Raw genomic sequence first — 64,923 nt, 5'->3', positions numbered from 1 at the left:
CTTGGCGTGCTGGCCCTGTTGGCTGACCGCTTGGAGCTGCGGCTTCCCTTTCTGCTAGGAGTTCTGCCCCGGCTGCGGGTGCCTTGTGCTGGGGGCGTCTTACCCCACTGGCCTTGCTGGCCTTGCTGACCCTGGTGTCGGTGCTGGCCCGGGTGTCGGTGCTGGCTTTGCTGGCGTGCGTGCCTGGCTGTGGACTCGTGACTTGTGGCTGGGCTGGTTAGAAGGGGCTGTCTTGGTCTTCGCCCATTTGGGAGATTTGGAACTGCTTGGGCTTGTGACCGAGTTGGGGGCTGTGGATGGTTTGGTGGATGCCGAGGGGCTGTTGGGCGCTGCCGATTTGGGGGTCTTCAAGGAGGCGGGAGGCTTGGAGACGCTGCGGGCATCGGGGGTCCAGTGGGTGCCGGAGACGTGCTGGGCTTTGGGGCTCTCGTAGGTGGAGAAGGCATGGTGGCCGTGAAAGGGCTCGTGGGCCTGGAAGTCACGGTGGACACAAAAGGCCTGGTAGCCACAGGTTACTACCTGATTGCCTTGCTCAAGCCAACTTTGTGAAGTCATAGTGGGCAGTGAAGACCCTGGAGGGGTGGTGTGAAGTCAGAGGTGGGAGGAGAAAGAGGGGTGGGGCTGGGGCAGGCCCCAGCCCCCAGCCCAAAGCTGGAAGTGTGCTTCACAGCTCTCCAGCATATGCCTCCTCAGGCTGCCTTATGTTCAGGATAAGGAGAGGATGCAGAGAGGGATGAGACCCAGGTCCTGCCTTCCAGGAGTTTCCAGTCTCCACACCCAGATGGTCACTGCCCAGGCCAGGCGGTCAGGGTGTGTTGGGAGCAAAGGGAGCCCAGACGAGAGAGGCACTGACCACCTGGGCAGTCCGGGAGGCCCTCACGGAGGAGGTGACGTGAAGCTGGGGCCTTTAAAGAGGAGCAGGAGTTTGCTAGTCAAGAAGGAAAGGGTCGTCCCAGGTGGGAGGGGAGCAGAGGCAAAGGCCTAGAGGAGAGAGAGCAGGGCGGCCCTCGTTCATCCCACCCACGCGTCCTGTTGAGGACCCCAGATGAGTCAGCCCTGCCCCGAGGGCTTCCTAGCCTGATGGGGGAGACATTCTGGGGCCCAGATGGCTGCAGCCTTTAGGACAGTGACGGGGAGGTGGAGCCAGGGTGGAGGGAAGAGGGCAGAGACCCCCCACCTGAAGTCGTCAGGGTGGTGACTTCAAGGAGGACAGAGCCTGTGCTGGGTCCTGAAGGATGAGCAGGAGATCACCAGGCAGACAGAGTGGGAACAGCGTTCCAGGCCGAGGGACCAGCCCATGCCAAGGCTGACAGAGAGACAGCAGGACAGAGAGAGGCAGGAACAATTAAGAGACGGAGGGAGCCGCAGGGAGGGACAAACATTTATAACCTGGGCCTCCAAGCTGGGTGATGCTGGGGACCCAGCAGTGAGTCAGCCCAGGCCTGTCCGCTGATCAGTGGGGAAGAACTTTGGATGGGCACCTCCCTGAGGGTTCAGAACTGGGATAGCCAGAGGGCAGAAGTGACTGGCTGCCTGGGATCAGGAGATCTGGGGTGCCTTCATCAGAGAGGAAGGTCCTAAAGGCTAACAGGAGACATTCCCAGCACATGGGAAAGCCACAGAAAAGGCTGTCAAATTGAATGCCAGGCACAAGGAAAGTGTTCTAGATGCTAGGGGCACAGCCATGAATGAGACAAAGCCCCTGCTCTCGGGGACAGGCAGTAAACACATAGCAGGAGTTGCATGCAGTAAATTGAGGAGACCAATAAAGCCGAGTGAGGGGTGTAGGGAGTGCTCGGGAGGGACTGCCAGTCAGACTCACTGACCAGGTGTTCACTGAGATGACACCTGAGCAGAGATGTGACAGAAGGGAGGGATCAAGCCTTAGTTCATCTGCAGAAAGGGAGGCGAAGGCCCTGAGCTGGGGTCTGGCCTGGGTGTTGAGGGATGTGAGGAATGTGGCTGGCCCAGTTGTAACGGGGCCCCCGTACGCTGCTGGGGGAAACTAAGGTGGAGGGCCATGGATGCAGGGCTGAGCTGTCGCAGTCTTAGGAGATGTCCTCGGCAGGCTCAGGCCAACACTCCTAAAGCAGCCGGTATTTCCCACACTGCCACCGCTACCACAGTAGGGGCTCCCTCTGGGGCTGGGGTCCACACCCCCCATAACAGCTGTTGGTGTCGCCCTCCCCTGTATATCCACTTTACACTTCTTTATTTAAACGTAAATTTGTCCTAGGCATGTCCTTCATACCCATGAAATCACAGTAATACACCTATTTTTACAAATATTTTAACTCACTTTACTAGATGTCTTTTGTATACATAGATACATATATATATGTATGTGTATATCAAAGGCTTATATATATATATTTATTTATAAAGGGCTTCCTGGTGGCTCAACAATAAAGAATCTGCCTGCAGTGCAGGAGATGTGGGTTTGATCCCTGGGTAGGGAAGATCCCCTGGAAAAGGGATAGGCTGCCTACTCCAGTATTCTTGGGCTTCCCAGAGGCTCAGCGGTAAGGAATCTGCCTACAATGCAGATGTGATTCTATCCCTGGGTCAGGAAGATCCCCTGGAGAGGGCATGGCAATCTTCTCCAGTATTCTTGCCTAGAGAGCCCCATGGACAGAGGAGCCTGGCAGGCTACAATTCTTGGGGTCGCAAAGAGACAGACACAACTTAAGTGACTGAGCATGCACTCATGCGTATATATTAATATAAAACCATGTATTTCAAAGTATGTATATGTATGTGTTTTAATTTGCTGAAATATCTGCTCGAGTGTTTGCCTCCCTAACGTGAGCCATGCTAGGCCATCACCCACATTTAGCTCTCCCTTTTAGCTGTGTGACTGGAGGCCGGTGAGTCACCGCACCTCCATGCCTCGGTTTCCCCATTTGTCACTTAGGGATAATAATAGTAACTCCCTCAGGGTTGTTGTAAAGATTAGTTGAGTTAGTATTTATAAAAAATAAGGTTCTTGGGAATACCCTGGTAGTATAGTGGTTAAGACTCAGTGCTTCCATTGCAGGGGGCATAGGTTCGATCCCTGGTCGAGGAACTAAGATCTGCCATGCTGCATGGCATGGCCAAAAAAAACCCCAAAGTTCTTAAAATAGCAGTGGACACTATCACTGTTGTTTTTATTATTCCTACTTCTCCTACTTTGTTCTTTTTAACCCCCTAAGATGCAGTTCTTAAAAGATGTGCATTTGCTTGATGCACAGATTCCTAGCACCTCTGGTGTGCCGGACTGTTTTGTGCGATGAGGGTTCATTGGTGCGGAGAGCAGGGTTGGGCCCAATACTGCGGCGATTCTGCATGGGTCTCCTCGAGGGGACAGCCAGGAGCAGCCCGCTGTCCTGTGACGCACTGTCTCCTTCCCCACTGCCCCCGCAGGCCCTGAGCATTCCTCTGACTCGGAATACACTCTCTCAGAGCCAGACTCCGAGGAGGAAGACGAGGAGGAAGAGGAGGAGGAGGAGACCACTGATGATCCCGAATATGACCCCGGCTACAAGGTGAAGCAGCGCCTGGGTGGGGGCCGTGGGGGCCCGTCCCGGCGGGCCCCCCGTGCGGCTCAGACTCCCGGCCCCCCAGCCCAGCCCTGCCAGCTCTGTGGCCGCTCACCCCTCGGGGAGGCCCCGCCGGGCACCCCACCTTGCCGGCTCTGCTGCCCTTCGGTAGCCCCCCAAGAAGCACCAGCCCCTGAAAGCCGGGCCCTCGGGGAGGAAGAGGGGGGGGCGCCTCGGGCTGGGGAGGGCCGACCCACCGGGAGGGATGAGGAGGAGGAAGAGGAGGAGGAGGAGGGCACCTACCACTGCACAGAGTGTGAAGATTCCTTTGACAGCCTCGGCGAGCTGCACGGGCACTTCATGCTGCATGCCCGCGGGGAGGTGTAGGCGGAGCCCCACCCGGGGCGCCTGGTAGAGGGGTGGGGTGGGGCGGGTGGGGTGGGAGGAGGGAGGAGGGACACTGGGGTGGTCAAGAGGATGGGGTACCTCCAATCTGTGTCGTCTTAGCAGTAGACATGTGAAGGCCAGAATAAAAGCCAAATTCTGTGTGTCAGTCCAGTGTGCCTTTGGGGGGTGTGTGTGTGTGTATGCATGTATGTAAGCTCAAGTGTGTGAGGCATGCGCCTGGACATTTACTTCACCATCCCTAGGCTCCTTCTTGGGGAAACCTTAGGATCACTGTTACCACGATAATTAATGTTTACTAAGTGCATAGTTCAGTGTGGTTTCCACGTATTTTATCACAGACCCTATGATGTGCAGGCTCAGACACATGAGGATTTTGTTTCTCACATGATAGTCCAAGGGGGGGGGGTGTTTCAGGTTGGCAGGTAATCTCCATATGGCGATTTAGGGAGACCCGTGCCATCCTTTTGTCATTCACATGGTCATGGCTGGATGTCCCTGGCTGGGGCTCTGTGGGTGGAAGAGGAGAGGTACACATGCTTGCTTAGAAGCCCCAGCCTAGAAGGGGCACATACCGCTGCCACTTACTGTCTATGACTGAGAGACTGATCACATGACCACAGCTCGCTGCAAGGGAGTGTGGGAAAGGCAGTCTTGCCAAGTGCCCAGAAAGCAGAAAACGTTTGTGGAAGACAGCGAGCGTGCTCTGCCACTTCATCCAAGACCTTCACAAAGAGGACTTTAATTATAATCATAGCTCTGCTTCCTGAGCGCTTCCTGAGTGCCAAACGCCAGTCCAAGAGCTTTATGTATTCAGTGTATTGACTCAGAAAAGTTGTGCATCTAGGAACACACAAAAATAGAACCTTAATTATAATTACAGCTGCCGTTTTCCCAGCACTTAACAGAGTGCTGCATTTTATCTGCATGAGATCATCAGGCCCTTAGAATAACTCTGCAAGGTAGGGACTGTGAGCCATTAATTCATTTAACAAATATCTTTCCAATCCTTGGCTGTGTGCTAAGCATGGGGAACACACCAGTGAGTGAGATAAAATCCTTATGTTCGTGGAGCTTACCTGGGAGTGAGAAGGGCCCCTGGTGGGGACATGCAGTCAACAAGAAATTGACGAGGAAGGCATAGCACGCTTGATGGTGCTAAGCGCTGTGGAGGAAACCAGAGTAGAGACGAGAGCAGTTCTGGAAGAGGGTGCAGTTTTAAACAGTGGTGTCACCTCCCTGGGGTGAACAGAGATCAGATAAGGGGAGGGAGGGAGCCATCTAGGTGAGGGGCTGGGGCATCAAGGAGGCCAGAGTGACTGGCGGGATGAGGTCAGAGTTGGGAGTAGAGGGTCAGCTCGTGACAGCTGTGTGGAAACACCAGCTCTCGCTCTGAGACGGGAAATACGAATTCCCAGAAGCTTGGCACCGAAGCTTCTTTGAAAATAGAAGCTTAATTATAATAATAGCTACCATTTACTGTGTGCCAAGCTCTGTTCTAAGGCGCTTTACATGTGTTAACTCACAGAAGCTTGGCAACTAAGAACCCTCCAGAATAGAACCTGAATTACCATAATGGCTCATGGCGGACCAGACCCTGGGCTAAGCGCTTTATAGGGACGATCACATCGGATCCTTTATGTGGTAGGGACCGTTATTTATTCCCATTCATTCAGCACTGATTTACTGAGCATGTAGGTGATACAGGTGCTCTTTGGGGAGCGGAGAACAGAGTGGTAAACACAGTAAAAATTTCTGCCCTTGTGGTGGTTATAAAAGTGAAAACAGATACTTGAATATTTAAGCAAAATGTATAGAATGGGCATTTGCCTGATGGTTGAGTAGCTAAGACTCTGCACTCCCAACACAGGGGCCCAGGTTGAATCCCTGATCAGGGAACTAGATCCCACATGCTGCAACTGAAAGGACCCAAAAGCCACAGCTACGACTGCGTATGGCCACAGTAAGCAACAGCGAAAAAGTGTATAGAGTGTTAGGAGGCTGTAAGCGCTGTGGAGGAAAAGAGGAGTGGGAGGCTCTGGTGTGTGAAGCAGTTTCAAATGAGGTAGTCAGGGAAGGCTCCACTAAGAAGGTGACATCAGAGGGGACCTAGAGGAGGAGGAGCAGGCCATGTGGCTGTGGGAACCGCAGGTGCAAAGGCCCCGAGGTGGGATCCTGCTTGGGATGTTCATGGCAGTGCACCTGGGGCCAAGAGGCTGTTGCTGAGGAAGGCAGTGGGGAGACTGGTGGGAGCGTAGGGGCAGAGGGCCACGTCACATAGGGCATAATACTGACTTTGACTTTCTCTCCAAGTCTGTCTTCATAATCCTTAGAGCTATAGGTGCTGTGATCATGACATTTTACAGCTGAGGCACAGAGAGATTGAGTAATCTGCAAGAGGTCACACAGTTAGAAAGAAGCAGAGGCTAGATTTGAATCCAGACAACTGGGTGCAGGGCACACATTCTTAGCCACTAAGCCACACACCAGAAATGGCTGTCCACAGCCATCATCTGACTTGCAGGAGTGCATTTGGTCTCCAGAGTTATAGAGGTTTTTAAAATCATGTTGGTCAACAACATTGAAAAACTGGGCAGATCTGGAATAGAAATGGAAGTTTCCGGCATCCCTGTGAGATTGATGGCTGAACTCACAATCCCACGGGGTGATAGTTTGCTAGAGCTGAGTGGGGGTCACCTATTAACGAGGCATTCCATCCTGCATGCCTGTCCCCACCATCTGGCATCTGGACCCCTCATACCCTGCTTGCATCACCAATTTGTGGTCCCTGCTTGGCCCCGAAAGATAATTTTATGTTTTGATGTCTGTTACAGGATCATGACCAAAGCATCTTTCAAAACCCAATACTGTTCATTCTGGAAGCTCAGAATCTGATATTTATCCACTCTTTGAGACTTTCATAACCACTCTAGCTTAACATCAATGAGTCTCAGAATCATCAAAGCATTGGGTTGGCCAAAGAGTTCATATAGGTTTTTCCGTAAGATGTTACGAGGTCTTCCCTAGGGGCTCAGTGGTAAAGAATTTGCTTGCTGTGCAGGAGACAAGAGTTCAAACCCTGGGTCAGGAAGATCCTCTGGAGAAGGAAATGGCAACCCACTCCAGTATTCTTGCCTGGAGAATCTCATGGACCGAGGAGCCTGGTGGGCTACTGTCTATGGGGTCTGCAAAGAGTTGGACACAACTTAGTGACTAAACCACCACCACAGAAGCACCTCACAATCTCAGTAGCTGAGCCAAGATGTTATGGAAAAATCCTAATGACCTTTTTGACCAACTCAGTAGAAACTTGCAGCTCATTAAAACAACATAGATGGATTTTATTTCCTGGGGGCAGCATGCCTAAGCCCTATTCTGCCTTAAGACAGGGCTTTCTAAACACAGAAGTAGAGAATTACCCCTTCATCAGCAAAAGTTCCTGAGGATCATGAGAGACTGGGAATCAGGAGACCTGGTTTGCTGCCAGTGGAGTCCTTCAGTTCTTCAGAGCCTAGAGGAAATAGAGGCCAAGTGAGGAATCCCGGAGGATTCTGTACTGGGAGTTGGTCACACAAGTACTAGAAAGCTAAGAGCACAAATTTATTCTCAAAGTATGGTAACTGAGAAATTAGTGTCTGCAAGAAGCTCCCACCTCTAGGACTGCGATGCAGAAAGAGAAGTACAATGGCCAGAACCCAGTGGGAGCCACGTGTGTGGCTGGTACAGGGGTTGATGACCCCACAGCTCCTGCTTAAACCCAAAGTGGGGCACAGTGCTCTGGCCGAGTGTGTGAGGAGATACTGGAGCTTGAACTGCTGCTGGAGGGTCTCCAGCAGGACCCCTTCTTCCCTCTTTGACCTTCTTTCTGCCCTTAGGTCTTATGGGATGAAGTTAAGGAAGCCAGCTCTCCAGAGAGTCTGGGAAGTACAGCTGCCAAAAGCCCAGGCTGACAGAACAGTGTGGAAGGATGGGCTGAGGCTGAGAGCAAAGTAAGCCAGTGGGCAGTCAGGGAGTTCTTTTTTGAGCTGCAATGGTAAGCACTATCCTAGGTGCTGAGGATGAAGCCGAGAGGAAGACCCAACACTCACCCTCAGGAGCTCGGATTCCAGAGGAAGGACACAGGTGATGATATAAACACAGGGATGACAGTTCCAAGTGGTGAAGTGTGCTGGGAAGAAACTGAATCAGGGTACGGGTTGGAGGTGCTGTTGCAGCCAAGGAGGACCTCTGAGGTGGCAGGCATTGCGACCTGAGTAACAAGGAGGCAGCCTGGCCAAGTTCTGGGTAAGACGGAGCAGAGAGTGCAGAGGCTCCGAGGCAGACGTCAGCCTGGCCAGTGTGGCTGGAGTGTAGGGAAGACGACAGCTCCATCCCTGGAGCTGAGACTGCTTTGGGAGCTGGGGCCTTGGCACTGTTAGGTTCTGTGGTCCTGGTTAAGGTCTTTCAATGTTACTTACAGGATGCCATTGGAGGGTAGGTCTTTTTTTTTTTTCCCCCAAACTACTACTCTTAGACCTGGACATGCAGGCACTTTGCCCAGGTCTGCGCCTCAGAAAGTCTTCCTTTTTTTTTTAAATTTTTAAAATATTTATTTATTCAGCTGTGCTGGGTCTTAGCTGCAGCCATGTGGGATCTAGTTCCACTGTCAGGGATCAAACTCAGGCTCCCTGCATTGGGAAGCAGTCTTAGCCACTGGACCACCAGGGAAGTCCCCCGTTGGAGAGTTCTGAATGAGTGATGTAAGCTGATTTCCATATACACAATGGATGGTTTGTAGTAAAGAGACTAGGAGGTGGGGGTTGGGGGGAGTAGTAATAATAGGAGAACCTGCCTCCTTTTGTCTTCTTGCTCTGCCACCATGGGGTCCCCTCTCCTGGTCCAAGATGGCTAGAGACCACGTCCACATTCCAGGTGGGAAGGTGGAGGGAGAGGTAGGTTCCTTTCTGAAGCCTGAACACTCTACCCAGGAATTTAGTCAGAACTGCATCATATAGCCACATCTAGCTGCAAGGAAATGTGGGAGATGCTGTCTTTGTAGCCAGCATGTGCCTAGCTAAAAACTGGGAGATGGTTCAGTCTCTGTGGGCTTTCAAAATATCCCTCAGTTCAAACAGAGTCCATAACTATTGTGTGTAAAGCATTGACCATTGTCTCTGGGGCAGAGCAGGTAATGTGAGGGAACTCAGCCCAGAATGGGACCTTTTAAGAGCTGAAAATAGGATCTTAATGGAATTATCTCCCAGTGCTGGCCAAATACAACAGGAAACAGAAGGTATCTCTGTTTGACTCCAAACCAGTTCCTCTACAGGGCCAGCTCTACCCTGAGTACCCCACCCCCCTGTGCCCTTCTGTTCTCTGGGAATTCCTGCTCAAAAGCCAGAGGTCTGTGCTTAGACAGTTTAATGTGGACCTTTTGTTTTTTAATCTTTCGGCTGCATTGTGAGGCATATGGGATCTTGGTTCCCCAATCAGGGATTGAAAACCCATGTCCCCTGCATTGAAAGCACGGAGTCTTAACCACTGGGCCACCAGGGAAGTCCCACGGACCTTTTGTTTTTAGATACTATTTCTGTTAGTTTATTCATGCCATCTCACCTGCACATATAGAAAAATAATCCAAGACCAGAATGGTACATAAAATTATTTAAATAAGCAGTAAGTCATCTGGGGAGGAGAGGGGCAGAGCTGTCCAATGCCATGGCCCTCCTTGAGTGGGAAAGACTGGCAGGGGGGTGGGAAGAGACAGTAGCTCAGATTGCAACCCCCACATGACTCAGTACAGTCTCTGACTTTGCTGTCCCATCCCCAAAGGCCCAAGTCAATCCAAGTGTGGGACCTGTGTTGTGGTGGCGTTACAGGTGGGCAACGCCTCACTTTCCCTGCCCCCAGTCAGGCCCAAATCCAGTCACTCGGCACCTACAGCCCCACAGCATCCATCTGGGATGAATTAAAGGTGGTTATACAATCTGCAGCTAGTTGCAATTTCAGACTATTTAATTGGGGATGAGGGAGATACAAATAACAGTTTTCCCTCTTGTTAATTTCTTTTTAAACAATAGATCTCATTATTGTCTGATTTGACTTTCCCTGAAGTCTTTTATGTCCTCCAAAGACTGAAGCTCCAAATGAGCATCTTCTGGGTCCTGTTTATCAGGAGTCCTTTGCCTTTCCAGGAAGGAAAGTCCAAGGCTCCCATCCCATATCAGACGTCCGTCCCACCAGCCAAAGAGCTCCCATGGCCCTGGGGTGGGCATAAGCCACTCTCAGAGCTCCCCCCGCGCATGCTGGATGTAGTGTTGGTGCAGCCCTGCTTCCTGGGCAAAGTCCTGACCACACTCGGTGCAGGCAAAAGGGCCAGGAAGGGTGCAGGCCTCGTGTGTCTGGCGATGCCGCCTCAGAGAAGCAGCCTGCCCAAAGGTCTTGCCACAGTCGGGACAGGGAAAGGTGGGTGGTGTGGTGGTGGGTGCTGCCGGCTGGGAGAGCCTGGCCACTGGACCGTGGCTGCGCTGGTGGGTGATCAGGGCCTTGGAGGAGGGGAAGGATCGGGCGCAGGTGAAGCAGATGAAGAGGACCCCCTGCAGTTTCTGGGCCACGAAGTCCGCTGGGTGCTCCCGCTTCATGTGGCGCTCCTGGAACTTGGAATCGGCGAAGGTGATGAGGCAGCGTGTGCACTGCAGGGCCCCCAGGTGGCCTGAGGATGTGGGGGAGAGGTTGGGGGAGGCCAGCAGGTGTGGCGAGGGCCTCTCCCAGCCCCAGAATCATGCCAACAACCAGCATGCAGGGCTTGACTTGCTCTGTGCCAGGTGTTATGCCAGGCCTGGACAGCAGACTTACTGGACCTATTTTGTGAATGAACAAACTGGGGCTGAAAAAGGTTAGGCAACTTGCTGACTGTCATGAGGCTAGGAAGTGAAATGGTGGATTCAGGACTGGAACCCAGGCAGTCTGCCCTTCTGACAGAACTGTATGATTAGGGCACAGCCTCTGGAGCCAGAATGCCTGGAACTGACTCCCCTGGCAAGTAAAAACTGTTTTCATCTGGAAAATGGGGGTAATCACTATATTAGTATCCACCTCATAGGGTTGTTGGAAGGAATAAATGAATGAACTTATAAACAGTCTTTAGAATGGTGCTACACAATGGTTTGCAATAATTATTGTTGAGAAAGAAGAAACCCCACAGCCAGGGGCTGGCCTGGCACTCACAGCTATGCCTTGGCGTTCTCCTGGTGAGCATAAACAATTCCAAAGTACACTGTCAAACAAGGCCGTGCTGTGACTGGGGCGAATCAAGACCACGCCATGGTGCCATTCTGAACACAGACAAAACGTGAAATGGCCACAAGAGATGGCCAGACAGCCCCCTGTCCTGGCTTACATGAGTGCCTGCTGCTGCTTGGCCATTCAGAGCTGGAGCGTTCCCTTGTGCCTCCCTCCTCCTAGGTCAGATTTATTAAGTGAGCCCGCCATCTAAGAGCCCTGCTTCCTGGCAACCTCTATCCAGGGCAAAACCCCTTTCTTGAACCCTTCCCCAATGCACCTACCACAAGCCCAGATCCTATAATAAGCCCCACAGTGTGTGTACTTCCTCAGCACAACGAACAATATGCCTGATTTGTTCAACTCCATGTGTGTTCCTGGAGGGCTCCAGCTAGACAGCCCTGACAGTGTGGTTTTCACTGTTAAATACTTAACCTGTCTTTGCATCAGTTCCCTCACCTCCTACGAAAGTGATAATTATCAATTTCATAGAGTCTGTTAAGAGGATGGACTGAGACAACTGTTAAAATCTTAGAATGCACCTAACTCATAATAAGCATTCAGTAGAAGCTATTGCTGTTCTATGTCAAATTGGCCATCTTTATTAATATTAAGCTTTCCCCTTTTCTGCCGCTAACCCTCATACCAGCCAGCCCTGTGAGGTGGGGAGTGAACACCCCTTTTGACAGACAGGGGCACTGAGGTCCAAGGCACACTGAAAGTCTGGGGCAGGGTTGGGACTGGGGCTCACTGCTCTTCCTAGTCATTTCTCCCACTCTCCCACTCCAAGCCTCTCTGGATGCCACTCTTGGCCTCTGAGGTGTATCCCTTTCATATTTATGCGGACAGAGCAGGGTGCTCTGCTCCTTGTTACCTCTGAGGGTAACAAGCACTGGGGTCCTGAGAGGGCAGCTCAGGGACCATTAACAACTCCTTCCTAATGGGCAAGTCCCCACAACGCTTTGAACACTGAGATGCTATAGAAATCCTTTTAGCATCACAGCACCTGCAACCCACCCTCCTCTGGTCAGCAGTACTCACAGATGTCACCTCCCGGACTTCGGGAACTTCTCTCCTTGGACGAATCCTGCTGCTCCATGGTCTGTTTGGAGTGCCGGTCCTCCATGGTGACTGGGACCCCTCTGGTCGAGAGAGGAGCACGCATGGCAGAATAGTAAATCAAGTGAAGTCGCTTATCTATAGCCAAATTTAGAGGGCCCGCTAATCCTGTGACCTTTGACAGGCTTACTTTGCCAGTCTTTGACTTCCATGCGATAACATCTCTTTGAAATATAACCCGACAGCTCTCGCTAGAGAAGAAATCAATCTGCTAAAAGATTCAATTCCCCAGCTTTGTGACTTCTCTTAGCGCCTTCTCACTTGTGTGAGACCTCTGACCTATGCCTACTACATCAAACTAACTCCCTGAACATAGAGCTAGGGACTCCTGATCTTTGGACACCAGCTTCATCCCCTTCTCTCCCACCTGTCTTGAGGCAGGTAGCGGTACCCACGCTTTAGCCCGCCTCCTCCCGGGAGACTTCTCTGACATCCCGAAACTCATTCCATCCTGAGACCCTGCTTCCCACGCGTGCTTTCAGCCGTTGTGACCCGCTGCCCCCAAGCACTGCCCTCGGCTCCCTCCCGAGGCCAGGAGCCCAGGTCTCTGCTTTTCTCCAAGACAGCAGAGGGGCTGCCTTTCGTTGCGCCTGTCAGTTGCTCGTCACAGCGCCGTCACCCGAAGGGAAACGGGGTAGGGCCCACCGAGTCTCAAAGTCCCAATGTTTTCCACGGCCTTTCGCCTGATGAGCCTTTCGAAGCCCGGATCTTGGATTGCCATCCGACTACAACGATGCAGTCCCACCAATTCGGTCCTCAAAATAACGCGAGGGGTCCTTCCCCGCACTAGGGTGCGTAATGATGACGTTGCAAGCAACTCTCCGCTTACAGAGCTGTGCTTACTGCGCAAGCGTGTTAGGCGCTCCTGGCGCGCACGCGCTTTGGCTTCCTCATTGTTCTACGCCCTGCGACAGCTGAGAGCGAGCGAGCGCCCATCGGTCGTTCTGCGCAGGCGCCGCACAGGGCCGTCTCCCCGAGGTCACGCTCTCAATACACACCCCCTCCTAAAGGGAATGACGTCAGGTTAGAACCTCTGGAAAGCGTCTGGACGTCCCCGAATCCCGGCGCTGTAGCTTCTTGGGCCTCAGTCCCCGGACCCCAGAGCGGGGGCTTCTCAGCGGCAGATCAGCTGCTACCGACTGCGCCGTCCCTTGTGCCGGCTGTTTGCTCGGTTGGTGATTTGGAAGGGAGGAGTGAGGGGTTAAAAACATCTGTATCTCAGAGGGGGTTGGGAGCTGGAGGCCAATTTTTGAGTTTTTGAAGCGGAAAAGGAAAGCCATCCAGAAGGAGGGCGGACGGCACTCCCGGGTCCCTGGGGAATAGAGGCTGGGCGCCAGATTTCTGGCTGCCTGGGAGTGGTACCCGAGAACCAGAGAAAGGGACAGAATAATCGGCTGAAATGTGAGACCGGAGTAGGAAAGCTAAGAAAGAATAAGATTGGGTGCTCCGTGACCCAGGTCTTCCTCTCTCCTTGCTTCCCAGCTATGCCTCCGCCGCGAGGTGACGTGACCGTCTTATTCCTGGGACCCCCGGGCTCCGGAAAATCTGCGCTGATCGCAGCGTTGTGCGATAAAGATGTGGAGACGGTCGAGATCCCCGACGGCCGGCCGGATTCCGGGCTCCCCAGCCTGCGAGCTGCAGGCCCAGGCCTTTTCCTGGGCGAGCTGAGCTGCCCACCCGCAGAGCCGGGACCCTGGGCGGCGGAGGCCAACGTGCTGGTACTGGTGCTGCCAAGCCCCGAGGGCAATGAGCAGCCCTTGGCCCCGGCGCTGGGGGAGGCAGCACGGGCCGCCCTGGCCCGAGGGACTCCGCTGCTGGCTGTGCGGAACCTCCAACCTGAGGAGTCACAGAATGAAGCCCAGGCCCGGGATCAGACTGCGGCCCTGCTGGACAGCGCCGGGTTGGGCGTCGCGGCTCTCTTCGTGCCGCGGACCGACTGCTTCAGCACCGACGGCTGCGAGGAGCTGGAGCGCCTGCGAGCGGCGCTGCGGAGCCAGGCCGAGGCGCTGCAGAGGTAAGCGCGGAGGTTCTGGGTGGTGGAAGAGGCCTGGAGCTTTATTTACTCTATACCTCCACCCTAAGGTGCTCTTTGAAGTAGCCCGCAGCGAGTTTGGGACCAACCTTAAAGAGATACTTGCTGAAAGCCCTGCTTCAGATCCTGCCCTTCAGTGCAGGTTGTGAGGTCCGCGAGGCTCCACCTCAAGCTAGCGCTCTGTGCTTTTTTTGTCATCTAGGCCCCATCCAAGGGTTAGCTGGAAGTCCCAACCTGTCATCTAGCCTGCTCCTGCTAGCACTCTGAAGTCAAAAGTCCCGCTCTCCCGCCAGAATTATAGGAGGGGCCCAGACCTAAAGCCCAAACGCTGCCCCCAAGCCAAGGTGTGAAGGAGGGCTTGCTGTCTGCATCCAAACTGGTGATCCCCATAAAATTTGTACCCGAAGACTCCACTCTCCAGTCTTCACTTTCCCCCTCACCATCTGCTTGGTTCTCAAGGGATCTCAGTCTCCAGAGAACCACACCCTCAGTGAGCTTTGTCCTTTAGGGGGCCCTCCCTCATTTCATTTCTCTAATCCCCTCCCTCTTCTTTCTGTGCCCACCTGCTGGCTATCTCCCGTCTTTTCTCCCCCCACCCTAAGCGGCCTGGCCTCCTTTAGTAGAGGTTGAAAGAGGCTCAGGGAGGGGCAGCTGCTCCTAGCCCACCACCCATCTTTTTTCCTTAGCCCCACGCCCTTGCTAAGAACTATTAGATGAGGCTTCTCCCCTCATTGGACTTTACACCCCTGCCAATGCCTCTGCTCAAAAAAGAGCTCCCTTGGTGACCTTGCCCTTCTAGAGCATTTTCATTTAATCCCTCAATTCCTTCCAGATTCTTTTGCCCCAAGGCTCACTCTCTGTGAGTTTTGCCCCACCCAGCATGGCATTTTCTTAATCCTGCAGGTCCCTTGGAAAGCCCAGCTCCCAAAGAGTGTAACCTGGGGCGGGGGCGGTGTGGAGATTTAGCCGGTTCCCCATTTTCAGCTCTGTTGGAAGCCAGATTTCAATTCAGCCGTCGTCCCTCCCTTGCTTTAGGCCCCTACCTTTCCTTCCTGGGCTTCCCTGGTGTCTCGGAAGGTAAAGCGTCTGCTTGCAATGAGGGAGACCTGGGTTCGATCCCTGGGTCAGAAGATCCCCTGGAGAAGGAAATGGCAGCCCACTCCAGTACTCTTGCCTGGAAAATTCCATGGACCGAGGAGCCTGGTAGGCTATAGTCCACCGGATCACAAAGAGTCGGACACGACTCAGCAACTTCAACTTTTCCTGCCTAGTCTAGGTGCTGTTGATGTGGCCCCTCCTTTTCTTGCTTCAAACTCCACCTTATCATTTTAGCCTGGTCCGACCCCCTAGACTAGCTAGCTCTCCAGACTCTAGACCCTCTTCTGCCCTTGACCCTATCCCTCCCTGTCCCCGCAGGCTCCTTCCACCAGCTCAGGATGGCTTCGAGGTGTTGGGCGCTGCAGAGTTGGAGGCTGTGCGGGAGGCCTTTGAGACAGGGGGCCTGGAGGCGGCCCTGTCGTGGGTTCGGGCAGGCCTGGAGCGACTGGGCAGCGCGCGCCTGGACCTGGCCGTGGCCGGTAGGGCTGACGTGGGCCTTGTGTTGGACGTGCTTCTCGGGTTAGATCCTGAAGATCCGGGTGCAGTGCCTGCTGCGGTGCCTGCAGGGCCCACGCCCTACCCGGCCCCAGAGCGCCCCAACGTGGTGCTCTGGAGCGTGCCTCTGGGCTCCGCGGACACCACCGTCGCCCCGTACCCGGCCACCCACTACGACGCTCTCATCCTCGTCACCCCTGGGGCCCCCGCTGAGAAGGACTGGGCCCAGGTCCGGCCTTTGGTGCTACCGGATACACCGCTGGTCTGCGTGCGAACAGACGGCGAGGGCGAGGACCCGGAGCCTCTGGCAGAAGAGGAAAAGGCAGAGAAGTCTGGCGGCGAGAGCTTAGAGAACGCAGGTGGAGAGGGGTTTGAGAATGCCTGCAGTGATGGAAAGGAGAAACGCGGCCCCGGATTGCAAAAGGGAGGCAGTGGGGAAGGTTCAGAGGAAGCAGGCACGGAGAGTTTGCAGCCGGTGGGCGTCGGCGCGAAGAAATCCGGCGGCGGGGACTCGGAGCGCGCGGCCGCCCTGAGCCCCGAGGACGAGACGTGGGAGGTGCTGGAGGAGGCGCCGCCGCCCGTGTTCCCGCTGCGGCCGGGCGGGCTCCCGGGGCTGTGCGAGTGGCTGCGGCGCGCGCTCCCCGCGGCCCAGGCGGGGGCGCTGCTGCTAGCGCTGCCGCCTGCGTCTCCCCGCGCGGCCCGGACCAAGGCTGCGGCGCTGCGGGCCGGGGCGTGGCGGCCGGCCCTGCTGGCTAGCCTGGTTGCGGCGGCGGCCCCAGTCCCAGGGCTGGGCTGGGCGTGCGACGTGGCGCTTCTGCGAGGTCAGCTAGCGGAGTGGCGGCGGGCGCTGGGGCTCGAACCCGCGGCGCTGGCCCGACGCGAGCGCGCGCTGGGCCTGGCGCCCGGGGAGCTGGCCCAGCGGACGCGCTTCCCAGGCCCGGTGACGCGAGCCGAAGTGGAGGCGAGGCTGGGCTCGTGGGCGGGCGAGGGCACCGCCGGGGGCGCGGCGCTGGGCGCGCTCTCCTTCCTGTGGCCGGCGGGCGGCGCGGCGGCCACCGGGGGCTTGGGCTACCGCGCGGCGCACGGCGTCCTGCTGCAGGCGCTGGACGAGATGCGCGCGGACGCCGAGGCAGTGCTGGCGCCGCAGGTGGCCGCGCAGTGAGAGCTGGGGTGAGGGCCAGGGCTTCCGGGTATGCCCAGGGTCCCACCTGCCTGGCTCTGCCAGGCGGAGGACTCAAGACCCGGTGAGAGGGAGAGGGCGCGGGGTCCAGACTCTAGCATGGGATGTCTGGGCCTGAGAGATCACGGGGCGATGGGTTGGCCAGTCAGAATCCTGAGTGCTTGAAGGGAATGAGGGCTCTGACTAGGGGTTGGAGTGGGTGACCTAGTCACCAGGATTCCTGGGTCCTGAAGGGAAATAGAGTTCTGGGTTCGGGACTCCTGATTTCTCTGGGGACCATCAGACTACAGAACTCCTCAAGGGAGTTGATGGTTTGGACTCCTGGAAGGGGGCTATCTTGGTCTCTCAAGAGTAGAAACTAGATCTAATAGGTGTTTAGTCCCACTGTGGAGGAGGTGGACGCCCTGATTGCTGATGAAGGCGGTCTCCTTCACACTGGGGATTCTGACATGGAGGAGGGGGGTCTGTGTCCCCCAGGGAGCTGGAATCCTTGGGCTTCTGAGCTACAAAGGGTATAAGATGTAGGTTTCCGGGGGTGGGGGAAGGACGGTTCTCTGGACTCTCAGAACGCCTGGCCCCCCAGAGGGCTGTGGTCTTTGCTTTCTAATTCATGGGTGGTGGAAGGTCTCCATGTAGAGGAGGGAATCGGGTGCTGTGTGAGAGAGCTGGAGACCCTGTGGTCCCTCTTGGGAAGTAGAGGGGTGTAATATTTGCCCCTCCAGAAGCCTGGGGGTGCAGATTTCTATCCCAGCTGTTGTGGGGGAGGATGGCACCACAAAACGTGAGAGGAAGCAAGAGTGTTCTGGGCATGGTCGGGCTGGGGAATAGCCAGAGACCAGGAATGAGGTTTTCTGACCGTGGAAGGGAACTCCCCATAGTCCCTAGTGGATTTGAATCCTGGTGGCTGCCCTCCTCTGAGTTTGACTGGAAGGGGGTATGACCCCATTTTCTAGGTGCTGGGCAATTATGGGGCTCTGTGGGGACTCTGTCCCTTTCTGCCTTAGGGGTTTCTATCTTTCTTGGGTCTTGGTTTCTCCTGTCATTAAACCTGAACCGTTTCTGGGCTTGCTATTTTGTACTACTGGACTAATCCAAACGCTTCTGTGTTGGCTCCCTCAGGTGTCCCCAAGAGAGACACAGAGAAGGCCACAGTGAGCCAGGGGCCCACAGGACAGCCGGACAGGTGTTCCAGACCATGGGAATGTGCCGCAGGGAGGCAAAGGCAGAAACCACAGTGCCTGGGATGTTCTAGGCTGCCAGCTACCAGTAGAAGAGAAGTGACAGGTCACAGAACTCTTTAATGCCAAAAAGAGAGAATGGCAGGGGGAGGGAGGGTGCGCAGCTGAGAGGCCATCCAGCAGAATCTCTGTTACGTTAGATGGGGAAAGCAATACACAGAGGGGGCAGGCTCTAGGCCCAACAGCACACAGCAAGTTTCCTCCCTGCCTGTTTTCACTTCCTGCCCCCTCTCGTCCTCATCTTCCTTCTGATGCTTGAGTGGGCCACCTGGGGCCATGCCTCAGGACCTTTATAGTTTCCGTTATTTCTGCCCAGAATGCTCTGCTCCCAGATCTACTTGCCAATCAGATCTCAGCACAAATGTCCCCTCAAGAGGGACCTTTCCTGACCATTGTAACCAAAGTAGCTCACGTCCCACCCTTATTATTCATCTCCACTGAGGTTTTTTTTTTTTTTTTTCTTTTCCTTCCAGCAGTTATGATTTTAGAAAATTATTTATTTACCTGTGTATTGGCTGTTATCCCCATGCGGCACTCTTAGCCCCTCGAATAATGCTTGGCATACAGAAGGTGCTTAGTAAATATTTAATTCATTAATCAGTGGCAGAACTAGGGCTGGAATTTAGGTCATCGGCCTCTTGCTCCGAGACAGGGAAAAGGTGGGAGATGGAGGAGAAACAAGCATCTCCTAGGAGAGGAGGCACCCGTCGGAGGTCAGGGGAAGCCAGCACGGCTTTGCCACGTCACTCTGGGTGACTTGAGCCAGTGCCTTGTGTTCCTACCTGTGAAACGAAAGGGCCTGAGAACAAGCATTAACACTTTTGAGACCCTATTTCCTTTGACAGCTGAAGACAAGGGTAACCAATCTGAGGGGCAGGTAGCTAAGGGGTGGTATCCCCAGGTCTAACTAGAATGCCCACCACTGGCACCATTTGTCCCATCAAAGTTGAGATAGCCCAGATAGGGGAAAGCACTTTGCACTATACTGAATGCCTCCAGGCATGTCTCATGTCAATATATCCAAAATAGTATTTCAACATGTAATCAATATAGGAAAGTGCTTTTTTATGCTACGTCTTTGAAATCTGGTGTATATTTCTGTAGCACATCTCAATTCGGATAATGAATTTTCATCACAAATACTCGACCTCCAGATTTCGTGAAACTCACATTTGGAGAAGTCTCTTCCTATACCCACGCTGTCCCAATGATGTTGAATAGTTTTCCAATAATGGAGATGACAAGCATTTTCTAAATTAATCAGAAGCAAGTTTCAGGTAAACTTTTCCCCAGTTGCACCAGCCAAACATGGTGAGTAGACACAGCATTGAAAACAAAACAACAACCTTAGAATCACCAGGGATTCTGTCTGCATTGCCCTAGGGCCAGACAGCCCTTTGACTGGCCTTTTGCAAGTGAGTCAACAAGTGGAATCTACCCGCAGGCTTGTCCTGAGTATTCCATGTAGACACGTTTGTACCAGGTTCTCTCTTGTGCACAGTAATAGACTTGCAGCCCCTCTTGGGAGCCCTCAAACATTAGTCTCATCCCTGTGCCTTTGCTCAGGGTGCCCTCCTCTCTGACACCATCTCTGACTTGGCCCTGTCTGACATCTCTACACTATGCTTCTCTGCCCTCCTGCCAAGGGGACTGCAGGACTGCTGCCTGAGATCAACTCTGAGAAAGCAAGACCTGGTTTTGTTTTCTTGTGTTAACTGTCCCTCGTGGAGTGTGCTGATTGTGTTTAAGTAGTTGTATTTCAGCACCCTTGAGTGTCACGACTCTCTTTTGGAGTGGTTGCCTTTTAAATCATGACTTTTAAAGGGATTGAACTTTAGGCTCTGGAAGCAGTAAGCTGCTAGCGAGGCATCTGTCTCTGGGAGCATCCAAACAGAAAAGACTGAAGACTCACTTGTGAAGGGACAACTGGCTGCCTTCAGGGCGAGTCTACATGGTACCTGCAGGCTGGAAGGCCCTTGAAGGCAGAAATTCTAGGAAACCTATGGTGAATCTTGGTGTTGCCATCGCCAGAAGCAGAGGAGGAACAGAGCCTCATCAACTTAGATGAATTTCCTACTTGTTTGGATAATGATAGGCTTGTGTGCATTGAGATGAGGAACCATGAAGCCGGGAGACTCAAGGGTGGGTTGACTTGTGGTGCTTTTTGGAAGAGTGAATAAAAAAGTAGAAATTCCATTGTGTGTGTGTTTGTTGCGGGTTTAAAAGGAGAGGGAAGATGCTTGGGATTCTGACTATCAACTGGAAACCTAGACTTCTCTGTCTGATGGAGGAGGGGTCCAAGGGTGAGGCCTCCTGGGTTCCTGGAGAGAAGGGATGGTGGGGGTGTGTGCAGGATAGAATTCCCTGGGCTGCCGTCCAGTGACTTTAATAAGAGTATTGCCACCCTGAAGGAGGTTGGGTGGACTAGTAATTGTTTAACCTTGGGGGCTGTGATAGTAAACTTCTTAGCTCTAGAACTAGCATGGCCCATTAATACCCCTAGTCTGTTCAGCATTCCTGCAGCCATGGCCTTGGTAGGCCTTTCTCATCCTGACTTTAAACCTGGTCTTTGGATCTGCTTGACTACTGGACCAACAGGAAATGGGATGCAAGCAGAAGCTTGACAAGTGCTCATGGACTGGGGTGATCTCTCGCTTCCCTGGGGACCCCTGCCACCATGACCACATGCGGAAGTCCAGGCTAACTGCAGGGTGATTAGATACATGTGGCCCAGTCAGCCAGGACACCCCAACTAGTGTCAGCCCTCTGAAAGGGAGCTGCCTGCTGACCGGCAGCCGAACCATCCTCCAGCTGATCCTAGATCAAATTGCCAACCCATGGAATGAGGTAAATACAAGACAATTATTCTAGAGACTTCCCTAGTGGTCCAGTGGTTAAGAATCTGCTTTGCAATGCAGAGGATTGAAGTTCAATCCCTGGGGAGGTAACAAAGATCCCAGATGCTGCCCATCATCTGAGCCTGGGAGCTGCAACTAGGGTGTCCATGTGCCACAAAAGGGATCCTGCATGACTTTGCGCTGCCAACGCAGGGGGCCCAGATTTGATCCCTGGTCGGAACTAGATCCCACATACCACAACTAAGGGTTCACACGCTGCAGCTATAGGTCTCAAATACCATCACTAAAGATTCCACATGCCAAAACTAAGACCTGGTACAGCCAAACAAATTTTCCTTTAAAAGTAAATAAATTTACATAAATAAATAGCCAAATAAGTTTTCTTTTAAAAAGAAAAAGAATCTGCCTTGCAATGCAGGGAATTCAAGTTCAATCCCTAGTAGGGGAACTAAGATTCCACATGGTGCAGAGCAGCTGAGCCTGTGAGCTGCAGCTACAGAGTCCATGCTCCGCAATGAAGATCCTGCAAAAGAAAAAAAAAAAAGATCCTGCAAGAGTCGACAGAGGCCTTGAGAGCTACAACTAAGACCCAGTACAACCAAGTAAATAAAACTATATAAATATGTTTATATAGACAATTATTCTAAGCAACTGAGGTTTGGAGGGACCTGTTATGTAGCAAAGGATGGATAACTGATACAGGCGTGTCCCCTCTCTCCGGGATGTGGTCTCTTTCTCCCTTTCAACAGGACCCAGTGATTAAAATCTTAAGCTCTGTCACTTTTTAGCTGCATGGTTGCCAACGTGATGTTCCTTCTCTGAACCTCAGATTCTTCTGAAAACAGGGTTGAGAATAATAGTGCCTATCACAAGGAGTGGCTCTGACGATAAAGTGAATCATTTTCATTTCACGACCCTAAGAGATCATGTTGGTTATGAAACTTGTCTGGCAGAGGTGGGCGTGGGGACAAGGGGGGCCAGACTGCTCTTCTTCCGCCCTTCCCCCTGGGGTTCACTAGGGCCATGGAAGGGGGAGCATCCTTCCCTACTCTACTGAGGTTGGCTTTAAACCATATGATTTACTTTACTCCATGGAATGTTAGCATCCCCAACCTCCTCAGGGACCTTTGGTGCACTTGGGTTTTGTGCCCCTGTCATCTGCCATGAGAAGGACATTAGCCAGGGAGCCACAGATCCCAGAAGGCTGAAACCCCATGGAGGAGAACTAGAATCACCCTCCCAAACTGGAGCGAAACCCACCAGTTCATAACCTGAAACAGAGCTGCCCCAGATACCTACAAACCATAGGAAGCAGAATGCTTGTTGTTACAAGTCTCAGTTTGGGGATGGTTTGTTATACAACATTATTGCAGCGTTAATTGACTAATGTTCTTGTTCAGTCACTCAGCTGTGTCCGACTCTTTGCAACGTCGTGGACTGCAGCACTCTAGACATCCCTGTTCTTCACCATCTCCAGGAGCTTGCTCAATTCATGTCCGTTGAGTCATTGATGCCATCAAACCATCTCATCCGCTGTCGTCCCCTTCTCATCATACCTTCAGCCTTTCCCAGCATCAGGGTCTCTTCTAATGGGTCAGTTCTTCGCATCAGGTGACCAGTATATTGGAACTTCAGTATCAGTCCTTCCGATGAATATTCAGAGTTGATTACCTTTTGGATTGACCGGTCTGATCTTGCAGTCAAGAGACTCTGAAGAGTTTTTTTCAATACCACACTCCAAAAGCATCAGTTCTTCGGCACTCAGCATTCTTTATGGTCCAACTCTCACATCCAGCATGGCTACTGGAAAAACCATAGCTTTGACTTTATATACCTCTGTTGGTAATACAACATTGTTGTTTTAAACCACTGAGTTTAGGGACTTGTTTGTTACCTTAGTATAATTCAGTCTATCCTGATAGATGCCAAGGTCTAGCACCTGCCAACTAATGCCTGCTCAGTAAGTGGCAGCTATTAGGACAGTAGCTATTTGGCCAGACACGTTGTCTCCAGAACCAACACTGTCTTAAAGGTGCTAGTGCATGTGTTCAGTCACTTATTCATGTCCGACTCTTTGTGACCCCACGGACCATAGCCTGCCAGGCTCCTCTGTCCACGGGATTCTCCAGGCAAGAATGCTGGGGTTGCCATGCCCTCCTCCAGGGGATCATCCCAACCCAGGGATTGAACCTGCCTCTCCTGCATTGTTAGGGAGATTCTTTCCCATCTGAGCAACCAGGGGAGCCCCCTTTAAGATGGTAGGCACTGCACTAAGTCCTTTTATAGTTTTCTTTCATTCGACCCTTCAAATAGCTCTGTGAGGTTATAAATATTAATATCCACAGCTTACAAACATAAAACTGAGTCAAAAAGAGGTTAACCAAGAGAGGCGATCATGCACTCTGGAGTCTGACCCTCCCAACTGTTTGACCAAAGGCAAGTTACACCACAATCTGTGCCTCAGTTTGTTCCTCTGTAAAATGGGGATAATACTTTCAACCTCACAGAGTTGTGATTATGAAATGAGCGCTCTCATGGAAAACACTTAGCACAGGGACCCAGCAGGAAGTAATCCCTTAAGAAAAGGTAGCATCTTCCCTCTCCTCATTCCAAAGAGGGGGTTCAACAGGGTTGAGACCCCTGCTTTTTGCAACCCATCTCCCCGAAATGCATCACATCACAGAGACTCAGGCTTGTTCTGTTAATTCATTTAATTTATAGACACATGGAAATCTGTAGCTGAGAAAGAATGGAGACCAAACACCACATGGGCCTCAGTTCTTCACTCAGCCTTGTCAGAAGCCTGGGAGCTTGGATGACAGCTGGTCTTCTTGATGGTCAACAAACAAGAGCCTGAGGGCACCAGGGTCCCAGGCTTGCTGTGGCAGGCGGCCTCTGTGCCACAGCCCTGGGAAGCAAATCTGATGCCTGTGGGAGGGGATTTCAGACTAGAGTCAGGATCCCCAATGCCTCCCCACTCCCAATCCAGGGGTCATGCCCCAGCCACCTTCCCCCAGCTCTTTGGAGCCACTCTCTCCCTTAGAATCTGGAAGAATGAGGCTCCAGTTCTGGGACCTTCTGGGAATCCTGTGCCCTCCTCCCGAAATCCAGGTTCCCCTCACCAGGGTGCACGAAGCCAGTCAAGGTGACACAGCGGGTTTCCTCGCCAACGCAGAGCGCTTCCTGAGTCGGGGTGCATGTTTCCTTGAGGAAGGCGAAGCAGGAAGGACACCGAAGGCCATTCTCTGTCAGATTTCTCCTGAATGCTGGGGAGGAGGGTGGAGGGTAAGGTGCATGGGGACATTAATCCCTTTCCCAACCTCACAGCCAACACAGGGACACCGGTCGCTAACCGGCACTGCATTTTTTCAAAAAAAGTTTATTTGACTGCATTGGATCTTAATTGCAGCCTGTGGAATCTAGTTCCCTGATCAGGGATCAAACCCCTGCATAGGGTGCATGGAGTCTTAGTCAGTGGACCGTCAGGGAAGTCCCTGGACACTGCCATTTACAGGAGAAGAAACCAAGGCTCAGCGCAAGGAAGATGCTTGTCCTCGGTTACAGCGGAGGTCAGCAGCAGGTGCTCACAGCTGGCTCTGGCGGAGGAGGGGTGGGCAGGGAGGGACTCCAGCTCTGGGGCTCAGCCAGGGCTCACCGGGCAGCGGGTCCTGGTTGCAGCCATTGCTCTGGCAGCAGCGTGTGGTAGCCCCTACGTTGCTTCCGGGGCCGTCACTGAAGGAGAGGAATCCTGGGTCACAATCGCTTGATGTTGTGCACCCCTTCTTGGAGCTCACTAAAACATCACCAACTGCAGGATGTGGGCAGGGGGAGGGCTCAGGGGCCCTGGTCTGGACCCTGGCCTCGGGGTGTCTCCCCTACCTTATGGCTTCCCCAGTCCACTGTGATCTAGAGAGGTCTCTTCCAGCTCCCAAAAGTCAGACTCCCTTATCTGCCTGGGGCATCATCTGAACAGTTTATTAGGTAGCAACCCTTTTTCTCTCTGCCCCCAGCTGTGTTGGTCTCTCCATGAGTGGTCCCTTCAGCCCCATGTCACTCATCGCCATTCTCTAAAGGTCACACCTGGAGAGGTCTTTTCCAGGCCACCTGTGACTACCCCCAGGCCTGTGTGAAATGGTCTCTTCCAGCCTTCAGCCCTCATCCTGACCCCTGGAATACCTTCCACCAAATTCTAGGATGCAGCCCTCAGCCACCACCCTGTAACACCTATCTCCTTCTTCCAGGGTCACTGCCTAGGCCTCCTACGGATGATCTCTTGCTGCCCTCCTTGGCTACTCTCAGGTCTTGCCTGAAGTGGTCTCTTCCAGCCTCCCTGGCCTTCCCCCTCCCCACCACAGGGTGGTCTCTTCCAACACTAGGGTTTCAGCTCTTCATGCAACCTGCATGGATCTGTGGGTCCTCAGGGGTGTCTGATTCTGCAGCCTCATGGACTGAGTCCAGGGATTATCTGTCCTTACATCTATCTCTCTCTATCCCAATATTGAGGCTTCCCAGGTAGTGCAGTGGTAAAGAAACAGACTGCCAATTCAGGAGACACAAGAAATGCTGGATCGATTCCTGGGTGGGAAAGATCCCTTGAGGAGGAAATGGCAAGTGACTGCAGTATTCCTGCCTGGAAGAGGAGCCTGGCGGTCTGCAGTACATGGGGTCACAAAGAGTTGGACACGATTGAGCTCATACCCAACTCAATCAACCCCAATATCCCCCTCTTTCTCCTGTCCGGAAACCTTTGGTCCAGCCCGTATCCCTAGGAGATGCCTGGTGCCCCCAGAGTCAACCTGATCACTTTCCTTGCAACTCACCCCAGTCTTCTGTATGCCCACCCCTACACCTTTTGCATATTAGATGCCCCCTGCTGGATTTCTGTCTTCCCCCACCTCCACCATGTCCTTTCCTTTCCTAATCCCCTCTTGCCTAAGAAAGTCCCTAAATCTGCCCCTCCCCCATCCTCTCTTTAGACTCTCATTTTCAGAAACATTTGCCAACAGTGGTTTCTGTCATTCCACCGGATTCTCTTTCCTCCACGCACCTTGAGATTGTCTTTCCCTCTTTCCTGCCCCCTCATCACTCAAATGTTCCTCCCAGTGTCTGGTGGTACCTGCTACTCTGAAGGCACTCCCCACCTCCCCAAGATCTGACGCTATCCCCTGCCCTCTTACCTCTGTGGGTCTCATATATGGCGGCCATACAGGTGTCCTCTTTGGGGGCGCAAGCCTGCACTGTTCCATGCAAGGGACCGGGGCTTATACACACCAAGCAGCCTAGTGGGTAGCCTGCAGAAGAGAGCGGGGCTCTAGTCAAAGCTGCTGTGGTCTGTGGGTCACGACTTCCGAGTCCAGAGGGGCAGGGGGGGGGTCTGAAGGAAGAGTGTACGCATGTCTCCTTAGTTATTAAGGGTGGGACATTGGCTGCTGAACAGAGAATTTTCCGAAGCTCCTGCAGGGACACCGGGGTGCTGCCAGCAAAGCTGCTTCCAGCCGTAAATGGCAACCCCACCAGCAAGCAAGTTTACCTAATTACAAGGCTGGAGCCTTTGGACACTAGGGTGTTCTGAGAAAGCTTGAGGACAGTGAAGGGTCCTGCTGAAGGTTTCCATGGAGATTTAAAAAATTTTTTTTATCTTTTTTTCTTCTTTTTTCTATTTTTTGGCTATGCTGAATCTTCCTTGCTTCCCGGGGTTTTTCTCTAGTTGCAGTGAGTATGGTCTACTCTCTCGCTGCGGTGCTTGGGCTTCTCACTTGTGGTGCCTCCTTCTGTTGCAGAGCACAGACTCTAGAGCAGGGGCTCAGTAGTTGTGGTGCAAGGGCTCAGTTTGCCCAAGGCATGTGGAATTGTCCCGGACCAAGGATCGAACACTCGTACCCCGATTTGGCAGGCAGATTCTCAGCCACTGGACCATTGGGGAAGTCCTTCATGGACTTTCGTGAACCTTCAGGTCCAGCTGGTTCTTGGAAGTGGGACCCTCTTACTTGTGGGTACCACACTTAAGTCTGATAGATAGTGGGCACTCAGGCAGGGGTACCTGAGGCTGGGATCTGCATCCCAGGCCAAGAAGGAAGATCAAGGACCAAGAGGGTAAGTGCCTGGACTCCTTGGTCCTGAGAGAGGAGGCAACTGGGGGACCAGACACAAGGAAACTGGGTCCTGGGGGAGGTGGAGTAGCCTGAACTCCTACATCCGAGGGACGAGGACACTGGGGACCTGAACTGCTTAGAGTCCTGGGAGAAAGGAAATCTCTTGCCTTCGCCTCATATTTTTTCATATTAATGAAAAATACTAATCATACTAATCATAGTCTCATCTGATTTTCTAGAATTCAGGTGTCTTATTTGAAGACACTGCCTGGGATACAGGGAACAGAGCCCATCCAAACCCCTCCTTTCTCAGAGATTTAAACCCACACGCTTTTTAGCTCTTCCTCCCTTGGGGACCCAGGCTTTTTCTCCTTTACCCTCTGCCTTCTCCATGAATTCCAATTCCCAGGACACTTCCTCTTTCCCTTCTCTCTCGAGGACCTGGCTGAATGCTGGCTCACAGTCCTTGTTTTGAGGGTCCCAGGAGTCCAGAGCCTTAGTCACTTACCCAGACCCAGGAGGGTGCAGAGCAGCGTGGAGGACAGCAGGAAGGTCTCAGGTTTCATGGAAGGCTTCATGATGGATGAATGAGTGACCCTGCAGTTCCAAGTCCCCAGCTGTTCTTATAGGAAGCTGAGAAGGGGCAAGTCTGGACCTACCTTAACCTTATCCCCAGGCTAAGAAATGATGTAAGCCCTGGGGGTAGGTCTCTGCAGCTCTGCGTGGGGGAGGCAGAATCCGAATCCGAAAAAAACATGGACATCTTGTAACCAACTCCTCCCCTGGGGGTCTCGGCTTCCAACCCTCTCCTCCATCAGATCCCACCGCCCCTGCCCTCACCCCCTTTTATTCTGACACGAAGCCCAAGATCAGAATCAGGTCATTTTGTTTCCTGTTCAGGGTAGAGCAGCTGCAACGACTCAGATACCCTCTCCCTTGTCTCTCTTCCCAAGGAGGTGCCTAGCGTGGGTTAGACTCTACCTGGGAGCGCCCAGCAAGTCCAGGCTTGTTCTGTGGGGGCATGCTTGGTTCTTACTCCCTTTTCTGTGTTTGGTCTGTCTCCAGCTCGGACCCCACCCCAAGATGCACTTCTGGGTTTCTCGGGGACTGAACGGAGGGGGCTTGTCATCGGGCAGGAATGGGCATGGTAGGCGAGAGATGCCCACAGTTCCCATTGGAAAACTGAAGCGAGGTTGGAGGCACTCAAGGCTGGGCATGTGTCTAGTTTGGGCACATATTTTGTGTTTTACTGGGGTCCTTTACACTCTCTCTCTGCCTCAGGCATGATCTTCAGAGATCAGTGATTTTTTTTTTCGTGTGTGTGTGTGTGTGTGTGTGTGTGTGTGTGTGTGTGTGGTGGGCGTGGGGAGGGTAGCCAGCCATCGGTGGAGGGGATCCTGTTGCGGTAGGCTCCTGGCTTCCTGCAAAAATTCACTCAAGTTTGCTGGCCTCTTGCTTTCCAGGCTTCAGTTGGGCCGGTGAGGACAGCGAATTTTTTCTGGGGACCAATCCAGCAGGCCGCGTGGGTTGCTAGGATAGCCTGGTGTGAAAGTCACCGGGAGGAAGGGCTTCGCCAGAGGGAAGAGCTCGTTGCTAGGGAAGTCAGGGCCTCACGCCTCTCTCCGGAGAGACAGACGTAGCATGCATGCTCAGCGGTCGACGGAGCCGCAGGCGCGCCAGGGTTTGAAAGGGTCAAGCCTTGCGCGCTTGCGCAGTGAAGCCCGAGTGGGGCGTACCTGCTCTCTGCGCCCTAAACAGAGACCTTCTTGCATCTTCCGGGTCAGGCGAAGCCACACGACGCTGACGGGCCGGAGATCATCCTCCGCCAAGTAGTGTCCTGCAGTCGCCAGAACTCGGCGAGAGACTGGTGTGGGGGAGGGTGGAAAAAGTAAAGAAATTCGTGAGAGGGCTCTCTGAAGACCTTGGAGCCTCAAAGGTGTTGAAAAAGAATCCGTATCCGGGCTGCCAAGAAAAAAGAGTTTCCTTAGGGGGTCTTAAGAACTGCAATTTGAGAGGTACTTCCCTGGTGGCTCAGAGGTTAAAGCGTCTGCCTGCAATGCGGGAGACCTGGGTTCTATCTCCGTCGGGAAGATTCCCCTGGAGCAGGGAATGGCAACCCACTCCAGTATTCTTGCCTGGACGGAGGAGGAGCCTGGTGGGCTACAGTCCACGGGGTTGCAAAGAGTCGGACACGACTGAGTGACTTAACTAACTAATTCCCATAAAACTGAAAGAGAGCTGGCAGAATGAGTCAGGGCTTTTGAGGACCAAGGTCAGCCGGTTGTTAAAGTTGTGTGGTGGCGGTTGTTCAGTTGCTCAGTCGTGTCCGACTCTTTGAGACCCCATGAACTGCAACACGCTAGGCTTCCCTGTCTTTCGCCATCTCCTGGAGCTTGCTCAAACTCATGTCCTTTGAATCAGTGATGTCATTAACCTTCTCATCCTCTATCTTCCCCTTCTCCTGCCTTCACTCTTTCCCAGTATCAGTGTCTTTGGGTCTTTGCATCAGGTGGCCAAAGTATTGGAGAGTCAGCAGCAGTCCTTCCAATGAATATTCAGATTTGATCTCCTTGAGGATAGACAGGTTTGATCTCCTTGCAGTCCAAGGGACTCTGAAGTCTTCTCTAACATCACAGTTCAAAACCATCAATTCTTCAGTGTTCAGTTTTCTTTATGGTCCAACTTTCACATCCATACATAACTACTGGGAAAACCATACCTTTGACTATACAGACCTTCATTGGCAAAGTAATGTCTCTGCTTTTTAATACACTGTGTAGGTTTCTCATAGATTTTCTTCCAAGGAGCAAGTGTGTTTTAATTTCATGACTGCAGTCACCCCAGGAAAATAAAGTCTGTCAGTGTTTCCATTGTTTCCCCCATCTATTTGCCATGAAGTGATGGGACCAAATGCCATGATCTTTGTTTTTTGAATGTTAAGTTTAAGCCAGCTTTTTCACTCTCCTCTTTCAGTTTCATCACGAGGCTCTTTAGTTCTTCTTCACTTTCTACCATAAGGGAGGTGTCATCTGCATATCTGAGGTTATTGATGTTTCTCCCAGCAATCTTGATTCCAGCTTGTGCTTCATCCAGCCCAGCATTTCGAATGATGTACTCTGCATGTAAGTCAAAAGCAGGATGACAGTATACAGTTTTGATGTACTCCTTTCCAAATTTGAAACCAGTCCATTGTTCCATGTCCAGTTCTAACTGTTGCTTCTTGACCTGCATACATATTTCTCAAGAGGCAGGTCAGATGGTCTGGTATTCCCATCTCTTTAAGAATTTTCCACAGTTTGTTGTGATCCACACAGTCAAAGGCTTTAACATAGTCAGTAAAGGAGAAGTAGATGTTTTTCTGGAATTCTCTCACTTTTTCTATGACCCAGCAGATGTTGGCAATTTGATCTCTGGTTCCTCTGCCTTTTCTAAATCCATCTTGAACATCTGAAAGTTCATGGTTCACATACTGTTGAGGCCTTCTTTGGAGACTTTGGAGCATTACTTTGCTAGGGGGTGAAATGAGTTCAATTGTGTGCTAGCTTGAACAGTGTTTGGCATTGCCTTTCTTTGGGACAGAATGAAAACTGACCTTTTCCAGTCCTGTGGCCACTGCTAAGTTTTCCAAATTTTCTGGCATATTGAGTGCAGCCCTTTCACAGCATCATCTTTTAGGATTTGAAATAGCTCAGTTGGAATTCCATCACCTCCACTAACTTTGTTCATACTTAGGCCCACTAAGGCCACCAAGGCCCACTTGACTTCACACTCCAGGATGTCTGGCTCCAGGTGAGTGACCACACCATCATGGTTATCTGGGTCACTAAGAGCTTTTTTTTAATATAAATATTTTTATTTTCTTAGCATTTATTTACTTGACTGCACCGTATCTTACTTTTGGCACATGGGATCTTTAGTTGAGGCATGAAAACTCTTAGTTGCAGCATGTGGGATCTAGTTCCCTGCCCAGGGATCGAACCCAGGCTCCCTGCATTGGGACCGCAGAATCTTAGCCACTGGATTACCAGGCAAGTCCCAAGAGCTTTTTTGTGTAGTTCTGTGTATTCTTGCCACCTCTTCTTAATATCTTCTGCTTCTGTTAGGTCTATACCATTTCTGTCCTTTATTGTGCCCATCTTTGCATGAAATGTTCCCTTAGTATCTCTGATTTTCTTGAAGAGATCTTAGGCTTTCCCATTCTGTTGTTTTTCTGTATTTCTTTGCATTGATCACCGAGGAAGGCTTTCTTATCTCTCCTTGCTATTCTTTGGAACTCTGAATTCAGATGGGAATATCTTTCCTTTTCTCCTTTGCCTTTCACTTTTTTTCTCAGCTGTTTCTAAGGCTTCCTCAGACAACCATTTTGCCATTTTGCGTTCTTTTTCTTGAGGATGGTTTTGATCACTGCCTCCTGTACAGTGTCGCAAACTTCCATCCATAGTTCTTCAGGCACTCTATCAGATCTACTCCCTTGAATCTGTTTGTCTCTTCCGCTGTATAAAGGTAAGGGATTTGATTTAGGTCAGACCTGAATGACCTTTTTTCAATTTGAGCCTAAATTTTGCAATAAGGAACCGGTGATCTGAGCCACAGTCATCTCCAGGTCTTGTTTTTGCTGACAGTATTCAGCTTCTCCATCTTTGGCTGCAAAGAATATAATCAATCTGATTTAGGTAATGACCATGTGGTGATATCCATGCATACAGTCATCTCCTGTGTTGTTGGAAGAGGGCGTTTGCTATGACCAGAGCGTTCTCTTGGAAAACTCTGTCAACCTTTGCCCTGCTTCATTTTGTACTCTAAGGCCAAACTTGCCTGTTACTCTAGGTATCTCTTGATTTCCTACTTTTGCATTCCAGTCCCCTATGATGAAAAGGACGTGTTGTTTTGGTGTTCGTTCTAGAAGGTCTTGTAGATCTTCATGGAACAGTTCAACTTCAGCTTCTTCGGCATTAGCGGCTGGGGCATAGACTTGGATTACTGTGATACTGAATGGTTTTGCATTGGAGACTGACAGAGATTATTGTCGTTTTTGAGACTGCATCCAAGTACTGCATTTTGGACTCTTTTGTTGACTGTGAGGTCTACTCCGTTTCTTCTAAGAGATTGTTGCACAGAGTAGTAAATCTAATGGTAATCTGAATTAAATTTGCATGTTCCAGTCCAATATAGTTCACTAATTTTTAAAATGTCGATGTTCACTCTTGCCATCTCCTGTTTGACCACTTCCAATTTACCTTGATTCATGGACCTGGGAAGAACTATAATTGACTCTGATACATGTAAAGAAATATTTGACTTTAAAGAAGAAGCTGTCATGAGTTCCTGTAGGGTAAGTGTTCAATATGTATCTTGCGTTTCTGGCACATATTCTGGATGCCTGTGTGAATTCGATAAGTCGTCAAAATGTCAGATTGCATTTTGACTGATGGTCAGATTTCCTCAGTGGTTCACCCCTTCCTCCAGCGGCTCCATCTTAGAGAACATCTTAGAGAACATTGGCTTCGTTTTGATTTTCCTTTCACAAAGGGGACATTTTGGGATTCTAAGGAGGGTCATTAGAATTTCTGGGAGGCCATAAGGGAATTCTGAAGAGATGTGGAATAGACGAATTTTCTGAGAGAAGAGGAGGGATGGGTCGCTTTCTGGGAAGGATCAGAGGTCAATTTCCAGAGGAAGATTTTGTAAGGGACTCCAGGCAGAGTCTGGGGGGATTTATTATTATTATTATTTTTAACACCAAAAACATTTTGTATTGGGCTGTTGCCAATTAACAATGTTGTGAGTTTCAGGTGAACAGGGAAGGGACTCATCCATACATATACATGTATCCATTCTGTCCCCAAACCCCAGAGTGTGGGGAGATTAATAGGGAAACTTAAATCTGGGGGATAGAGGGCTTGAGAGAACTCTCAGAATAATCAGGGAGCTGGGGACCTAGCTCTCATCTCTGAATCCTCACTTTCCCTTTTCCACTCTTCTCTCCAGACCTACTGTGCAAAAAAACCTTCTCAAGGCAGACACCTGTTGTAAATGGCAGGCATCCAGGGTGGGCGAGAAGACCATCTCAGTAGGGATTCACGTGATTCTTCCAGCCCCCTGTCCGTTTTTGTTTTTGCCTCACTGCTGTGTGGCTTGCAGGATCTTAGTTCTCTGACCAGGGATGGAATCCGTGTACCCTGCAGTGGATGCTTGAAGTCTGAATCAGTGGATCCCCAGTGAAGTCTCCCTCCCCTTGTCTCCTTAATAGGAGTCTGAAGGTCCAGAGTCCAGACTCTCCTCTGCATTCAACTGGCAGTGAGTTGAGGCACATTGCCTTTGCGTCTCAGCTTCCTCACCTGAACAGTGAGCAGTGTGGTCCCTGTGCCCTTAGCAGAGGAGAAAGGTGACCAGGGACTAGGCCAGGAATGAATCCGTGTGTGGCCCAGGTAGGTTGCTGCTCCTTTCAGGGCCTTAGTATCCTCATTTGGAATAGAGAACATCATTGCCATGCATCCTGCCTTCTACAGGCCCTGGTCTTAGGACTGGAAGGTGTCTCGTATCATCTAAGCCAATCAACCTCATTTTAAAGATGGGGAAACTTGGAGAAGGAAATGGCAACCCACTCCAGTATTCTTGCTTGGAGAAGTCCATGGACAGAGGAGCCTGGCGGGCTGCAGTCCATGGGGTTACATGACTGAGCATGTGTGCATGAGGGTGGAGGGAGATGGGTTGGTAGCAATAAAGTGGTAGAACTAAAAAAATTTAAAAAAAAAATTAAGATGGGGAAACTGAGGCCTCTGAAGGGCCAAAGTGCAGTGGTCAGTCTTAGCGACCATTGTGGACTTCTCAGGGCTTCGGTACATGCTTGGTGAGGTTGGAGGGAACAAAGGGAAAAGGAGAGTTTGACCCAGGATGGGGACAGAATTCCCAGCAGGCGGTTCCCATCAGGCATAAGAAACCTGTGGGAGAAGTGAGCTAGTGTGTTCCCAGGTGCCGCCTGAGTGTTCCCCTGCGTGATCTGGCCCTCCAGGGAGCTGGGTGATGTTGGAGCTGTTATCACCCCTCATACATGGCCATGCTAAGACCTGAACCCAGTGTGGATGCTCTAGCCACCTTTATCTTGCTTCTTTGACTTCATATGTTGGCTTTCTTTCTTATTTATATTTATTTATATTTGGCTGTATTGGATCTTAGTAGCGGCATTGGGCTTTGGTTCCCTCGCCAGGGATGGGAATTCAGGCCCACTGTATTGGGAGCATGGAGTCTTAGCAACTGGACCAACAGGGAAGTCTGTCTCTTTAAAATTAAAAAAAAAATTTTTTTTTTCTGGTTCTGCCACATGACATGTTGGGACCTTAACTCCTCGGTCAGGGATTGAACCTTGGCCCCTGTTGTGGACGCATGGATCTTAACCACTGGACCTCCAGGGAAGTCCTGAATCTCTCGATTTTGGCCACACTCCTCCCTGAATGTAGGCGATTTTGGGGAGGGATGCTGGGGGTAAGGCTTACGGAATTGTGTTAAATATATTATTGTCTGTCTTACCCAGTGGTTCTGAAAAACTTTTGGTTCATAGAACCTTTTGAGAGTTTGAAGGAAGCTGAGAATTCTCTTCCCAGGGAAAATACACAAACCCACAAGATTTTCTGAATGATTTTAGGCGTTTAAATATCTCATAGTTCCCTAACGTAGTACAGTAAGAATAATGAGAGCTAGCAATTTACTCAGCACTACAAATGCCTGGGAATTCCCTGGTGGTGCAGTGGTTAGGATTCCACAGTCCGAGGGCCCGGGTTCTATACCCGGTTGGGGAACTGCGACCAAAACAAAAAACCCTGCCAGTCACCATTCTAAGCACCGCATATGGGTTAATTCATTGAATCCTCATAAAAAACCCATGACCTTGATCTACTATCATCATACTAGGCACATAGTGCCCAGACATCACAAGACAAACATATCAGACCTGTGGAGATTTCATATTGGCAAGGAAAGACTGACAGATCAGTAAATCAAACATGTCAGATGCCGAGTGCTGGGGAGGAAATTACATGGTCAGGAGGAGTGAGGAATGCCTCCAGTGGGATAGGAGGCAGTGGCAAAGGGTATTTTGACATTTTTTTAAAAATGTTTATTTATTTGGCTGAGTTGGGTCTTAGTGGTGGCATGCAGTATCCTTTAGTTGTGGGTGGTGGGATCTAGTTCCCTGACCAGTGATGGAACTTGGGTCCCCTGCGTTGGGAGCGTGGAAGCTCAGCCACTGGACCACCAGGAAAATCCCAAGAAGTTGTTTTACCTAAATATGGAGTCGTGGGACACCTCCTGAGAAGCTGACATTCAAGGAGAGCGAGCTTTGCAAATGTCTGGGATGGAAACAGACTCCCAGGCAGGCTGGTGCCTGGCGGGCTGGCGTCTTGCCTGGTGGGTGGGTGCCTGCTGGGCTGGAGGGACCGCACGGAGGCCGGTGTGGGCGCGCGGAGGTGACGGGGGAGGGGGCAGGAGCCGATGCAGTGGGGTAGAGGGCCCTGAAAGCCACCGTGAGGATTTAAGCTTTTGCTCTGCATGGGGTGGGAGCCGGGGCAGGCTTCGGATCAGAGGAGCACAGACTCTGAGTAAGGTTCTGGCGTAATCCTCTGTAGGGTTCCCGGCTGAGAATAAACCGCAGGGGGAAGCGTGGAGAAGCAGCACTGCAACCTCGGTTGTCAGTTTATTTCACATTTGAGATCCTTCCGACAAGCTGATGGCATTTGGCAGCTGCCAGTATACAGGGTGACTCCAGACTCATCGAATGCTAATTTTGGCTCTTTTCTAGCAAGTGATGAGCAGAAGCTTTGGGACACCTGGACATGTAAATGGATCTGTAGGTTTTCCTACTATTCTTTTTCTTGCCCCCTCAATTAATACCTGGCAACATCTGTCTATTACCATCTGGGGTTCAGCTCGTAACAGCCCCCACCCGCCTTTTTTGTGTGCAGTGGCCAAGACAGGCTCTGTGGCCAACCCATCACCTGCTCCCAGGCTGGCAGTTCCAGCCTCTTGGCTAACCACCCCTGCACCAGAGGCTTGGCTCCAGTCTCCTGCTGGAGGGTCATTCTTAGAGGAATTGTTCAGTAGCAAGGTGAACATGTTCCATTTCTGCATTTCAGTGTTTTCTCTTCACCCTTTTCCCCATCGTGGTGTTTTAAATTTCCTGCCTGCTTCTGACAGGACACGTGTGTACAGCGGGGACACAGTCCAGGGACCCGACACAAGCGCAGCCACCGTCCTCTGCACCAGACCAAGGAACAGAACCCGCCTCCCCCGCCCGCGTCTCCTTGAGCTCCTTCCTGTCACTGCCCCCCACAAGGGGAACCATAACCCCGATTTTTAGCAGCTTTGATTGCCTGGTTTTGAATTGTATATAAATGAAGTCCCGTGGTATATGATCCTTTCAGTATACAGTACTTTTGCCTCCAGCAGGTCTGTTCTTCACCAGCCTTGTGTGTTAGTTTCATTCTGTCAGTGTCATCCTTCTTGCTGGGTGTGCCTCTAGAGGGTTCATTCTCATTTCTGCATGGTATTCCCTTGTTGGAGGTAACCACTGTTCTTTTATTAATTTTGCTTTTCAAATGGGTGTTATTTGCATATGGTGCATGACTCAAAAGGCACAAAAGGGAGGGTATACACTGAAAAGGATGTCCTCATCACAGGCCACCTGCTTCAGTCCCCTCCAGCGCCCCCGCTCCCCATCCCTGCTACTTAGGTCTTCCTTCCTGTGGTAGTCATTGTGAGCAGTTTCTCATGTGCTTCCCCAGATCACTCTGTCCATATACAAGCGTATGTATTCACCCGTCCCCCCTTTTAAAAGTCCATAGTATGTACATGTTCCTCTCTCTTTCTTTTTTTTTTCAAGAAGCTGTATCTTAGAGGTCTCTTATGGTGTCAAGTTCTAGCTTACTCTTTCAAATGAGGAATGACATAGCTTTTCATGGATGCAGAACCTTTCTTTAAAATTTTTAATTTAATTTTGAAAAATGTTGGCTGCACCGGGTGGCATGCGCATCTTAGTTCCCCAACCAAACATTGAACCCATTCCTCCACAGTGGGAGCTCTGAGTCGTAACCAGGGGACCACCAGGGAAGTCCCGTTTATTTTTATTTTATATTGAAATAGAGTTGATTAACAATGTTGTGTTAATTTCAAGTGTACAGCCAAGTGATTCAGTTATACATATATGTGTATCCTTTTTCAAATTCTTTTCCCACTCTTGTTCTTGCAGAGTCCTGAGTAGAGTTCCCTGTTGTACAGTAGGTTCTTGTTGGTTACCTGTTCCTAAACTCCTAATCTGTCACTCCCCCTCCACTACATTCGTCCTGATAACCATAGATTTGTTTTCTAAGTCTGTGTGTCTGTTTCTGTTTTCTAAATAAGTCGTTTGTATCATTTTTCTTTTTTTTTTAGATTCCGCATGGAAACAATATCAAGTCATATTTATCTTGAAACAGTTGTTTTAACAAGATGTCTTGGAGACTTTGCAAATCTTTCATGTCTCATTTATTCCATTATCGTGAATCCTGTCTTCTTGGGAAAGGTGCACACAGACCTGGGCCACAGATAAGTCAGCGTGTACTTAAGCCTTTTTCCTAACAGCTGATACTTACTGAACACCGAACATTCTTTTCTTTCTTCATGAGATAAAATTCATGTAACATAAAGTGAATTATTTTTACCATTGAAAGTATATAATTCAGGGGGTTTAGTATACTCACACTGGAGAAGGAAATGGCAACCCACTCCAGTGTTCTTGCCTGGAGAATCCTAGGGACAGCGGAGCCTGGTGGGCTGCCGTCTATGGAGTTGCACAGAGTCAGTAGCTGAAGCAACTGAAGTTGCTGAAGCAACTTAGCAGCAGCAGTAGCAGCAGTATACCCACAATCTTCAGCATTCTTTGCAGTGTCTAATCCAGAACACTTTCATCACCCCAAAACCCCAGAACCATTAAGCGTTTACTCCCTATTCCGCTATCCCCACGTTGCCCCCTGGCAACTGTTGATGTTTGTGTTTTTTTTAATAGGGAATTCAATTGTTTATTTATTTATTCACTACTCAAATGAACTTACTCAATCTGCATTTAACCCTACTGGTGTACATTTAAATCAATATGATTTTTAAAAAATTAATTAATTTATTTTAATTGGAGGCTAATTACTTTAAAATATTGTAGTGGTTTTTGCCAAACATTGACATGAATCAGCCATGGATGTACATGTGTTCCCCATCCTGAACCCCCCTCCCACCTCCCTCCCCATCCCATCCCTCAGGGTCATCCCAGTGCACCAGTCCTGAGCACCCTGCCTCATGCATCGAACCGGGACTGGCGATCTGTTTTACATATATAATATACATGTTTCAATGCTATTCTCTCAAATTATCCCATCCTCACCTTCTCCCAGAGTCCAAAAGTCTGTTCTTTACATCTCTGTCTCTTTTGCTGTCTCGCATATGGGGTCATTGTTACCATCTTTCTAAATTCCATATATATCGTTAATATACTGTATTGGTGTTTTTCTTTCTGACTTACTTCACTCTGTATAATAGGCTCCAGTTTCATCCATCTGATTAGAACTGATTCAAATGCATTCTTTTTAATAGCTGAGTAATATTCCATTGTGTTTATGTACCACAACTTTCTTGTCCATTTGTCTGTCAATGGACATCTAGGTTGCTTCCATGTCCTGGCTATTATAAACAGTGGTGCAATGAACATTGGGATACACGTGTCTTTTTCAGATCTGGTTTCCTCAGTGTGTATGCCCAGCGGTGGAATTGCTGGGTTGTATGGCAGTTCTATTCCCAGTTTCTTAAGGAATCTCCACACTGTTCTCCATAGTGGCTGTATTAGTTTGCATTCCCACCAACAGTGTAAGAGGGTTCCCTTTTCTCCACACCCTCTCCAGCATTTACTGTTTGTAGGTTTCTGGATAGCAGCCATTCTGACTGGTGTGAGATGGTACCTCATTGTGGTTTTGATTTGCATTTCTCTGATTATGAGTGATGTTGAGCATCTTTTCATGTGTTTGTTAGCCATCTGTATGTCTTCTTTGGAGAAATGTCTGTTTAGGTCTTTGGCTCATTTTTTGATGGGGTTTATTTTTCTGGAATTGAGCTGCAGGAGCTGCTTCTATATTTTTGAGATTAATTTTTTGTCACTTGCTTTGTTTGCTATTATTTTCTCCCATTCTGAAGGCTGTCTTTTCACCTTGCTTATAGTTTCCTTCATTATGCAAAAGCTTTTAAGTTTAATTAGGTCCCATTTGTTTATTTTTGCTTTTATTTATTACTCTGGGAGGTGGGTCATAGAAGATCCTGCTGTGATTTATGTCAGAGAGTGTTTTGTCTATGTTTTCCTCTAGGAGCTTTATAGTTTCTGGTCTTACGTTTAGATCTTTAATCCATTTTGAGTTTATTTTTGTGTATGGTGTTAGAAAGTGTTCTAGTTTCATTCTTTTATAAGTGGTTGACCAGCTTTCCCGGCACCACTTGTTAAAGAGATTGTCTTTCTTCCACTGTATATTCTTGCCTCCTTTATCAAAGATAAGGTGTCCATAGGTGTGTGGATTTATCTCTGGGTTTTCTATTTTGTTCCAGTGATCTATATTTCTGTCTTTGTGCCAGTACCATACTGTCTTTTTTTTTTTTTTGTACATTGGTGTTTATTCCTTCATCTTTCCTAATATTGAAAAGCCATATTATATCCAGTTTTTACTCACAAGCCTAGCAAAAAATGTTACAGGTCTCATTGTCACCACTGCAATAAAACTACAGGGATGGAAGCAAAACCTGTGTTCTCAATGTAGCCACATTAACAGTTTATGGACACCATGAACAAGTGCCCATTTTCAGTAGAATGAGGCTTTACCATACTGTCTTGATGACTATAGCTTTGTAGTATAGTCCAAATTCAGGCAGGTTGATTCCTCCAGTTCCATTCTTCTTTCTCAAGATTGCTTTGGCTATTCAAGGTTTTTTGTATTTCCTTACAAATTGTGAAATTATTTGTTCTAGTTCTCTGAAAATTACCATTGGTAGCTTGATAGGGATTGTGTTGAATCTATAGGTTGCTTTGGATAGTATACTCATTTTCACTATATTGATTCTTCTGATCCATGAACACGGTATATTTCTCCATCTATTTGTGTCATCTTTGATTTCTTTCATCATTGTTTTATAGTTTTCTATATATAGGTCTTTTGTTTCTTTAGGTAGATTTATTCCTAAGTATTTTATTCTTTCTGTTGCAATGGTGAGTGGAATTGTTTCCTTCATTTCTCTTTCTGTTTTCTCATTGTTAGTGTATAGGAATGCAAGGAATTTCTGTGTGTTAATTTTATATCCTGCAACTTTACTATATTCATTGATTAGCTCTAGTAATTTTCTGGTGGAGTCTTTAGGGTTTTCTATGTAGAGGATCATGTCATCTGTAAATCAACATGATATTAACCTTTTTAATTTTTAAATCCTTGAGATAAAACTGTATTATTATTTTATTTAAACTCACCTTTTCCGATTTTTTAAAATATTGAAGTAAAGTTGATTTACAATGTCTTATTAGTTTCAGGTGTACAGCATAGTGATTCAGTTATGTGTGTGTGTGTGTGTGTGTGTATTTTCAGGTTCTCTTCCTTTATAGGTTATTATAAAATATTAACTGTAGTTCTCTGTGCTATACAGTAGGTCCTTTTGATTGTCTACTTTATACTAGTGTGTATATGTACCACTGATGTACTTTCTGTCTTTATGAATTTGTCTATCCCAGACATTTCATATAAATATGTATGGATGTGATAGTCTCTCAGTTGTGTCCGACTCTTTGCAACCCCATGGACTGTAGCCTGCCAGGCTTCTCTGACCATGGAATTCTCCAGGCAAGAATACTGGAGTGGGTTGCAGTCTCCATCTCCAGGGGATCTTCCCAACCCAGTGATCAAACCTGGCTCTCCTGCCATTGGCAGGTGAATTCTTTACCACTGAACCTTCTGGGGAGCCCATAGGCCACATGGGTCATTCCCATCATCTAGTAGTCACTTTAAAAAGGAAAAGGAAATAGGTGACACCAATTCTAATATGTCTCACATCAATATATCCAAAATACTGTCATTTTAACATGTAATCAATATAGGAAAGTACTAATGAGATATCCCACATTCTTTTTTGTGCTAAGTCTTTGAAATCTGGTGTGTATTTCTCCTAGCATATCTCAATTCAGATGATAAATTTTCATTGAAATATTTGGCCTCTGTTTAGATTTCATGAAACTCACATTTGGAGAAGTGGATTCCTGTACCCAGGTCGTCCCAATGATGTTGAATAGTTTACTAGTCAGGATGATGAAGAGCAATTTTTAAATCAATTAGAAGTAATTCACAGGTAAACTTCAGTTTCCCAGTTGCAGCAGCCACAGGTGCTGAATATTGACAGTATTGGATAACCCAGTGCTAGTATCACAGGAAATCCTGTCTGCGTTGCCCTAGGACCAGACAGCCCTTTGACCATAGGGGTGGCCTTTTGCAAGTGAGTCAGCAAATGGCATCTACCCGCAGGATTATCGTGAGCATTCCATGTAGGCACGTTTGTTCTCTCTGGTCCACGGTAATAGACTTGCAGTCCTTCCTGGAAGCTTGGAACACAGGGAGCGCAAACATTAGTCTCATCCCCGTGCCTTTGCTCAGGGTGCCCTCCTCTCTGACACCATCTCTAACTTGGCCCTGTCGGACATCTCTACACTATGCTTCTCTGTTCCAAATTCCCTCTCTCCTCCCACCAAGGGGACTCCTGCCTGAGATCAACTCTAAGAAAGCAAGACCCAGTTTTGTTTTCTTGTGTTAACTGTCCTTTGTGGAGTGTGCTGGGTGTCACGACTCTCTTTTGGAGTGGTTGCCTTTTAAATCATGACTTTTAAATAGATTCAATTTTAGGCTCTGGAGGCAGCAAGTTGCTAGTGAGGCATCTGTCTCTGGGAGCATCCAAACAGAAAAGACTGAGGATTCCCTTGTGGAGGGATCACTGGCTGCCCTCAGGGTGAGTCTACATGGCACATGCAGGCTGGCAGGCCCTTGAAGGCAGAAATTGTAGAAAACGTCTGATAAATCCTAATGTTGTTATCACCAGAAGCAGAAGCGGTACAAGCCTCACCAACTTAGATGAATTTCCTACTTGTCTGCACAATGATAGACTTGTGTCCATTGAGGTGAGGAACCATGAAGCCAGGAGACTCAGGGGTGGGTTGACCTGTGGTGCTTTTTGGAAGAGTGAATAAAAAAGTAGAAATTCCATTGTGTGTGTGTTTGCTGTTTAAAAGGAGGGGGAAGATGCTTGGGATTCTGACTATCAACTGGAAGCCTAGACTTCTGTGTCTGATGGAGGAGGGGTCCAAGGGTGAGGCCTCCTGGGTTCCTGGAGAGGAGGGATGGTGGGGGGGTGTGCAGGATAGAATTCCCTGGGCTGCAGTCCAGTGACTTTAAGAGTTTTGCCATCCTGAAGGAGGTCTGGTGCACTAGTAATTGTTTAACCTTGGGGGCTGTGATAGTAAACTTCTTAGCTCTAGAACTAGCATGGTCCATTAATGCCCCCAGTCTGTTCAGCATTCCTGCAGCCATGGCCTTGGTAGACCCTTCTCATCCTGACTTTAGACCTGGTCTTTGGATCTGCTTGACTACTGGACTAACAGGAAATGGGATGCAAGCAGAAGCTTGACAGTGTTCATGGACTGGGGTGATCTCTCGCTGCCCTGGGGACCCCTGCCACTGTGACCACATGCGGAAGTCCAGGCTAACCTGCAGGGTGATTAGATACATGTGGCCGAGTCATCCAGGACACCCCAGCTAGTGTCAGCCCTCTGAAAGGTAGCTGCCTAGCTGACCGGCAGCTGAACCATCCTCCAGCTGGCCCTAGACCAAATTGCCAACCCATGGAATGAGGTAAATACAAGACAGTTATTCTAGAGGCTTCCCTGGTGGTCTAGTGGTTAAGAATCTGCTTTGCAATGCAGAGGATTGAAGTTCAATCCCTGGGGGGTAACGAAGATCCCAGATGCTGCCCATCATCTGAGCCTGGGAGCTGCAACTGGAGTGTCCATGCACCACCAAAGCGATCCTGCATGACTTATTAAAGATATTGTCTGCCACAACTAACACCCAATGCAACCAAATAATTATATATAAGGATGTTTATATAGGCAATTATTCTAAGCAACTGAGGTTTGGAGGGGCTTGTTATGTAGCAAAGTATCCATACTGATACAGGCGTGTCCCCCTCTCAACCTGACTCAATGATTAAGATCTGAAGATCTGCCACTTTTTAGCTGCATGATCGTCAATGTGGTATTCCTTCTTGAACCTCAGATTCTTCTGAAAACGGGGATGAGAATAATAGTGCCTATCACAACGAGTAGTGGTGAAGATTAAATCTGTTATTTTCCTTTCATGACCCTCAGAGGTCATGTTGGTAATGAAACCTGTCTGGCAGGGGTGCAGGCGGGGCCATAGGGGGCCAGACTGCTCTTCTTGTGCCCCTCCCCCTGGGGTTTGCTAGGGCCATTGAGATGGACTCTAGTTCCCTGCTCCACTGAGGCTGGCTTTAACCATATGACTTACTTTACTCCATGGAAGGTTAGCACCCCAACCACTGCAGGGACCTTTGGTGCACTTGATTTGTGTGCCCCATGTCATCTGCCATGAGACAGACATTCGCCAGGGAGCCACAGATCTCAGAAGACTGGAACTCCAGGGAGGAGAACTAGAGTCTCCCTCCCAGACTGCAGCCAAACCCACCAGCGCACAGCCAGAAACAGAGCTGCCCTTAGGAATGGCTACCGACCCTTAGGAAGAAGAATGCTTCTTGTCATGTCTCGATTTGGGCGTGGTTTGTTACACATTACTACGGTATCAACTGACTAATACAATTTTGTTGTTTTAAGCTACTGAGATTGGGGACTTATTTATTACTGTAGCATAATCCAGTCTATCCTGATAGCTGCCAAAGTCTAGTGTCTTCTAACTAATGGCTACCCAGTAAGTGGCCGCTGTTAGCATAGTAACTATTTGCCCAGACACACTGTCTCCAGAACCAGCAAAGTCTTAAAGTTGGTAGTGTGTGTGCTCAGTCACTCAGTTGTGTCCGACTCTGCGATCTCATGAACTATAGCCCACCAGGCTCCTCTGTCCCTGGAATTCTCAAGGCAAGAATACTGAAGTGGGATGCCATGCCCTCCTCCAGGGGATCTTCCCGACCCAGGGATTGAACCCATGTCTTCTGAATTGGCAGGCAGATTCTTTCCCATCTGAGCCACCAGCGTAGCCCCCTTAAAGGTGCTAGGCCCTGAACTAAGTCCTTTTTTCATTTTCTTTCATTTGACTCTTAAAACAGCTCTTTGAGGATATAGCTGTTAGTATCCACAGTTTACAAACATAGAAACTGATGTTGGTAACCGAAAAGAGATTAATAAGGAGAACTGTGCATGGAATCCAGAGTTTGACCCTCCCAGGTGTTTGACCAAAAGCAAGTGACACCACAATCCATGCCTCAGTTTGTTCCTCTGTAAAATGGGGACAATACGTTCAACTTCAGAGTTGTGATTATGAAATGAGGTACTGCATGGAAAACACTTAACATAGTGACCCGGCAGGAAGTAATCCCTTAACAACAGTTAGCATCTTCCTTTTCTTTCTTCCAAAGAGAGGTTCCCAAGGGTTCAGACCCCTGCTTTTTGCATCCCATCTCCCCGAAATGCATCACATCACAAAGACTCAGGATTGTTCTGCTAACTTGTTTAATTTATAGACACATGGGAAGCCGTAGCTGAGAACGAATGGAGACCAAACACCACATGGGGCTCAGTTCTTCACTCAGCCTTGCCAGAAGCCTGGGGGCTTGGACGACAGCTGGTTTTCTCGATGGTCAACAAACGAGAGCCTGAGGGCACCAGGGTCCCAGGTTTACTGTGGCAGGCGGCCTCTGTGCCACAGCCCTGGGCAGCAAATCTGATGCCTGTGGGAGGGGATTTCAGACTAGAGTCAGGATCTCCAATGCCTCCCCGCTCCCAATCCAGGGGTCATGCCCCAGCCACCTTCCCCCAGACCTTTGGAGCCACTCTCTCCCTTAGAATCTGGAAGAATGAGACTCCAGTTCTGGGACCTTCTGGGAACCCTGTGCCCTCCTTCTGAAATCCAGGTTCCCCTCACCAGGGGGCATGAGGCCAGTCAAGGTGACACAGCGGGTTTCCTCGCCAACACAGAGCGCTTACTGAGTCGGGGTGCATGTTTCTGTGGAGACGCTGAAGCAGGAAGGACACCGAAGGCCATTCTCTGTCAGATTTCTCCTGAACGCTGGGGAGGAGGGTGGAGGGGAAAGTGCACGGGGACATTACTCCCTTTCCCAACATCACAACCACTCAGGACACCAGTCGCTAACCTACACTGCATTTTTAGAAAATAATATTTATTTGACTGGATCTTAGTTGCGCCCTGTGGAATCTAGTTCCCTGACCAGGGATGAAACCCCTGCATAGGGCGCATGGAGTCTTAGTCACTGGACCATCAGGGAAGTCCCTGGACACTGCAGTTTACAGGAGAAGAAACCAAGGCTCAGCGCAAGGAAGACGCTTGTCTCAGGTTAAAGTGCAGGTCAGTGACAGTTGCTTACAGCTGGCTCTGGCGGGGGCAGGGGTGGGCAGGGAGGGACTCCAGCTGTGGGGCTCAGCTGGGGCTTACCCGGCAGGGGTTTGTGGTTGCAGCCATCGTTCTGGCAGCAGTGCGTGTCGGACCCCATGTAGTTCTCTGGAGCCACGGTGATGGAGAGGAATGCCAGGTCACACTCACTGGATTTCGCACACCCTTTGTAGCTGGCACATCCACAGAGCCCTCTGCATCATGAGGGTGGACAGAGGACTCAGGAGCCCTGGTCTTGGTCCCGGGGTATTTCCATCACCTTACAGCTTCCCCAGCCCACTGCTGTCTAGAGAGGCCTCTTCCATCTCCCCAAAGTCATACACCCTTAACTGCCTGGGGCAAGGCCTGGAGGGTTGAGTATTGCACTCAACCCTTCCTTCCTCCACCCCTGGCTGTGTTGGTCTCTCCTGAGTAGTCCCTTCAGCTCCATGGCCACCTCACTGCCATTCTCTAAAGGTCACACCTGGAGAGGTCTTTTCTAGGCCACCTATGACCACCCCCAGACCTGTGTGAAATGGTCTCTTCCAACCTTCAGCCCTCCCCTGACCCCTGGAATTCCGTCCACCAAATCCTAGGATGCAGCCCTCAGCCACCACCCTGTAACACCCGTCTCCTTCTTTGTCTAAGATTTCCCAGGGTCACTCCCCAGACTTCCTACCTATGATCTCTTGCTGCCCTTCTTGGCTACTCTCAGGTCTTGCCTGAAGTGGTCTCTTCCAGTCTCCCTGGCCTTCCCCTTCCCCACCACGGATAGGGTGTCTCCTCCAGGCCTAGGGTTTCTGCTCTGTACCCCAAGTGCTTGGGTGGGTGGGTGCTCAGTCCTGTCTGTCTCTTTGCAAACTCATGGACTGAGTCCTTGGATTATCTGTCCTTATCTCTCCTTCTCTCTCTCTCTGTTCTAATACTGGGACTTCTCAGGTGGTGCAGTGGTAAAAACCCCCACTGCTAATGTAGGAGACACAAAATACTGGTTCGATCCCTGGGTTGGAAAGATCCCCTGGAGGAGGAAATGGCAAGCCACTTCAGTATTCTTACCTGGAAAATCCCATGGACAGGCTACACCTGATCACAGAGTCAACCTAATCACATTCTTTGCAACTCAGCCCAGTCTTCTCTACACCCACCCCTACACCTTTTGCATGTTAGATCCCCACCCCCACCCCACCCCCCCGGCCATGGATTTTACTCTTCCCGAGTCCTTTCTTAATCCCTTCTCGCTTAAGAAATTCTCTATATCTGCCCCTCCCCCATCATGTCTTTGGAGTCTCATTTTCAGAAATCTTTGGCAACAGTGGTTTCTGTCATTCCACTGGATTCTCTTTCCTCCTTTCCCTCTTTCCCGCCCCCTCTTCACTCAAAGGTTCCTCCCAGCGCGTGGTAGTATCTGCTACCCTGAAGGCATGCCCCACCTCCCCAGGATCTGACGCTATTCCCTACCCTCTTTCTGTTGTTAGTCTCAGTCATGACGGAGATGCAGGAGTCCTCGTCCTGGGCGCAAGTCTTCATTACTCCAGTGCATATGGCTCCATTCCTGATACACATCTCACAGCTCAGTGGGTACCCTGAGGCATAGAGAGAGAGGCTCTAGTCCAAGTGGTGTGGTCTCCGGGCCATGACTTCCGAGTCCAGAAGGGGATGGGGAAGGGGGATCTGAAGGAAGAGGGAAAGGTGTCTCCCTGGTTATTCATGAGTGGGACATTGTCCACTGAACAGGGAACCATCTGAAGCTCCATCAGATACGCTATGGTGCCGCCAGCAAGGCTGCTTCCAGGGGTGGACAGCAACTCCATCAAGGAGCAAGTTTACCTAATTACAGGGTTGGGGAATTTGGACACTAGGGCCCTCTGAGAAAGCTGGAGGATAGTAAGGAGTCCTGCCGAAGGTTTCCATGCATTTTTTAAAAAATTTATCCTTTAATTTTCTTTTTTCTGTTTTAGGCTGCGCTGGGTTGTCCTTGCTTCCTGTGGGTGTTCTCCAGTTGCAGTGAGTGGGGGCTACTCTCTCGCTGCGGTGCCCGGGCTTCTCACTTGTGGTGGCTCTTCCTGTTGCAGAGCACAGGCTCTAGAGCACGAGCTCAGTAGTTGTGGCGCAAGGGCTTAGTTGTCCCAAGGCATGTGGAATCTTCCTGGACCAGGGATCGAACCCATGTCACCTGCGTTGGCAGGCAGATTTTCAACCACTGGACCACAGGGGAGGTCCTTCATGGACTTCTGTGAACCTTCAGGTCCAGCTGATTCTCAGAGGCGGGACCCTCTTCCTTGTGGGTACCACACTTAACGCTGGTAGACAGTATAGTCGCTCAGGCAGGGGTACCTAAGGCTGGGATCCGCAACCCAGCTCAAGAAGGAAGATCAAGGACTAGGAGGACAAGGGCCTGGCTCCTTGGTCCTGAGAAAGGAGGCAGCTGGGGCCCAGACACAGGGGAACTGGGTCCTGGGGAAAGCGGAGTTGCCTGAATTGCATCTAAGGAAAGAAGACACCAGGGACCTGAACTCCTTAGAGTCCTGGGAGAAAGGAAATCTCTCCCCCTCACCTCACTTTACTTTTTTCTAATCATACTCTCATCTGAATTCCTAGAATTCAGGTGTTTTATTTTGAGACACTGTTGGAGGGGAATGGAGCAGAGGCCATCCAAACCCCTCCTTTCTCAGAGATTTAAACCCACATGTTTTTGAACTCTTCCTCCCTTGGGGACCCAGGCTTTCTCTCTTTTACCCTCTGCCTTTACCATGAATCTGAATTCCCAGGACACCTCCTCTTTCCCCCTCACCTTCAAGGACCTGGCTAAATGCTCTCCTATAGTCTTTATTTCAGGATTCCAGGAGTCCAGACTCCTAGTCACTTATCCAGACCCAGGAGGGTGCAGAGCAGCATGGAGGCTAGCAGGAAAGTCTCAGGTTTTGTGGAAGGCGTCATGATAGTTGGATGAGTGAAGATGCAGTTCCAGGTCCGGAGTTCATCTTATAGGAAGGTGAGAAGGGACGGATCTGGATCTACCTTGCCCCTAGGCTAAGAAGATGATGTAAGATCTGAAGGTAGGTCTCTGTAGCTCTGCGTGGGGGAGGTGGAACAAGAATCCAAAAGGAACATGGGCATCTTGTGCTCAGCCCCCTTCTCCATGGGGACCCCAGGAATCTGGGCTTCCAACCCTCTATCTGGTCTCACCACCTTCATCCCCCCTGCCCCCCCCCCCCTTTTTTTTTCTTACCTGAAGCCCAAGATCAGAATCAGGTCATTTTGTTTCCTGCAGGATAGAACAGTGCTAGGATTCAGATTCCCTCTCCCTTGTCTCTCTTTCCAAGGAGGTGCCCAGTACGGTTGAGGCCCTACCGGGAAGCGCCCAGCAAGTCCAGGCTTGTTCTGCCTGGGCATGCTTGGCTCAATACCCCGTTTTCTGTGTTTGGTCTGTCTCCAGCTCCGACCCCACCCCAAGATGCACTTCTGGGTCTCTCGGAGACTGAACAGAGGGGTGCTTGTCATTGGGCCAGGATGGGCATGGTACCAGATGCCCAGAAGCCTCGTTGGAAAGCTGAGGCACGGTTGGAAGCACTCAAGATTGGGTGTGTGTCTGGTTTGGAAATATACTTTGTGTTTTATTGAGATCTTTTACCTCAGGCACATGATCTTGAGAGATCAGAGATTTTGTGTCTGTGTATTTTTTAACGTGTGTATATATATTTTTTCGTGTGTGTGTATTTTTGGGGGTGTAATTTTTTGTGTGTGGCGGGGTAGGGGAGGTGGCTGTGGGTGGGTAGCCAGCCATAGGTGGAGCGGATCTTGTTGCGGTAGGCTCCTGGCTCCTTGCAAAAATCCACTCAAGTTTGCTGTCCTCTTGCTTTCAAGGCTTCAGTTGGGGCGCTGAGACTGGCGAATTTCTTCCGGGGACCAATCTTGAAGGCCGCATGGGTTGCCAGGATATCCTGGTGTGAAAGTTATCAGGAGGAAGGCATAGAGAGCTGTTTGGTGAGGGGGAGGTGGGAAAATCTCGTTGCCAGGGAACCCAGCGCCTCTCGCTGCTCTCCGCTGAGACGCACTAGGCATGCGCAGTGGTGACGTGGCCCCTTATGCGCAGCGGTTCGAAAGACCGAGCCTCGTGCATGCGCTTGTGCAGTGAAGACCTCCCTGGGCGCACCCGCTGTGAGCACCCTAAACTCAGACCTTCCTGCGTCTTGGTCAGGCTAAGCCCACACGACGTTGACATGCCGGAGATCGGCCTCTGCTCCTCCTCCTGGCAGGAACCAGGACTTGGTGAGAGACTGGCGTGGAGGAAGTTGGAAGAAGTGAAGGATATCGTGAGGGGGCTCTGTGAGAACTTTTGGAATATTAAAGGTGTTGAAAAATAATCCGTATCTGGGCTGCCAAGAAAAAAAGAGTTTATTGGGGTCCTTAGGAATTGGAATTTGGGAGACACTGATTCCCGTAAAACTTAACAGTGTTGGCAGAGGGAGTTAGGGGCTTATGAGTACTGCGGTCAGCAGGTTGTTAAAATTGTGTGGAGAGAATTATAATTGACTGTGATACATGTCATATTTGATACAAATAAATATTTGACTTTAAAGAAGCTGTCATGAATTACTGGAGGGTAAGAGTCTGATAGGCATCTTGAGTTTCTGGCACATAGTCTGGATGCCTGTGTGAATACAGTAAGTAGTCAAAAGGTCAGATTCCTTTGTGGCGGAGACCTGCTTGGTCAGATGGCCACTCAGTAAGTGGCAGTTATTACGAATGTAAATATTTGACCAGACACATTGTCTCTGGAGCCACCACTGTCTTAACAGTGCGTTTGCTCAGTCACTCAGTTCGGTTTGATTCTTTGTGACCCCATGGACTGTAGCCCACCAGGTTCCTCTGTCCATGGGATTCTCCAGGCAAAAATACTAGAGTATTGGCTACTCTCAGGTTTTGCCTCAAGTGGTCTCTTCTGTTCTCGCTGGACTTCCCCCTCCCCATCACAGGGTAGTCTCTTCCAGCCCTAGAGTTTCCACTCTTCACCCGACACGTGTGGGTGCAAGTGTGCTCAGTTGTATCTGACTCTTTGGGACCTCATGGACTGAGTCAGGGATCATCTATCCTTATATACTCTATCTGTATGCCAATATTGGGGCTTCCCAGGTGGTGCAGTGGTAAAGAACCCCCCCTGTCAATGCAGGAGATGCAAAAGACATGGGTCCATCCCAGGGTGGGAAGATGCCCAGGAGAAGGAAATTGTAAGCCACTCCAGTATTCTTGCCTGGAAAATACCATGGACAGAGGAGCCTGGCAGGCTATACTCCATGGGGTCGCAAAGAGTCAGACATAACTGAGCATACACCCAACTCAACCAGCCCCAGTATCTCCCTTTTTCTCCTGTCAGGAAAGGTCTTTTGCAGCCTGCATCCCAGGGAGATCCCTCATGCCCACAGAGAGTCAACTTGATCACATTCCTTGCACCTCACCCTAGCCTCTTCTCTACACCCACCCCTCCATCTTTTAGATATAGATATAGATTTAGATTAGATATAGATATAGATATAGATATAGATTTCCCCCCTCTCTGGATTTCTCTCTTCCCCCTATGTCCTTTCCTAATTCCTTCTTTTGTAAGAAAGTCTGTATCTGCCCCTCCCTATCCTCTCTTTGGAGTCTCATCTTCAGAAATCCTTGGCAATAGTGGTTTCTCTCATTCCATTGGATTCTCTGTCTACCACCCACCTCGAGATTGCCTTTCCCTCTTTCCTGACATATCATCACTCAAAGGTTCCTTGCAGTACATGGCAGTATCTGCCACCCTGAAGCACCCCCTATTTCCCCAGCATCTGATGCCATCCCCTGCCCTCTTACTTCTGTTGCTCTCAGTCACGACAACAATGCAGGAGTCCTTGTCTGGGGCACAAGTCTGCAGTTTTCCATTGCAGTTGGGACCGTCGCTGACACACACCTCACAGCTTAGTGAGCACCCGAGAGCGAAAGCTGGGTATAGTCTGTGGGTCACAGCGTCCTAGTCCAGAGGGGAATGGGGTTAGGGGGGCAACGAAGGAAGAGGGACAGGTGTCTCCCTGGCTATTCATGGGCAGGACATTGGCTGCTGAACAGGGATCTGTCTGAAGCTTGGCAGGGATGCCATGGTGCTGTGAGCAAAGCTGCTTTCTGGTTGGGGGTGGAAGCAGTTCCGACCAGGGAGCAAATTTACCTAATTAGAAGGCTGGGAACTTTGGACGCAAGACCCCCTGAGCAAGCTTGGGGACAGTGAGGGGTCCTTCTGAAGATTACCATGGACTTAAAATTTTTTTCTCATCTTTTAATTTTTTTTCTATTTTTGATTTGCTGGGTCTTCTTGCTTCCTGTGGGTTTTTCTCTAATTGTAGCGGTTATAGTCTAGTGTCTGGTTGCTGAGCTTGGCTTCTCATTGGTGGCTTCTCATTGGTGGTGGCTTCTCATTGGTGGTGGTTTCTCATTGGTGGCTTCTCATTGGTGGTGGCTTCTCATTGGTGGTGGCTTCTCATTGGTGGTGGTTTCTCATTGGTGGCTTCTCATTGGTGGTGGCTTCTCATTGGTGGCTTCTCATTGGTGGTGGCTTCTCATTGGTGGTGGTTTCTCATTGGTGGTGGTTTCTCATTGGTGGCTTCTCATTGGTGGCAGCTTCTCATTGGTGGCGGTTTCTCATTGGTGGCTTCTCATTGGTGGTGGCTTCTCATTGGTGGTGGTTTCTCATTGGTGGCTTCTCATTGGTGGTGGCTTCTCATTGGTGGTGGTTTCTCATTGGTGACTTCTCATTGGTGGTGGCTTCTCCTGCAGGGCACGGGCTCTAGAGCATGAGCTCAGCAGTTGTGGTAAAACATCTCAGTTGCCCCAGGGCGTGGGGAATCTTCCTGGACCAGGGATAGAACCCATGTCACCTGCGTTGGCAGGCAGATTCTCAACCATTGGACCACTGGGGAAGTCCTAAATGGAATTTTGTGAACCTTTAGGTCCAGCTGGTTCTCAGAAGCAGAACCCACTTCCTCATGGGTACCACACTTAAGTCTTGTAGACAGTGGAAATTCAGGCAGGGGTACCTGAGGCTGAGATCTGCATCCCAGATAAAAACTGATCAATGACTAAGAGGACAAGGGCCTGGCTCCTTAGTCCTGAGAGAGGAGAAACTGGGGACACAGACACAAGGCAACTGTGTCCTGCGGAAAATGGAATTGTCTGAAATGCATCTAAGGGAGGAGGACACTGGGAAGCTGAACTGCTTAGAATTCTGGAAGCAAGGAAATTTCTCCCCTTTGCCTCACTTTTCTTTTTTCTAATCATACTCTCATCTGATATTCTAGAATAAAGGTGTCTTATTTTGAGACACTGCTGAAGAGGAGAGGAGTAGAGCCCATCCAAACCCCTCCTGTCTCAAAGATTCAAAACCACACATTTTTGAACTCTTCCTCCCTTGAGGACTCAAAGTTTGTCTCCTCCTTTACCCCCTGCCCTTCTCCAAGAATCTAAATTCCTGAGACACCTCCTCTTTCCCTTCTTCCTCGAGGATCTGGCACGGTGCTCTATAATAGTCCTCATATCCAGGGTCCCAGGAGTCCAGAGCCCTATTCACTTAGCCAGACCCAGGAGGGTGCAGAGCAGGGTGGAGGCCAGCAGGAAGGTCTCAGGTTTCATGGAAGGCTTCATGATGGAATGATGAGTGACCCTGCAGTTCCAGGTCTCCAGCTCTTCTTATAGGAAGCTGAGAAGGGGCGGGTCTGGACCCACCTTACCTCTAGGCTAAGAAATTGTGTTTGAAGACCTAGGGGTTGGTCTCTACAGTTCTGAGTGGAGGAGGCAGAACCAGAATTCAAAAGGAACATGGGCATCTTGTGCCCAGCCCCCTCCTTCATGGGGACCCCAGGAGTCTGGGCTTCCAACCCTCTCTCTGTCAGGTCTCACCCACTGTGTCCCCTTTTTTTCTGATCTAAAGCCCAAGATCAGAATCAAGTCATTTTTTTCCCTGTAGGTAGAGCAGCTTTTAGGACTCAGATACCGTCTCCCTTCTCTGCCTTCCCAAGGAGATGCCCAGTGTAGTTGAGGCCCTACCCCTATAGGAGTGCCCAGCAAGTCCAGGCTTGTTCTGCGGGGGCATGCTTGGCTCATACTCCCTTTCCTGTGTTTCCTCTGTCTACACCTTCGCCTCCACTCCAGGATGCACCTGGGTCTTTCGGAGACTGAGCAGAGGGGTGCTTGTCATCAGACCGGGATGGGCATGGTAGGAGACAGATACCCAGAAGTCTCATTGGAAAAGTGAGACATGGTTGAAAAGCAGTCAAGGGTGGGTGTCTGTCTGGTTCGGGCACATACATTTGTGTTTTATTGAGGTCCTTTACACACTCGGTCTACGTCAGGCATGATCTTCAGAGGTCAGAGATTTTTTTCATATATGTTTGTGTGTGTGTTTGTGTCTGTGTGTGTGTTTGTGTCTGCCTGTGTGGTGGGCATTATGAGCGTAGCCAGCCATAGGTGGAGGGGATCCTGTTGCGGTAGGCTCCCGGCTTTCTGAAAAAATCCACTCAAGTTTGCTGGCCTTTTGCTTTCCAGGCTGCAGCTGGGGCACTGGGGATGGTGAATTTCTGCTGGGGACCAATCCTGCAGGCCAAGCCGGTTGCTAGGAGAGCCTGGTGTGAAAGTGACCGGGAGGAGGGGCTAGAGAGCTATTTGGCCAGAGCGAAGCGGGAAAAGCTCGTTGCTAGGGGACTCGGCGCCTCTGGTCGCTCTGCGGACAGACGCACTAGGCCTGCGCAGTGGTGACGTAACCGCCGGATCGCCGCGGTTTGAAAGGCCCAAGCTTCGTGCGCTTGCGCATTGAAGTCCGCGTGGGGCACCCCAGCTGAGTCCCCTAAACTGACGCTTTCCTGCGTCTTCTTGGTCAGGGAAGCCCACACGACGTTGCCATACCGGAGATCTGCCTCAGCTATGTGGGGTCCTGCAGTAGCCAGGACTCCTTGAGTGACTGGCGTGGGGGTTGGAAGAATAAAGGAACTCGTGAGGGGGCTCTACGAGAACTTTTGGAGCCTCAAAAGTAAAATAATCCGTATCCGGTGTGCCGAGAAGAAAGAGCTTGATTGTGGTTCTTAAGAATTGCAGTTTGGGAGACACAGATTCCGGTAAACTCTTGAGTGTTGGCAGAGCCAGTTAGGGGCTTGTGAGGACATAGGTCAGCAGGTTGTTAAAGTCGTGTGGAGAGTATTCTAATTGGCTGTGATACATGTAAAGGAATATTTGGCTTTAAAGAAGCTGTCATGAGTTTCTGTAGTGTAAGGGTGTGATCAGTATCTTGAGTTTCTGGCACATATTCTGGATGCCTGTGTGAATACAGTAAGTGGTCAAACAATCCGATCCCGTTGTGATCTGATCTGATCAGATCTCAAACGATCTTACTTGCAATGTCAGAATTCCTCAGTGCCCCCCACCCCCCACCCTGGCCAGTTGATCTTAGAGAATACTTTTAGCAATGCGGACTTCATTTTGGTTTTCCTTTCACGAAGGGGACTTTGTGGAATTCTAAGGAGGGTCATGGGAGAATTTCTGGGAGGCCATAAGAGTATTCTGGAGAGCTGTGGAATAGTAGATTTTCCAGAGAGAAAAGGAGGGAGGGAGCGCTTCCTGGGAAGGATCAGAGGTGAATTTCCAGAGGAAAATGTTGTAGGGGACTCCAGGCAGAGTGTGGGTGGATTTATTATTATTTTTTTAATGAGAAAAAATTAAATTTTTTAGCTTAATTAAAATGAAAGAAAATTAAAAATTCAGTTCCAGTTAATTGGTGACGAAATCAAGTGCCCAGTAGCCAACAAGTGCTTAGAGGTTACCATATTGAACAGTGCACCTTTAAAGAATTTGTTCGTAAGGTAGAGAAATTCCACATATGGAAAGAGCTTTCAGGTGTTCCCAATGTATTGTTTATGCTCTGTAAACCCACTTTTTATTCATCCCCTTTACACTTTTCAAAAGTACAATAATAATGGTGCGTGTTAGTCACTCAGTCATGTCCAACTCTCTGTGACCCCATGGATTGGGGCCCAGCAGGTTCCTCCATTCATGGGATTTTTCCAGGCAAGAATACTAGAATGGGTTGCCATTTCTTTCTCCAATTATTATTTTAACACTAAAAACATTTTGTATTCGGGTGCAGCCAATTAACAATGCTGTGATAGTTTCTGATGAATAGCGAAGGAACCTAGCTATTGTATACACATACAAGTATCCATTCTTCCTCTAACCCTGGAGTGTGTGGGGATTAATGGGGAAACTTAAACCTGGGGAATATCAGAGGGCTTGAGAGCACTCTCAGATTAATCTGAGAGCTGGGGACCTAGCTCTCATCTCTGAACCCTAACATTCCCTTTCCCACTCTTTTCTCCAGACCTACTGTGTAGAAAACCTGAAGGCAGACACTTACTGTAAATGGCAGGCAGCCAGGGCGGGCGAGAAGACCATCTCTATGGTGCCCTTTGTGATTCTGCGCACCACCACCCCATCTCTTTTTTTTGGCCTGTCTGCTATGTGGCATGCAGGGTGTAAGTTCTCTGACCAGGTACGGCACCCGTACCCCAAGCAGTGGAAGCTCCGAGTCTTAATCACTGGACCTGCCCAGAGCAGTCTCCCTGCCCCCATTCCTTAATAGAAGTCTGAAGGTCCAGGGTCCAGACCCTGCTCTGGAATTAACTGGAAGTGAGCGGAGGCAGTTTTCCCTTTGGGCCTCAGCCTACTCAGTGAGCAGTGTGGTCCCTGTGCCCTTGGCAGAGAAGAAAGGTGATGCAAGGCTAGGCCAGGGATGGATCGGTGTGTGGCCTGTGTAGGTTGCTGCTCCTTTCAGGGCCTTAGTATCCTCGGTTGGAACAGAGTAAATCATTGGCACGCATCCTGCTTTCTGAAGTCTGAAGGCTTAGGACTGGAAGGCGTCTCATATCATCTAAGCCAATCAACCTCATTTTAAAGATGGGGAAACTGAGGCCTCTGAAGAGCCAAAGTGCAGTAGTCAGTCTTAGTGACCATTGTGGACTGCTCAGTGCTTTGGTACATGCTTGGTGAGGTTGGAGGGAGCCAAGGGAAAAGGAGAGTTTGACCCAGGATGGGGACAGAATTCCCAACAGGCTGTTCCCATCAGGCATAAGAAACCTGTGGGAGAAGTGAGCTAGTGTGTTCCCAGGTGCCGCCTGGGTGTTCCCCTGCGTGATCTGGCCCTCCAGGGAGTCAGATGATGTTGGAGCTGTTTTCGGCTCTCCCACATGGCGGTGCTAAGACCTGAACCCGGTGTGGGTGCTCTAGCCACCTTTTTCTTGCTTTGTTGTGTTCATATGTTGACTTTCTTTCCTTTTTATATTTATTTATATTTGGCTGTGTTGGGTCTTAAATTGTGTCAGGTGGGACCTAGTTCTCTAGCCAGGGATTGGATCCTGGGGCCCCTTTCATTGGGAGCACGGAGTCTTAACCATTGGACCACCTGGGAAGTCTCTGTTTTTTGTGTCTTTTTTTTTAAGTCATTTAAAAATTTTTTGTCACACCACATGACATGTTGGGACCTTTGTTCCTTGTCCAGGGAGTGATCCTGGGCCCCTCTTCCCTCCCGTGCCCACCGCCCCCCGCCCCACCCCAAGCCCCCTATTGGCAACATGGATTCTGAACCACTGGACTACCAAAGAAGTCCTGGCTTTCTCAATTTTGGCCATGTTCCTCCCTTCTGAATGTTTGGGTGTTTGGGGAGGGATGCTGAGTGCGAGGCTTACGGAATTGGGCTAAATATATTATTGTCTGTCTTACCCAGTGGTTCTGAAAACGTTTTGGTTTATAGACCATTTTGAGAATTAGAAGCTGAGAACTCTCCTACCAGCAATAATACACAAACCCGCAAGATTTACTGAATGACCTTATGTGTTTAAATATCTCATCGTTCCCTAACATGGTACAGTAAGAATAATGAGAGATAACTTATTCAGCATTACAACTCTCTGGGAGTGCCCTGGTGTCCAGTGGTTAGGACCCTACTCTCCAAGGGCCCAGGTTCAGTGCCCAGGTGGGAAGCTGCAGCCAACAAAAAACCTGCCAGTCACCATTCTAAACACCTCATATGGGTTAATTCATTGAATTCTCATAAAAATCCCGTGACCTCAGTTCTATTTATTATCCCCTTATATGATGAAGAAACTAGACCCAGAGAGGCTATACAATTTGCTGAGAGCCAGTATTTTATTTTATTTTATTTTTCTCTTTTTTTAATTTTTCTTTTTATTTTATTTTTTTAATTAGTTGGAGGCTAATTACTTCACAACATTTCAGTGGGTTTTGTCATACATTGATATGAATCAGCCATAGAGTTACACGTATTCCCCATCCCGATCCCCCCTCCCACCTCCCTCTCCACCCAATTCCTCTGGGTCTTCCCAGTGCACCAGGCCCGAGCACTTGTCTCATGCATCCCACCTGGGCTGGTGATCTGTTCCACCATAGATAATATATATGCTGTTCTTTCGAAACATCCCACCCTCACCTTCTCCCACAGAGTTCAAAAGTCTGTTCTGTACTTCTGTGTCTCTTTTTCTGTTTTGCATATAGGGTTATCGTTACCATCTTTCTAAATTCCATATATATGTGTTAGTATGCTGTAATGTTCTTTATCTTTCTGGCTTACTTCACTCTGTATAATGGGCTCCAGTTTCATCCATCTCATTAGAACTGATTCAAATGAATTCTTTTTAACGGCTGAGTAATATTCCATGGTGTATATGTACCACAGCTTCCTTATCCATTTGTCTGCTGATGGGCATCTAGGTTGCTTCCATGTCCAAGAGCCAGTATTTTAAACAGAGAGATCCAGGTGGCTGACAAGTTAATCTCTCATACCTGGTTCAAGTCCCCATCTCTCCCTCTTACTCACTCTGTGACCTCAGGCGAATGGATTCATCTCGCAGAACCTGTTTTATCATCTGTCCATTGGGAATAATGTGATCTGAGCCCAGGGTTATTGTGAAAATCCGGTGACATCATGTTTGCAGTAGTGCGCTGTCACTACACAGGTGTTTGTGTAAAGGGTGGGGATTCTGGAGAAGGAAATGGCAACCCACTCCAGTATTCTTGCCTGGAAAAGCCTATGGACAGAGGAGCCTGGCGGGCTGCAGTCCATGGGGTTACAGGACTGAGCATGTGTGCACAAGGATGGAGGGAGATGGGTTGGTAGCAATGAAGTGATAGAACTAAAAAAAAAAAAAAGGGTGGGGATTCATGTGTGTATTGCTGGATGATCCTGCTGGGCTCTTTTATGATCAGGAACATCCCATTTAATTGTGCACCGTAGCTGCAGTGGGAGCAAGAGGAGACAGAATGTGGGGAGTGAGGAAGCCAGAGGACTGAAGCAACTTAGCAGCAGCAGTACACAGGGTGACTTCAAACTCATTGAATCTGGTCTTGGTTCTTTTCAAGCAAGAGATAAGCAGTAAATTCAGGACACATAGACTGATCTGTAGGTTTTCCTTCTACTCTGTATTTTTTCCCTCAAATAGTATCTCGCAGCACCTGTGTGTTACCATCTGGGTTTCAGCTCATGACAGCCCCACACAGGTGTTTGGTTTGCAGTGACCAGAAGAGTCTTTCACCAGCCCATCACCTGCTCCTAGGCTCCCAGTTCCAGCCTCTTGGCTAACCACCCCTGCGCCAGAGGCTTGGCTCCAGTCTCCTGCTGGAGGGACATTCTTAGAGGAATTGTTCCGTAGCAAGTGAACATGTTCCATTTCTGCATTTCAGTGTTTTCTCTTCACCCTTCTTCCCATCGTGGTGTTTTAAATTCGCTGCCTGCTTCTGACAGGACACGTGTGTACAGCGGGGACACAGTCCAGGGACCCGACACAAGCGCAGCCCCCGTCCTCTGCACCAGACCAAGGAACAGAACCCGCCTCCCCCACCTGCGTCTCCTTGAGCTCCTTCCTGTCACAAGGGGAACCATGACTCTGATTTTTAACAGCTCTGATTAACTTTGCCTAGAGTCACACAGTATCTAGTGGGCATATAGTACTTTCTCCCCTGACTGGTCTGTTCTTTGCCAGCTTTGTGTCTTAGTTTCATTCTGTTAGTTTCATCTTCCTTGTTGGGTGTGGCTCTAGAGGTTCATTCTCATTTCTGCCTAGGATTCCATTGTCGGACATAAGTACTGCAGTTTTATTAGCTTTACTTTTCAAATGGGTGTTATGTGCATGTGGTGCTTAACTCAGAAAGGCACAAAAGGGAGGGTGTACACTGGAAAGGATGTCCTCCTCGTCAGCCACCTGCTTCAATCCCCTCCTGCCCTTCCCCTCCCTCCCTTTCCTGCTCCCCAGGTCTTCACAGCGGCAATCACTGTGAGCAGCTTCTCAGGTGGTTCAAGTCACTGTGTCCACATGGAAGCATATATATTCACCCCTACCCCACTGTTAAAAGTATGTTGTATATCCATGGTCCTCTCCCTTGCTTTTTTCCAAGTAACCTTATCTTAGAGGTCTATTGTTATGGCATCAGGGTCTACCTTATTCTTCCAAATGATTCATGTCATTGACTGTCACGGATGTGGAACCTTTTTGTATTATTTTAATTTTTTGACTGCGCTGCAAGGCATGTAGGATCTTAGTTGCCTGACCAGGGATCGAACCTGTGCCCACCCCAGTGGAAGCTCAGAGTTTTAACTGCTGGACCACCAGGGAAGTCCCTTTAATTTTTATTTTATGTTGCAGTAGAGTTGATTCAACAATGTTGTGTTCAAGTGTACAGCAGTGATTCATTTAGTTATACCTTTGTGTTTATATGTATTCTTTTTCAGATTCTCTTCCCAAATAGGTTATTACAAAATATTGAGTATAGTTTGTAAGGCGAGTACAGAGAAAAAAGAGAGTGAGCTGGGTATTCAGGAAGAGAAAGATTTATTATAGGAAGAGAGAAAGTGACTGGCTTTGAGAGAAATCAGTGTCTCCCTTTATAGCCAGCACTTCTCACACCCTATTGTTGGGAAATCGTGCCCCGAAGGGGGGAGGTGTCTTAGTTTATCTTTACTGTGCAACCGGAGTCTCATGATCCTGTAGGCAGAGCGGTCTCATGGTCAGGTGGACATTTTTAACTAATACGCTCTGAGCCCCTTGTGGACCCTAACAAGTTCCCTGTGCTATACAGCAGTTCCTTTTGATTGTCTACTTTATATACTAGTGTGTATGTGTACCACTGATGTACTTTTTTGTCTCTACGAATTTGTCTGTCCTGGACATTTCATATAAATAAGATCATACAATATGCTGCCTTTTGTGTCTGGCTGCTTTCACTTAGCATCAGGGTTCCTCCACACTGAAACTTGAATCAGTCTTTCATTCCTTTTTACAGCTAAATACTGTTCCATTGGCTCAGATGGGAAAGGATCTGCCTGCAGTGGGGGAGACCTGAGTTCCGTCCCTAGGTCTGGAAGATCCCCTGGAGAATGGAATGGCAGCCCACCCCAGCATTGTTGTTGGGAGAATTCCATGGACAGAGGAGCCTGGCGGACTACAGTCCGTGGGGTCACAAAGAGTTGGACAGGCCTGAGCAACTAACACTTTCACTGTTCCATTATAGAAAATATCAAACAATATGTATCCATTCATATGGATATTTGGGCTATTTCAATATTTTTAATCAGAAATTTTCTATTTATCAAAAAGGAAGACAAGGGAGCCCATATGAGAAATAAGAAACAGTCATTAAAATATAAATGTATACGTCCTACCGGATGAAGGGCTCCGTGCTTTATAATGTGGGAGAGGCAGAGGTGTTGAGTCTCGTTTTTTTTAGTCCATGCCACGTAGCAGTGGGGTCTTAGTTCCCTATCCAGGAATTCAACCTGGGCCCCTGCAGTGGAAGCTCAGGGTCCTAAGAACTGTACCACCGGGAAAGTTTCAAGATGTTGAGATTTTACCAAAGAATTGAACTTGTGGAATTAGAAAGCAGTGTTGGCTTGTACTCAGACAGTTCTTCAGAACTTCTCTGCCAGTCATGAACTGTGTGTGACATGCAAGCCATTGATTTTCCTGTCTTGGCCTTAGTTTCCACATCTGTAAAGCCAGGAGAGTTACTAAGCCTTCCTCCCAATGTGGTCGTGAGGATTGAGTAATGCCTGGCTGAGGAAGAACTTACTGAGCACGGTAGACAGAATAATGAACCCCTAAAGGTGTCACACAGAGAAGGCAATGGCACCCCACTCCAGTACTCTTGCCTGGAGAATCCCATGGATGGAGGAGCCTGGTAGGCTGCAGTCCATGGGGTCGCTAAGAGTCGGACACGACTGAGCGATTTCACTTTCATTTTTAACTTTCATGCATTGGAGAGGAATGAAGGAAATGGCAACCCACTCCAGTGTTCTTGCCTGGAGAATCCCAGGGATGGGGGAGCCTGGTGGGCTGCCGTCTATGGGGTTGCACAGAATTGGACACGACTGAAGTGACTTAGCAGCAGCAGCAAAGGTGTCACAGGCTTCCCTGGTGGCTCAACGGTAAGGAATCCACTTACCAGTACAGGAAACGGTAGATTCGGTCTCTGGGTCAGGAAGATCCCCTGGAGGAGGAAATGGCAGTAGTCTTGTCTCAGAAATCCCATGGACAGAGGAGGCTGGTGGACTACAGTCTATGGGGTTGCAAACAGTTGGACACAACTGAGCCACCACCGCATATACACACACACACAAAAGTTGTCCACATCCCCAGAAACTGTACATGTGTCCTTTACATGGAGAAAGGGACTTTTGAGGATTTTTCAAAAATACTTATTTATTTTTATTTATTTACTTGGCCACACTGAGTCTTAGTTGTGGCATGCAGGATCTTTTGTTGTTGCGTGCAGACTCTTAGCTGCAGACTGTGAGATCTAGTTTCCCAACCAGGGATCAAACTCAGACTGTCTCCATTGGGATGGCGGAGTCTTAGCTACTGGACCACCAGGGAAGTCCCTGTAAGGATCTCAAGGTGGGGAGATGGGCCTGGATGATTTGGGGGGAGGCAGTGTCATCACAGGGGTCCTTATCGGGGAGGAGGTCGACTGGAGAACCAGTCAGAGGAGCTGTGGGGATGGAAACAGAGGCTGGAGCAATGCCACTGCTGGCTCTGGAGACGGAGGAAGGGGCCAATGTGGAGGAGTGCAGGGACTCTAGAAGCTGGAGACAAGATGAGGAAATGATTCTCCCCCAGAACATCTAGAAGGAACACAGCCCAGCTGACACTGGCTTTAGCCCAGCCTCATGACCTCTGGGAAGTTATAAAGCAGCTTTCTGTCTCAATGGCTTGCCTGTGAAATGGAGATGAAAATAGTTCCTGGCTCCCAGAGGTGTTGATTGGTCCTACATGGCAACGCACTGCAGTACTCTTGCCTGGAAAATCCCATGGACAGAGAAGGCTGGTAGGTTACAGTCCATGGGGTTGCAAAGACTCAGACACGACTGAGTGACTTCACTTTCACTGGTATTATAGGTCTGCCACACCGTTTACACTTCAGTGCCGCCACAGTGGCTGTGCATTGCGATGGTTAGCATTCTGTGTCCCGTCAACTCCTTTCAGAAGTGGGGAGACGCCCTTCACTCATGAGGAAACTGCAGCTCAGAGAGGTTTTATGTCACCCAGGGCTGCACAGCTTGGCAGTGCCAGGGCTAGATTTGAACTCAGGCTGGCCTCTGCACAAGCCCAGGCTCCTCCCTCCGCTGTAGGGACGCTCCTGTCTGTAGCGGTGTGCCGGCAGTGTCTCCAGGCCACCCCCGGCTGGCGGTGACATTGCAGATCAATGTTCCTGGCTGTGTGGGGTGGCGGACTAGGAACCTTTGGGGGTCATAGTCACTTGTCATCCTATGAGCCAAATAAAACAGCCCCAGAAACTTTCCAGGTGGTCCAGTGGTTAAGAATCCTTCCTGCAATGCAGGGGACACAGATTTGATCCCTGGTCAGGGAACTAAGATCCCCCATGCCCGGGATCAACTCAGCCCAGTCACCCAAATGAAAGATCCTGCAACAAAGATCCTGAGTGTTGCAACTGAGAACCAAGGCAGCCAAATAAACAAATTTAAGAAAAGAGCCCCAGAGTGCTTCAGCCCCCATAACTTCCTTCCACCCCCATGTGGCCTTCTGTGCCTTTATGTCAGACAATGCAGAAGCTTTGGGAGAAGCCTTCCTACAGTCATCTCTTTACTTATTTTAGGCTGTGCTGGGGCTTCATTGCTTTTACATTGGATTTCTCTAGTTGTAGGGACTGGGGGCTCCTCTCTAGTTACAGTGCATGGGCTTCTCTTGTTGCAGAGCATGGGACATGGTCTTCAGTAGGTATTGCATGTGCACGCAGTCATTGCAGCTCAAGGGCTCTAGAGAACAAGCTCAATAATTTTGGCTCATGGGCTGAGTTACCCTGTAGCATGTGGAATCTTCCCAGACCAGGGATTGAACCCCTGTCCGCTGCCCTGACAGGTAGATTCTAATCCACCACGCCATCAGGGGAGTCCAGCTCTTCTCTTTTTTCAATACAGTCATTGAGCAGCGACCTCCTGACTGGCAGTGACAGGGTGCCCACTATGGGCTGTGCCCTGTGGCCGTGGTATTTATGTGCATAAATCCTACATAGGGTGATTTACAGATTTACAGATGAGGAAACTGAGGCTCCAAAAGCTGAGCCGACAAGGTGCTATAGTTAGTGTGCACCAGAGCTGGGCTCAAGCTCAGGAACCGGTAGTGAACAAACCAAACCAGGCCCCTACCCTCAGGGAGTGTCCACAGAGTCCTGTGTGATTGCAGGCAGTGGTGACAGATAGGCAGTTTGTCATAGTGCCATCAAGGAGAGCTTGTGGTATCAGGTTAGAAGCCCGTCCAGCAGAGTCTGGTGGAGCCAGGAACATGGGGTTTAACATATCGTGTGTACGTCAGCGGTCTGTTCCACCTTCCTGCTGAGAAGTTTCACTGCATGCGTAGATCTCAACTTGTTCGTGCA

General features: G+C 49.7%; 4 protein-coding genes, 1 non-coding gene and 1 pseudogene across 11 annotated transcripts in view; 2 read left to right on the top strand and 4 right to left on the bottom strand.

The window, feature by feature from the left end:
* The window catches only part of ZNF428 (zinc finger protein 428), a 7,561-nt gene extending 3,624 nt beyond the window's left edge, over positions 1-3,937 (top strand). For both annotated transcript variants that reach the window (XM_065926247.1, XM_065926248.1), the window contains exon 3: positions 3,406-3,937. In XM_065926247.1, the coding sequence (XP_065782319.1) occupies positions 3,406-3,908 (503 nt within the window). In that variant the 3' untranslated portion in view covers positions 3,909-3,937. The remainder of the gene's footprint in view (positions 1-3,405) is intronic.
* Positions 3,938-7,076: 3,139 nt separating this feature from the next.
* On the bottom strand, positions 7,077-13,143 carry ZNF576 (zinc finger protein 576). Of its 5 annotated transcripts, none has more exons than XR_010661726.1 (3): positions 12,228-13,143; positions 8,015-8,105; positions 7,077-7,437 (listed from the first exon to the last, which is right to left on the bottom strand). XR_010661726.1 is itself a non-coding variant. In XM_065926242.1 (3 exons), the coding sequence occupies exons 1-3, from the start codon at positions 12,465-12,467 to the stop codon at positions 10,190-10,192; spliced, it is 561 nt and encodes a 186-aa protein (XP_065782314.1). In that variant the 5' UTR covers positions 12,468-13,139; the 3' UTR covers positions 9,903-10,189. The 5 variants fall into 5 exon arrangements, 4 of the variants coding, with proteins under 4 accessions (XP_065782314.1, XP_065782315.1, XP_065782316.1 ...); XM_065926242.1 differs by lacking the exons at positions 7,077-7,437; positions 8,015-8,105 and adding an exon at positions 9,903-10,617 and having other exon boundaries at positions 12,228-12,328; positions 12,436-13,139; XM_065926243.1 differs by lacking the exons at positions 7,077-7,437; positions 8,015-8,105 and adding an exon at positions 9,903-10,617 and having other exon boundaries at positions 12,228-12,328; positions 12,673-13,139.
* A 91-nt stretch (positions 13,144-13,234) lies between these two features.
* IRGQ (immunity related GTPase Q) lies at positions 13,235-20,542 on the top strand. 2 transcript variants are annotated; one of them, XM_065926250.1, is made up of 3 exons: positions 13,235-13,328; positions 13,788-14,319; positions 15,754-20,542. In XM_065926250.1, exons 1-3 carry the CDS (start codon positions 13,319-13,321, stop codon positions 17,090-17,092), a joined length of 1,881 nt encoding a protein of 626 aa, XP_065782322.1. In that variant the 5' UTR covers positions 13,235-13,318; the 3' UTR covers positions 17,093-20,542. The 2 variants fall into 2 exon arrangements, with proteins under 2 accessions (XP_065782322.1, XP_065782323.1); XM_065926251.1 differs by having other exon boundaries at positions 13,246-13,476.
* A 2,197-nt stretch (positions 20,543-22,739) lies between these two features.
* LOC136161416 (phospholipase A2 inhibitor and Ly6/PLAUR domain-containing protein-like) lies at positions 22,740-27,876 on the bottom strand. The gene is made up of 5 exons (XM_065926252.1): positions 27,807-27,876; positions 26,384-26,497; positions 24,862-25,014; positions 24,329-24,472; positions 22,740-24,134 (listed from the first exon to the last, which is right to left on the bottom strand). Exons 1-5 carry the CDS (start codon positions 27,874-27,876, stop codon positions 23,989-23,991), a joined length of 627 nt encoding a protein of 208 aa, XP_065782324.1. The 3' UTR covers positions 22,740-23,988.
* A 12,165-nt stretch (positions 27,877-40,041) lies between these two features.
* Positions 40,042-40,174, bottom strand: LOC136162263 (small nucleolar RNA SNORA1). The gene has a single exon (XR_010662071.1). It is a non-coding gene; the product is annotated as a small nucleolar RNA SNORA1 (small nucleolar RNA).
* Positions 40,175-45,158: 4,984 nt separating this feature from the next.
* Positions 45,159-49,262, bottom strand: LOC136157509 (phospholipase A2 inhibitor and Ly6/PLAUR domain-containing protein-like; annotated as a pseudogene).
* Between the last annotated feature and the right edge of the window lie 15,661 nt (positions 49,263-64,923).

This window comes from Muntiacus reevesi, chromosome 2 (assembly GCF_963930625.1).
Source record: "Muntiacus reevesi chromosome 2, mMunRee1.1, whole genome shotgun sequence".
In the NCBI taxonomy this organism is placed as follows: Eukaryota; Metazoa; Chordata; class Mammalia; order Artiodactyla; family Cervidae; genus Muntiacus; species Muntiacus reevesi.
The sequence above is the reverse complement of the archived record's forward strand: the minus strand, read 5'-3'. Positions and strand labels throughout refer to the sequence as shown.

Excerpts from the sequence above, each read along its gene's own strand:
- ZNF576 (XM_065926241.1), bottom strand. The coding sequence starts at position 12,750 with ATGAGTTTCGGGATGTCAGAGAAGTCTCCCGGGAGGAGGCGGGCTAAA. Across the intron at positions 12,329-12,700 it reads GGGAGGAGGCGGGCTAAAGC|AGGGGTCCCAGTCACCATGG; the intron begins GTGGGTACCGCT and ends TCTCTCGACCAG. Across the intron at positions 10,618-12,227 it reads AAGTCCGGGAGGTGACATCT|GCCACCTGGGGGCCCTGCAG; the intron begins GTGAGTACTGCT and ends CCACATCCTCAG.
- IRGQ (XM_065926250.1), top strand. Across the intron at positions 14,320-15,753 it reads CAGGCCGAGGCGCTGCAGAG|GCTCCTTCCACCAGCTCAGG; the intron begins GTAAGCGCGGAG and ends CTGTCCCCGCAG.
- LOC136161416 (XM_065926252.1), bottom strand. The coding sequence starts at position 27,876 with ATGAAGCCTTCCATGAAACCTGAGACCTTCCTGCTGTCCTCCACGCTG. Across the intron at positions 24,473-24,861 it reads CAACCAGGACCCGCTGCCCG|CATTCAGGAGAAATCTGACA; the intron begins GTGAGCCCTGGC and ends CCTCCTCCCCAG. Across the intron at positions 24,135-24,328 it reads GACTGGCTTCGTGCACCCTG|GCATCAGATTTGCTTCCCAG; the intron begins GTGAGGGGAACC and ends CCCCTCCCACAG.